The sequence below is a fragment of the Diabrotica undecimpunctata genome, chromosome 2, assembly GCF_040954645.1.
Source record: "Diabrotica undecimpunctata isolate CICGRU chromosome 2, icDiaUnde3, whole genome shotgun sequence".
NCBI lineage: Eukaryota > Metazoa > Arthropoda > Insecta > Coleoptera > Chrysomelidae > Diabrotica > Diabrotica undecimpunctata.
In genome coordinates, this window is record NC_092804.1 from 8,671,296 (window position 1) to 8,743,384 (window position 72,089).

The 72,089-nt window shown below is 33.1% G+C and overlaps 3 protein-coding genes across 3 annotated transcripts; 2 read left to right on the forward strand and 1 right to left on the reverse strand.

The window, feature by feature from the left end:
- The first annotated feature begins 2,192 nt into the window (after positions 1-2,192).
- Positions 2,193-11,178, forward strand: LOC140434144 (nardilysin-like). Its single transcript, XM_072522196.1, has one exon. It carries the CDS (start codon positions 2,208-2,210, stop codon positions 5,217-5,219), a length of 3,012 nt encoding a protein of 1,003 aa, XP_072378297.1. The 5' UTR covers positions 2,193-2,207; the 3' UTR covers positions 5,220-11,178.
- Positions 11,179-14,686: 3,508 nt separating this feature from the next.
- Nrd1 (Nardilysin) lies at positions 14,687-20,392 on the forward strand. Its single transcript, XM_072522198.1, has 3 exons — positions 14,687-15,187; positions 15,529-16,302; positions 18,310-20,392. Exons 1-3 carry the CDS (start codon positions 14,773-14,775, stop codon positions 20,304-20,306), a joined length of 3,186 nt encoding a protein of 1,061 aa, XP_072378299.1. The 5' UTR covers positions 14,687-14,772; the 3' UTR covers positions 20,307-20,392.
- Positions 20,393-22,776: 2,384 nt separating this feature from the next.
- On the reverse strand, positions 22,777-36,273 carry gry (trafficking protein particle complex subunit 11 gry). Its single transcript, XM_072522199.1, has 15 exons — positions 35,763-36,273; positions 35,348-35,707; positions 34,986-35,216; positions 34,573-34,714; positions 34,341-34,511; positions 33,374-33,507; positions 32,329-32,536; positions 31,935-32,137; positions 31,693-31,876; positions 30,426-30,750; positions 29,743-30,107; positions 28,230-28,387; positions 27,235-27,448; positions 25,320-25,514; positions 22,777-22,892 (listed from the first exon to the last, which is right to left on the reverse strand). Exons 1-15 carry the CDS (start codon positions 36,146-36,148, stop codon positions 22,824-22,826), a joined length of 3,345 nt encoding a protein of 1,114 aa, XP_072378300.1. The 5' UTR covers positions 36,149-36,273; the 3' UTR covers positions 22,777-22,823.
- Positions 36,274-72,089: the final 35,816 nt, after the last annotated feature.

Sequence of the window (72,089 nt, forward strand, 5' to 3'; positions counted from 1 at the left end):
GCGATCCAGTGTTGTAAATTTTTTTTATACGACAATGCTTCTCATCGATATAGCCTATGTAGTTTGGAAGATCCCATAATTCATAGTAACGTTGTGCTGTTAACTTCCAAACAGTCTCTGTTGGAACAGGCATGAACAATGGTTGAAGAGCGTACCATACAGCTTTTGTACATTCTTTTACTACTACTCCTATACTAGTGTCTCCTCTCATAAATATATGCGAAGGTGCCTTAAAGCTGCATCCAGTGGCCAGATACCTACGGCAAAGTTCGATAATTATATTTTATTTTCAGTTTCCCAGTGTAAAGAAAAGTGGAAGAACCTTCGAACCTCACTTGCGAGGAGAATGAAAAAACTACCATCCGGAAGTGGACCCAAGAAGATTAAGGATTATTATTTAATTATGAAGTCAAAACCGCAACAAGGAAATTTACCTATAGAAACAGAAACAGAGTCCATTTTGAATGAAAATAGCGACAGTCAATCCGAAGCAGAGACGAATAATGTTGATCACTCTGAAAGAGACCCTGCAGATTCTGTTCCAATGTCTCAAGAGAAAGAAATAAGTATCACAGCTACTGTTGAAAATTCTCAAGGGAAAATGCAATCAACTCAAGCGCAATATTGGAATGATGTAGGCAGTAGACCTCAGAAACGGCGACAAGGGTCTACAGTTCCTCTTAATGAAGCTGACAAATGTTTTATAGAGTATGTAAAAAAAAAGGCAATGCCTTCAGCGCTGGAGAAATCTAACCCAGATCTAGAATTTTTAAAAAGTTTGCTTCCGGATTTAGCTAATCTAAATGACTATTAGAAAAGACAGTTTAAAAAACGAACTCTTGACACACTTGATGCGCTACTGTGTGATAGTCCATCCGGCACCAGCATGTTTGTTCCAGTACCAACGCCTAGCCCTGTTTACTCCAACTACTCAACCCAGTCCAATTACTCGACTCAATCACATTCATCAAGTGAATATGGAAAACAAGGAACTCCGGTACAAACATTCATACGTAATTTTTCACCTGATGCCGATGTGTCAGATGCTAATTATGCCAACATATCTACTCTTGCAGAACTTTAGTTCGAAACTTGTATTTTTTTAACATTAAAATAATATTCCTGTAATGTTTTTATATTCAAATGATCCTTACCTGAGTGTAATTAATAATTTCTCACATGGGTTGATCGCATCTCTATAATTAGTATCTTGTTTGGTAATAAGCGGTGCTACCATATTTACTAGATCTTCAAAGGCCCCTGGACTCCTCCGATAGCAATTCTGAAATTGGCTAGGATGCATTTTTAGTTGTTCAGCGTATATACTTGTTCCATGTTGTTTAAGTGCATTAAATGATGGATGGATGCAGTATCTTTTTCTTTTTCTGTTTTTTCGCTTTAAATACTGCCAAAAAATTATAACTTCGTCTTCTTCAGATAACATTTTGAACTAGTGATATTGCTTTGGTGTGCGAGACACCATAAAATATATTGCCTGTTACTTATTGCACGTTGCCAGTTGCTAGTTGCGTTTTGTTCTGGTGTACGAGCCGACTTACTGTAATACTATCTGCTGATTCGTTCAGGGATTCTCTAATCTCTATTCTAGTATGCACTCATTTTCCGACTGTGAAGATCTCAGACAGTTCATTTTCGAATCGCACCATTGCTTTTTGTTGGAGATGGAGATATTTAACCATCAAAGTAAATGAGATAAGAGATCTTACTGTGATTTTTGACAGTTCTTTAAGCTTTTTTTTCCCATATTATTAAGCTGTCAAATAATGCATTACAATTATTGGTGTTTATCTCCAGAAACTCTCTTGACTTCTCATTCGCTACTTTTAGATCTCTCTACGTAACTCTTCTACGAAGTATCTTATCCCATGGATCATTGTTTGGAGTCCATATTGTGATGTAAACATAAAATCTTTAGAGTTCAAAAGAGTTCAAAATAAATTCTTAAACATATGTAAATGGAGGTCTAATTGAAGAGATACAACTCTTGAACAAAGCAGAATTAAATTACGGTATATTAATCATGATCTCGAACTATTTTATCTATTTCATTACAGGTGCATGTTAGAAACAGCAGCTGACTTGGTAAAAAAATTAAATTATCACTTTATTGTTTAGATATTGATTAGATAATAGCGATTTACAAAAATCTTTGTATTTTTATCGACAGTATTAATTGATGTGTCAATATGGAAGATCAAATAATTGAAATTTTAAAAACTCCTATAAAAAGTGAAAGTGATAAAAAAGAATATAATATTATAAAACTTAAAAATGGTTTAGTTGCAGTACTCATATCCGAAGTAAAAACTCAAACAGATTCAAATGAAATTGATGGAGTAACCATTGCTAACGAAGAAAAACTGGCAGCTGCAACGTTGCAAATAGGGGCTGGATGTTTCTGTGATCCTGTGGACGTGCTAGGACTTTCGCACTTATTGGAACATATGGTTTTTATGGGCAGTGAAAAATTTCCTATAGAAAATGATTTTGATTCGTTTCTTACAAAAGGAGGTGGAAGTTCGAATGCCGGGACAGAATATGAGAGCACATCATTTTACTTTGTGTGTCTTGAAAAACATTTGCCTGAAGCTTTGGATAAGTGGTCACAGTTTTTTATAGCACCGTTATTGAAAAAAGAAGCATTAACTAGAGAAAGAGAGGCTGTGGACTCAGAATTTCAAATGGCGTTACCGAGAGATGAACAACGCCGGGCACAATTGTTAATGACGTCAGCTAAAAAAGGTACACCTGTTCATGTGAGCTTTCCGTGGGGCAACTTGAAAACTTTAAAAGACAATATATCTGATGATGAGTTACATAAACGTCTTCATGAACACAGAAAGAGGTACTATTCGTCCCATAACATGACTTTAGCTATACAAGCAAGACTGCCATTAGAGACACTAGAAGCTTATGTCAAGGAGTTCTTCTCAGGTATACCAAATAATAATTTACATAAACCTAATTTTAGTGAGTACGTTGATGTTTTTGATACACAAGAATTTAACAGAATCTACTACATTAAACCATTGAAAGAAATAATTCAACTAGATCTTGTTTGGGCCTTACCGTCACAAAAATTTGAATATAAAAACAAAGCAGTGAAGTATTTATCACATTTGTTGGGGGATAAAGGTAAAGGTAGTATTTTGTCGTATTTGAAGAAGCATATGTGGGCTTTGTCATTGGATGCTTTTTCTGAATTTGAAAATAATTCTATTTTTACCTTTTTAACTTTAAATTTAGTATTAACAGAAGAAGGGTTAAAGAATCTCTTTAATGTTATTGAAGTAGTTTTTTCTTACATTAATCTTTTAAAAACGGTGGGTCCACAAAAACAAGTGTTTGAAGAGTTGAAAGTCATTGCTGATACAGATTTTAAATTTGAGACTGAACGATCAGCTAGTTATAATACATGTACACTAGCGAATAATTTGCGTGTTTATCCTCCTGAAGATATCATTTCTGCTAGTCAGCTATACAAGGAATATATTCCAGAAAAAATAACTGAGTTACTGAACAAGTTGACACCCAAACATGTATACATTGCTATTACAACAAAAGTGTTACCAGATGGTTTACAATTCAATAAGAAAGAAAAATGGCTACAAGCCGAATACACAGACATACAGATTTCTGAGGAATTATTAAGTAAATGGGAGTCTGTAGTGCCATATACTGAACTCAGTCTCCCCCCTCCTAACCCTTATTTAACCAGCAATTTTGATATACTACCTTGCATCTCCAATCACCCTGATTATCCACAAAAATTAATGGATACTACCAAATGTGAGTTATGGTACAGACAAGATCAAAAGTTTAAGCTACCAACAGCTCAATACTGTATCTACCTTTTAAATCCTCTTACCATAAAATCACCAAAAAATTTTGCTTTAACTGATTTGTTTGTTGATTTATTATCATTTGCTACATGTGAGGAAGTTTATCCAGCAAGTATAGCCAGTTTGTCTGTACATTTTATAGCTGAGGACAGGGGAATCACAGTTCAAGTAGATGGATATAACGAAAAATTGCCGTTGTTATTAGAATTATTGACAAAGTATATTCTGAATTTGCCTGATCGTATAAATCAAAACATATTTAATGGAATTAAAGAAAAATCTTTATTATTCTACTATAACAAACTATTTCAAACTGCTTCTTTAGGTTATGAACTTCAAAACAAACTCTTGATTACAAATTATTTTTCGCCCATAGATACTTACAGGGAACTTTATAATATTACTTTTGATGATATGCTAGACTTTATTAAACTTTTTCCCAAAAATCTTTATGTTAAATCTCTGGTTCAGGGAAATATTTCAGCAGATGTAGCATGTGACACCATTAACAAGCTAATTAAAAGTTTGGATTTTGAAGAAATACCAAAAGAAAAATATCCTAGATTGTCTGTACCACAGATACCTCTGGGGGAAAAGTGTCTGTTTGTGGAATCGTTTAATAAAAAAGATTCCAACTGTATTACTTCCAATTTTTACCAAGTTGGATCGTTTTCTTTAAAAGACAAGGTATTTATGGACATCGTTATGAAAATAATTGCTGAACCATGCTTTAATACTCTCCGCACAATTGAACAACTGGGATATCATGTATCTTGTTGTGGATATAAAATATATGATGCCTTAGTATTCAATTTAAGAGTTAATTCGCAGGTTGATAAGTATTCCACACAATATCTAGATTCCAGAATTGAGGCATTTCTGAAACAATCCCAAAAACTAGTAGATGAAACTACTGTTGAAGGTTTAGAGAAGATTAAAGAGGATTTGATTAAAACAAAACAAGTCTGTGATCATAATTTATCAGAAGAAGTGTATAGGAATTGGTTAGAGATCATATCTGATGATTATATGTTTAATAGAGCAAAACATGAGGTTGAATGTATTAAGAGTATAACATTGGAAGATATTAAGATATGGTGGAGTAAACACAATCACTTTGGTAGCCAAGAAAACTTCCGGAAGATTAGTTTTCAAATAACTGGGCATATGCAAGATAGCCAAGCTACATCTACTGGAGAAAGTGTCACAAATGGAAGTGAACTTAAGGATGCAGCACTGAAAATACTGGGTGATAATAAAAATTTACCAGAAGGGAAATCTGCTGGATACTTTATCGAAGATATTGACGAGTTTAAAAATAGTTTACGTCCTTTTCCTAAAACAACAGACAAATAACTATCATTCTTACGACCATCTTAAAACTTCAAATTAAATAGCGCTGATATTTAAATTTTTGTTTAGATGATATTAATATTTTAACACATCATTGCTTAGTATGCTAACCTTTTTATTTTGTGACAGTGTATCAGTAATAATTTAAAAATGCAGTTCGGATAATTTAAGTTATTACATTGCCAGAATGGTTTTATATTACTTTATTAACTGTAAAACTAAGACGACTTTTATTATTTATTATCTGTAATTGTTTTAAAACATGTAACATTTTTTTTTGTTTTAAAATACAGTCGACTAGCGTTAATTCAAACCTGCGATAATTCTAATCTCTCTATAATTCAAAGTTATCACGAGTTCCCTACAAAATCTCTTTATATTTCGAACTAAATCAATACATTTTTATGCACTTGGTAATTCTAACGAACAAAATCATTGCTATATAACAAAACGACGTCTTAATTCGAACTCATCGGCGTCCAACACTTGACAATTCAAAGTATCAGAGAGAAAGATTGTAGTAAGTACAGTTCAAACTTGTATCAACGCGCGTTTGTTTTTGTTATGATTAATTTGACTACATATTTGACACACACTTCTCACCAATTGGTTTGTTTAGTTATTAGTTACTATTACTCTTACGTTTTTTGGGTCTTTGCCTGTTCTAGGATTCTTCTCCATTCTGATCTGTTTCGTGCTTTTATCTCCAGTTTTTTATTTTTAAGGTTATATCATTTTCTATTTGTTCTAAGTATCTCAGCTTCGGTATTCCTCTTGTTCTTTTTCCTACTGGCATCTGTTTGAATATTTTGTTTGGTATTTCGCTTTCTTCCATTCTTTCTACATGTCCTATTCAACGCAGCCGTCCTATTTTAATGAATGTTATAATATCCGGATCCTGGTATATTTTGTATAGTTCAGAGTTGTATCTTCTTCGCCATATTCCGTTTTCTTTTGTGCGCTTATATATGTGTCGCAAGATTTTTCTTTCGAAGGTGGCTAACAACGTTTCCTCTCTTTTAGTGAGTGTCCAGGTTTCTGAGCCGTATGTGAGTACCGGTCTTATTAGGGTTTTATATATTTGGCATTTTGTTTTTCTTGCGACGTTATCTGATCTTAGTTGCCTAATTAAGCCATGGTAACATTTATTTGCAATAAATATTCGCCTCTTCACTTCCTTCGTAACGTTATTATCAGACGTGACTAGGGATCCCAAGCATATAAAGTTTTTTACCCCCTCAATGTTGTATTCTCCTATTGTTATATTTTGTGGCTGCCTTATTTCTGCGTTTTTACTTACCTGCATATATTTTGTTTTGCTCTGATTGATTTTAAGACCACTATTTTGTGCAGCTCATTCTATTTGGTTGTATGCCTCTATCATTTCTCTTCTCGATCTTGAGATTATGTCAGCATCATCTGCAAATGTTAGTATTTGCAAGCTTTTATTAATGATTGTTCCTCGTGTATTGTGTATTGGTATACAGGCTTACGTTGGTATACAGATTAAAATTTTGTTAGTCATGAGCCCTAGAAAGTATACATGTTTGACGATTGCCGAAAAGAAGAAGTTAATCCAAAAAGTAGAGGAAGGTGAGAAGAAAAGTGATGTTGAAAAAGAATTTAAGATTCCTCTGAGTACTCTCTCAACCATAATAAACCACAAGGAGAAAATTAATGCTGCTCAAACTGCTGGAGTACGGAAAAGAACTACTAAAGGTAAATTTCCTCGACTGGAAGAAAGTCTGGTCATTTGGCTAAGACACTGTAGAGGACAAAAAGTGTCTATTAGTGGAAACTTGTTGAAGGAAAAAGCACAAGAGTTCGCGTCTACTCTAAGTATCAAAAATTTTGCGACAAGTGAAAGGTGCCTTACAAATTTCAAAAAGAGAAATGGAGTTGTGTCTAAAAAAGTTTGTGAGGAAAGTGGTCAATGCAGTTTGCTTAGATTGGCACGGTAAATTGAAGACCTTGATTGAAAACTATCATACCCGAGACATTTTTAATACTGATGAAACTGGCCTACTTTTCAAATGTTTACTGGGCAAGATGCTTACTTTTAAAGATGAAAAATGTCGTTGGGAAAACATAGTAAAGAAAGGTTGACAGTTTTACTTGCAGAAAATATGGACGGATCGGAAAAACGTAAACCCTTAGTGATAGAAAAAGCAATGAAACCGCATATTTCAAATGTGTGAAATCGTTTCCTACGGTTTATCGTGCTAACAAAAATGCTTGGATGACGACAGAACGTTTTAACAATTGGCTTTTAACAGTAAATGGAGACATGAAACGGCAAAAGCGGAAAATTTTACTATTTTTAGATAATTGCACTGTCCACAACAGTCCTCCTATATTGTCCAACGTGGTACTCTACTTTCCGCCAAATACAACTTCCAAATTGCATAACTAATGGACCAAGGGATCATCCATAATGTAGCTAAACAACTATCACGTTTCCGACAGCTATTTTACTGATTGAAAAAGCATGGAGAGATGTAGTACCCCTAACAATAATTCTCAACTACTTCAAAAAATCCGGTTTCTTAAAAGAACATCAGGAAAATCTTCCAATACGTGTGGTTGATGAAGAACCAGCAGTAGAACCATTACTTGACATCAGCGGTGTGAGTTTTTTCTATCTTTGTTCAAGTGTATGAAGATGTTGCTGTTTCAGGTTCACTAACCGATGACGAAATTTTATCTGCGACAGATACGAATGAAAAAAGTAACGGTAAAGGTGAGTACGAATAGTACGATACATCAGAAGCAATGTGCTTTGAAGCAATCCAGTGTAATACAGTTCTTTCGAAAGATTGATTAATTCACATTATGAATACATACATGTATGTACACGAATGTACCTCTAAATTTTTGCCATCGTTATAGAATAGCAGTTAATAAATAATAATTGATCAACACTTAATAATTCGAAGTTTTATTTATTTTCTCTCACAAATTTCGAACCATTTGATATTTCAAACACTCAATAATTCGAAATATTTTAAGAGTCCCTCGAGTTTCGAATTAACGAGAGTCGACTGTATTGTTATGTTTTTCTTTTTATGTAGGTTCGGATATTAAATGAATCAAACTGAGTTTAACTAACTTTATTTTAACTCCAAAAAACTCACTAAATTACAAACTCTATTTACATTATTAATTATTGCTTACAAGTTACACTGATATCGCTTACAAAACAGTTCGACAATAGAAATGATAACAGGCCACTTCAGCGGACTTGTATAAGGACAAATACATGCTTTGTAACCTTACACAACAATAAATATTCCCTGTGCTTTATTTAAACAGTTTTTTGTAATAATAACACGTCTATAATTCTTTAGATTTTTCCTTTTTTGTTGTTGTTGCTTTTGTATCAAATTTCTATAAAAATATTTGAATTTATATAGAAAAATACTCATTTATCGTTATTGTAAAATATTCGATATTGTAGAATGTGATATTACAACGCCATGGAGCAAAATTTTGGTACAGTTTGTAAACGATCATGATCCATGTTTGTATGTACCCTAATCTATTCTAAATTATACAATGTTAAATATTTTAATTGTATTAAATATGTTATAAAGAACATCCCAGAGGTAAAATACTTTTCAGTGCGTCATTAATTATGACGTCATAGAATGAATTAGGTGTGTCGAGAATGATTTCATATAATTATTGAAGAATCTGACAGATGCCAGGATCGTACTTAGCCCCAGGTGAAAAGCTTGTGGAATTACTAGTATTTTTATTGCAAGGTCATCTGAGTAGATTTGATTATTACAAAATATGTTAAGATATATTTTTTTTGTAATGGGGATAATCCCGTATATTAATAAAAATAAAAAGTAAACAATATTGTTTATTAAATTTATAAATATGGAAATATTTAAAATCGACGACAAAATGATTCATTTATTGAATTTTTGTATCTTTTTCTTCTCAAGGCAATCTGGCGTCAAGGCGTCTGCGCGTCGAAAGTTGGCAATCTCATCACAGCGATTTTTAATTTTAAGACCGCGGCTCTAAATAAGTCGTTATTACATGAGTTACATCTCCTTCCTATGGATCTTTTTCTCCGGATTTTCCTTGCATAATGACCTAGAGTATTAGATATTTATCTCCTCTCATCACATGACCCATATATCCCACTTTTCTCCTCTCTTAATTTTTAGTACTTCTCTTTCCTTATGCATACGTCACATTACCTCAACGTTGATTATTCCATCTACCCATGAGATCTCTAGTACTCTTCGGTACATCCGCATCTCGAATGCCTTCAGTCTCCTCACGTCAATTTTCTTTAGTGTCCACGCTTCCATACCGTATTATAATAAGGATAGCACATAGCACCTCAGCAGTATTTTTAACTTAAGGTTTAAGTTTCTACAGCAGAGAAGCCTCTGTTTTCTTGTAAATGCGCTTCTGGCCTGTTCGATTCTGATTCGTATTTCTTGAGAGCTGTCATTGTTTTCATTAATAGTTGTATATAGGTATTTGAATTCCCTTACTATTTCAATAGGCTGATTCTGTACATATATCTCACGAATGTCCTGAGTTTTCTTTGTTATTATCATATATTTCTTGCTCTGTTGAGTGATGGTCCATATTCTTCTTCGCTTACTGCGGTCACCTAATTAAGAAGTATCTGTAGGCCTTCATGTAATTCGGATAAAAGAACTGTATCATCAGCGTATCTCAGGTTATTTATGATCATGTCATTAATTCTAATGCCTACATTTCGTTAATCCATTGCCTTACTTAATATGTCTTCCGAGTATATATTAAATAATACTGGTGAATGTATACACCCTTGTCGAACAATTTTTTGTACTTCTATTTCTTCTGATGTTATGTCTTCTATTCTAACTACTGCTTTTTGGCCATAGTATAAGTTACACAAAAAAGACTGTTTTCAAAAATTTATTAGGTAACATAAATTAATTACATAAATAAAATATAATTCTAATCATAAAAACTATTTATTCACTAATTCGTAATAATAATAGTTTATTAAAAACACTGAAAAGTAGAATTTGAATATTAGTGTAATAGAAAATTATAGAAAAATACTGCCAGTGGAGAGTTTCCTTAAAGATATATCCTTAGATGAATTCATGGTGAAATATTTCGGCCATAACCTAGCAAAAAATTAATTAGAGAAGAAATGTCTAACGCCTCAGCAACACGCTGAAATAAACAGTAAATAAAACAATTTTATTTTCAGGGTAATAAAATACTTAATTAATAATTAAATACTTCAAGAACAGCAGAAATTGGTAATAATGTTTGTCCAGCTTCCTTTTCCAATTGAAAATATCTAAGTAATTTTAATATTAGTACTTGTTCTTTTTCCGTATATCTTGTCATCTTGGCCTTACACAAATACAAATAAACACCCAATACTATGTACAAATACTGACCTGAACGACAGCCGTCACTTGCTGTTCAACACTTCGAAAGAATGGCCAGCATTGACAAAGTTTTACGGTAACTGTCAGTAATAGGCGTATTTGATTGGCTAGAGAAAGCGCGCATTCAAATATCAACGAATCAAACGTAGGTTAGGAAAGAACCGCTTATGTATGTAAGCTTATTGTAACGCTGCAATATAGTTCTGTTTAATCATGGAACTACCGCTTTTTCCGTCACACCCAACTTAATGCATTAGAAAGAAATCGAAAAACTGTGACGCACTGAAAAGTACCTCTGGGATGTTCTTTATATGTATTCTTACTGTATGTAACTATTTTTGCGTGATATATCTATACTATTAAATTATATTAATTAAAAAATTTAAAATGTTTTTGATTTGTTATTTAAAAAAAACTTCCATTAATCCTATGGCGTTAGGGGAGACCGGGGTTAGTTGTTACAATGTTTACATTGTATTTTTTTGTGCATTCAATATGTAAAATAGGTCCTCATAAAAATTGGTGTAAGAAGCACTTACTTCGATATAATTATTTTAAATGTTAGATTTACAAGAAACTTACCATTTTTAGGAAAATATATATCTATTGGTTTAGTCTTGCAAATTGTATCAAATTACCCCCCAATTGGGTAAGTTGTTACATGGCAGGGGCAAATTGTTACACTAGTAACTTTCATACTTTTCAAATAATATTTTAATTTTCTTAATGAAAACACTTTAAGGGAACTTTATTTATTTATTTTTTATTAAAATACAAACTGTTGTGAGACATTTTTAAAAATTATTTAAAGCAGTTATTAGACTACTAAGACTGGCAATGTATGAATACAAAATTTGGAGAACCGTCACTGCACAGTTCATTCCTCCAACCCTTACAGTCTACACATTGCACCAATTTCTCTTTTAATTTTAAGTTAGTGTAGAATCGCAACATATAATGCAGAAACATTCTTTATTTTCTTAATCGCTTTCTTTTGAAACAATTATCCTTTTGACCTTTTGTTTTCCTTTTTTATTTCTCTTTTCGCTTTTAAGTTTCTGCTTTTTTAAGTTTCACCACGCTTAGTTTTTTTCTTGTAGGTTTTCATTTTGATCTATTAAACATTTACAATTTTATTTACAACAAAATCTAGGTTACTAATAAACCTACACACAAATTTCTTGAGATAGGGCAGGTTGTTACAGTAACAATTTGTCCCTTGAAAATAGTAACAACCTACCCCAGGACACCATATTAAAAATAAATTGTAATTACTCATCAATCCCAAATATTTAATCTTGTACGTATAGACAATAATAAAGCTAACAGTCAATAAAACATGCTGTGAAAATAATAAGTTACCTTACTTTGTAAAAATAGAACTAGCAAAAGTTTAAATAATGTCGGAAAAATTACTGAGTGCTCTAAAAACACAAAAATGGTCAGTCTACGTCAGAGCTTTAAACCACACTATCCAAAACCACAGTTCGTTAAGATATAGTGAGGTATGCACCGCATTGGCTACGTCGAGTTAAAGGTGTTGCCATCTCGTTAAGTTGATTAAAATTAAATGTAACAACCTGCCCCTTGTAACAACTAACCACGGTCTCCCCTACAGCCTAATTCGAGCCATTCTCCTCTACGATCGACTGCCGACGAGATTTCTTGCGTCCCCATCCACAGAATCCTTCGATCGCTTTCTCTGTCTCCTAATAGGTATCTTTCCCTTCATTCGTGCATTCAGCAGATTTTTTGGAAACCTGTTTTCTTCCCCTCTAAACATATAGCTCCCCCATTGAAGACGCTTTAGCGAATATACTAAGGTAAAAGTCTTTCTTTATACAGTATACTCCCTCTATAAAGAACACGGTTATTACGAGGTTTCGCTTATAACGAGATACATTAGATGTCCCGTGAAATTTCTATTGAACTATAACCGTCTATAGCGAGGTAAATTTGGTTATAACGAGAGAAAATAAGATCCAAAAACGTGTTTTTTACGTTTTTAGTCCCGTCGTGGCTATAAATAAATACCTTTTCAAACAGTCCCTCAATAAACTTAACTGCAGCCCGCAATAAACTTCTTTACAATGAATAAATACAACTATTTCGCATCTTTAGAAAATATATGAGAGAATGATACTGGACCATTTAAAGCAGTTAAAAATAACAGAGTTCTTAAAATTGCAGAAGCAATAGTTTATGTTATCCTTGAAAATACGATTTATACATTATGTAGTTGGAAAAAAATATAAGTACAGCTTTTTTGTTTTAACGTATATCATTGATAATAAAAGTAAACAACTCTTTTATGTTTTAATATATTTCATTGACAATAAAAGTAAATAACTTTTTTTCAAAAACGCCATTCAAACAATATTTATTAGCATCTTATATTCCTCCGAATAGCTTCACTATAAGAAGTTAATGATTTAGAAAACTACAGATTCATATGTATGCACAGTATTATGATTGTCTGATATAACGAGATTGGCTTATAACGAGGTAATTAGTCTGTCATTTCAGTTCTCGTTATAGAGGAAGTCTACTGTATATACATACTATATATTTCATAATTATATCTGATTCGCCCCATAAAACAATAATCAGGCCCATAGTAAGTTATGGTTGTGAAACATGGGTGGTAACAGCAATCTGCCAATGCATTAGATGTGTTTGAAAGAAAAATATTACATAGGATCCTGGGCCCAATAAGTGAAAACAACAACTGGCGAATTAGGTATAATAGAGAAATATACGAGCAATATAGCGAACCAACTCTAGCACAACATACTAAACTGCAGAGATTACGATGGGCAGGGCACGTGGTCCGCATGCATGAGAATAGAATCCTCAGAAAATTATTAAATGCAAGAATGCAGGGAAAAAGACCTGTTGGAAGACCTAAAAAGAGATGGGAAGATGAAGTCGATGAGGATGCCAGGAACTGCCTGGGAACGCGTTCATGGAAAAGAACAGCGGTAAATCGAGATGATTGGAGAAGCCTGTTGAAGGAGGCCAAGGCCCGATTTGGGCTGTAGCGCCATTGGATGGATGGATCTGATTCGCCACGTCTAGTATTGGTCTCATAACCTTACTTTCGAATATATCCATGCAATTTACAAATTTTTGAGTCAAGATCCAAGTTTAACATTCATCGCTCACTATCGGTCGGATTATGGTCCTGTAGATTCGTATATTACTCCTTTGGTGTAGGTACGTCTCTACATCGCTTATGCTATCTTTCGTGATGTTGACTTCTAAATAGATAAAGTTATCTGTTTTTTCTACTTACTATCAGATAGGAACGTGTTGCTCTCTCCGAACGGCTGTGTACTAGAATTTAATTTTCATTATTAACTGACTTATTGATACTAATATAGTGGTCTATGCTGAATTTTTCGTGGCAATCGATGCTAATATTTTGGTTTTTCCTCGTTTATTTTAAGGACCATATTTTAAGCGGCTGTTAACAAGGTGGAAACTGTTAATGGATCTTGATGTCATTTCTGGGACATCTGTCGTAGATGGTCTCTACCATGGATATAATATACCTACTAGTCTCTACTTCGTCATACAATTGATCTTTGATAATCTCTTGTTTGTTATCGGTTGGGGCTGTAGCGTGTTCATTTATGAGACTGATGTTAAAAAAACTTACCTCTTACAATACTCTTTATACTCTTAGATAACTTATTTGTGGTCTTATTTGTTTGAAGTCCATATAATCAGATGTTTTCCAATGCGGTCCCGAAATCATGATTGCTCTTGTGACAGATAGATATCTTCAAAAGAGACGCATTGTCTCTTTTGAATAAATTCTTGGCCAGTCCGTCGTCTTGCACAACAGTGTCACTTCATCACCCTGTTTTAATCCTTGTATTATTTGAAATGGATCTGTCATCTCGCGTTGTATCTATAATTGTCTTACCTATCTTATTCCACTCTTTTGTCATTTTTCTTGTCTCCATATTCTTCGTATGTCCTTCCTTCAGGGCTTCTCATTCAGGCGATGTAGACCAAAAATTTGACACTTGAGTTTTTAACTAAATAGTTGAGGTTAGGTTTTTGTTTTTGTAAAACTGACACGTGAATGTCAGCTTAGTAATCAAATATGCACTGAAGTTAATTAATTTATGAAATTATTTAAATACATTTTACAAAATCCTTTAATAAGAAGTGTTAGCGCAACTCACATTACTCCAACTACATCAATTTTGAGACGTACAGCAATGGATACTCCACAGTTTGAAATACTACCATCACCCATTCAGGGCGAAAGTGACGAAAAAGAGTATAGGGTAATAAAATTAAAAAACAATTTGGTAGCTTGTTTAATATCCGACAAAGCACCTATTCCCAAAGAAGAGATGGACATGGAAGAATCTGGAAGCGAGTCTGATAACAAAATATCAGATTCAGAATCTGATTCTGAATGTAGTGATAGTTCTTCTGAGGCTGGTGAAACCACTTCCACTCCAGATCAAAAGATGGCTGCGGCTGCACTTTGTATCGGTGTAGGAAGTTTTAGTGATCCCAAAGAAGTTCCAGGTAAGGTAGAGAGTATGTTTGTATATCTGCTTCGTTTGTTAGTGTTCTAGTAGGAGAGTAGAATAAAACGATTTATGTAATTCGACCTATTGATACTTAATTAAAGTGATACATATCAGTTTTTGTGTATATGTAATTACTGTCAGTTTATATCATTAGTTACTTTATCATCATGCAAGTTGTATACTGTAAGATGTAGCTGTAGCTTTTTATTTCTGAATTATTTTGTTCTACACTGTAATCCTGATTGCAATATTTTTTGTATTTGTGTGTATATGCATCTTTGTGTAATCCTTTGTTATTAATGATAGGAACATTTTTACAATACAGCATGTTTTCAGGTATGGCTCATTTTTTGGAACACATGGTTTTTATGGGTAGTGAAAAGTTTCCAGCAGAAAATGATTTCGATTCATTCATAAAGAAATGTGGTGGTACTGACAATGCCTCAACAGACATGGAAACAACTTGTTATTATTTTGAGTGTCTTGAAAAACGTTTACATGAAGCACTAGATAAATTTGCTCAATTCTTTATTTCCCCTTTAATGAAGAAAGGGGCAATGACAAGGGAAAGAGAGGCTATAGAGTCTGAATTTCAAATGGCATTGCCTTCAGATCCACACAGGAAAGAGCAACTACTCCTTCAGTTGGCCAAGCCTGAATCTCCTGTCAATGCATTTGGTTGGGGTAATTTAAAGACTTTAAGGGATGATATCAGTGATGATAAGTTGTATGAGGGAGTGCATGCTTTTAGGAAAAGGCATTACTCTGCTCATAGAATGACTTTGGCAATTCAAGCAAGACTGCCCTTGGATACTCTCCAGGAATATGTAGTGGAGTGCTTCTCCAATGTCCCAAACAGTCATTTAGATAAAGATGATTTCAGTGCCTTTAAAGAAGGTGTATTCGACACTCCAGAATTTAATAGAATTTACTATATCAAACCATTACAGCAGGTGATTAAGGTAGATTTAAATTGGAGTCTACCATCACTCAAACATATGTACAAGAGTAAACCAATGGGTTATGTATCCTGTCTTATAGGAGACGAGGGGAAAGGGAGTTTGTTGTCTTATTTAAAGAGCAAGTCATGGGCAACTTCAATGCAAGCAGGTAAGGGATTTATTTCTTATTCAGTTCAATAAATTCATTTTTGGATCCAAACTGCAACAATATAAGCTACATGCACTTTTATAGAAAATATTTGGTCATTATTAAGAACGTTACTTTTAAATTATTTAATGTTGATTATTCTAGTTTAATTTGTTGTGAGTTCTCTCTACAATATATAACAAACTATGAACCGTTTCCAGCTAATCTGGAAAGTAAGAATATACCTAGACAATTTTATAGGTTACATAATTTTGGTAGGTATATTAAATCCTACTAAAGCCACTATAAAGAATTATACTTCTATCTTATTTTTATTTTACATATTACATTAACTTATATAAGTACCAAAGTGATCCTGGAAACCAGTTCCTGTATTGATTACCACAATTGTATAAGAAAAAATTTAGAACCAAATAATCTTGTATTTGATTAGTTTGTCATAGACACTGATATCACTGATCAATATCCAATTTATTTAAATAATAGAATTTCAGACAGTACTATAAAGAAGATCTAGAGATAAAAGTGATAAGTACATATGAAATTTGAAATTAAAATCCAAACAGCAAAGTGAGATAATGTGATTTCTGAAAACAATCCTGAACAGCTGTGTCAAACATTTAATAATACCTCTATCGACTTATCCAATGAGTGTCTCTATATAAAACAAACACTATTACAAATCATACAAAAATTTAATCAGGGATTATCACTAATGGTATCATTTAATCTATAAAACATAGAGATAAATTTAAAAAGTCTGTAACAAAAACAAAGATAATAAAAAGTTATTCTAGGAATATAAACATTATAGAAACAGTCTTAACAAGATTATGCAAATTAAAAAATATGGATATTATACTAAAAAAACTATTTACATTTTGTTTTAATTACATAAAATACATTTAGTATTTCTTATTTCCGTACTTTGTCTTTATGCTTTGAGCTCTAGGTATAGATGGAGCTAAATAACAATGCTCCATCTTACATAATTAATAAACCCATTAGCTTAAATTATAAAGAACATTTTGGAGCGAAGCTTCTATACTGGAGTTGTATTACCTTTTTCTCTATAGTAAAATGCTGAGCATTTTAAGTAAATGTCCCGCTAGATCCTGTGACTTAGCGCCTAACGATTTCTTTTTTTTTTGAGGTTTTCTCAAAGAAAACATTTATAGGCATCAGTTTGAAAGGGCCACAAACCTAGTCGAATTAAGGGCAAAAATACTTAATTTCTCTGCAAACATTACACCAGCCCTACTCCAAAATATGAGGAGAAATCTGTAGGACAGATTTGGTTACTGTTTAGCCACCAAGGAGGTGGAATATTTGAGCCCTTAATTGATTAATCTGCTTTCCTAATTTTTATTTTTTGTTAGGTACATTTTACAAAGTTTGTAGGTTCTTAATTAGGTAGTATTTTTTATGTTTAAGTTTTGGAAGAATTTTATTATTTTTTTATTTAAAAGTACAAACGATTCTTATTCTGATTTTTTTTCTTTTTTCTTGTATTATTGTTATAAGCTTTGTCCATAAAATTTGTACAATTTTCAGTGACAATAAAGCATATTACTTATTTACTTACTTATTTATTTGTATTGCTATTAAGGCTAAAAAATAACCAAAAAATTAGTTAGCATTATAGCATTATAATAAATATACTCCAGAGATGGAATTGCAATAAATCTTAATTGCTATGGTCAACAAAACAATGTCGTTATCTGTATACGGTACAGACGGTATTTGCAGCCTACCACTCTGGGTCAGACGCTGCATGCTAGTTTTGGTTCACCCCGGGCATTTCATTTTCCTGGTACCACCTATAACTGGGAGGCGTTCCCCTATCTGCCATCTGGGGAGGCGTCCGAGGACTAGCAAATCCCATATTGGTCATTCGGTTTCTTATAAGAGTACATTTAAATTATATTTTTGCAGTTTTTATTTCAGAAAGAATTCAAAAGTTAATATCCTCTCTTATACATTTAAGAACTTTTTTAAATGTTTCAGGAAATGAAGATTCAGGAAGTGAGCATAATTCTATGTATGCTATATTTAATGTATCCATTGTATTAACCGAAAACGGCCTAAAAGAGATATACAACGTCATTGAAGCAGTATTCTCATACATTAATATGCTCAGAAATGTTGGCCCTCAGAGAAGAATTTTCGATGAACAAAAATTAATAGCAGATACTACTTTTAGATTTGCCGCAGAGCAAACTCCGGTTGATAATGTAGAAAATTTGTGTGAAGCTATGCAATTTTATCCGCCAGAGGATTATTTGGCTGGATCTGAACTCTTCTATGAATACGATCCGAAGGCTATTACAATGGTCGTTGATTCTTTAGTGCCTAAAAAAGTTAATATTATGGTTACCACTAAAGATCTACCAGAAGGTTTAGTGTTTGATAAAACTGAAAAATGGTTTAAGGCTGAATATACCGCCGTAGAAATTCCCAAAGATCTTATAAAACAATGGGAAACTGTTAAACCTTACCCAGAACTAAACATTCCTCCCGTCAATCCATATTTGTCGACCAATTTCTCATTATTACCGAAATCACCCAAACATCCTGACTATCCTCAGAAAATCATGGATACTCCCAAGTTCGAGATGTGGTATAGAAAAGACGAGAAGTTCAAACTGCCAATGGCATATTATCATTTTTATTTAATCAATCCAAGTTCTGTAGAGTCTGCCAAAAGTTTAGTTTTAACAGAAATGTTTATGAATCTCTTAAGTTTTGCTATAGGAGAAGAAGTCTATCCAGCAAATATGGCCAATATACAACACCAATTCACCTGTGAGGAAAAAGGCATTGTGATAAAAATAGGTGGTTTCAACGAGAAAATTCCGAATTTGATCGAGGTCGTAGCAAAATACGTCAAAAATCTACAAAACTATATTAACGAATGCATGTTCCAAGTGATCAAAGAAACGATGTTGAAATACTATTTCAATAAAATACTCAAACCGGCCAATCTGGCAAAAGATACTCGCCTGAAGTTGCTTATTGGACAGTATTTTGCCCCAGTTGACAAATATTGTGCACTGCTCGATATCACTTACGCCGACGTGCAAGAATTTATTCATAAGTACATCAAGCATTTCTACGTTAAAGCTCTAGTTCAAGGAAACGTTTTGCCAGAAGTTGCTTCTGACACTATTAAAACATTTGTTAAAACCTTAAACTACGATCCACTTCCCCAAAACCAGTATCCAGCTCTTGTTGTAGCTCAAATACCTCTAGGAGAGAAATGTTTGAAGGTCGAATCATTTAATAAACGTGACACCAACTCTATCACTGCCAACTATTACCAAGTAGGTCCATATTCGCTAAAAGATAGTGTGATGATAGACATAATAATGTTTATAATTGAAGAACCTTTGTTCGATATACTAAGAACAAAGGAACAACTAGGTTACCATGTTTACTGTGCCTTAAGGGACACTTACGGCGTTTTGGGATATTCCATCACCGTTAATTCCCAAGCCAACAAATTTACAACTCAACATCTCGACAACAGAATAGAGGAGTTTTTGAAACACACCGAAACAATTATAGAAAAGAGTTCACAGAAAGAATACGAAGAAATGAAGCAAGGATTAATCGAAACTAAGGAAATAGTCGATTCTCATTTAAAAGAAGAAGTAGACCGAAATTGGTCGGAGATCGTAAACGACGATTACATGTTTGATCGGTCTAAGCAAGAAATCGAGGAGATTAAGCAGATACTTCAGGAGGACGTGAAGAACTGGTGGAATAGGCACAACTATTTTGGAACAAAGGGCAGTTTTAGAAAAATCAGCGTTCAAGTGGTCGGTCACGTTCCGGACGACGCTTCTAAAGGGGAACCCGTTGAATCCAGCTTCACCAAGAAAGTTCAGTTAACAATTTTAGATAACGAAATAGCCGAGGCGAAAAGTCCTGATTATTTTATTAGCAACATCGACCAATTTAGATCAAAATTGCAGTTATATCCTGCAAGAATAAAAAAATGAAAATATGTCTAGGTCTTTTCAAAAAGGAAATTTTTATACAGTTGTTTACTATTTATTGTTTATATAAATAAAGTCTAGCAACAATATTTTTTGTTTTTCTAGTCCCAAAATTTGATAAAAATATGCACAATAGTGAAGAAATCAGAGTTAAAGCATCGATAAGAAACAATTCCAAGGATAACCACAACACATACCTCTCTAGCATGGTATTTCCTATAGTAAGAAGGGATATCTCCTATTCGCGTTCTCAAACGACTATAGGTGGCAACACTTGTTTTGAAAGAGGCGAACGCAATAGGGATATCGTTTGTTGTGAAAAAAATCGCTGTAATACAAGCATTGTGCCTTCAAACGAGCAATTTGAGAGGAGTACCCCACCAAATATAAGTGGAAATTGAAGTGATTGATAAGAGCTTCATTCATAAGCAACACGTCCTGGTTAAGCACAAGCAGCATATCGTTCCCCACGTTTTTTGTACGTTTTGATGTGACCGTCTGAGCCATAAATAACCATCCTGGACTCATCACTAAACAAAACATTTTTCCAATCTTTCGTCCAATACTCGTGGTCTCTAGCAAACTCACGTCGGCGTTGTCGATGCTGTTGTTAACAAAGGTCAAGTTGCTGGGCAGCGAGCCCTTAAACCAAATTCCCTCAACATCCTTCTCACTGTAGAAGTGCTTAATATCCACCCGTGAGTATTTTGAAAACGGTTTTGGATTGCTCTAGCAGCCGTAAAGAACCGATTTTGTAAAGAACGGTCTTCTCTGGTCGTCGTGATTCTTCTCGCGCCTGATACTGGTCGTCGTTTCTTAAGATCCAGTCTCTACGAATCGTTGGTATGTTTTTTGGACCATACAACGACCGATTCCACGCTGTCTGGCCACTTCGCTTTGACTCATTCCATTATCAATCAAAGTAACAATTTGAATATATCTAGCAAATCTCTCAGCCATAGTTTTAAATTTAAAAATTGCGCAAGTTCACTAGTTCTGAACAAAAAACGTACAAACAACACATGTATTTTCTGAAGTCGTAAAACTAATATCAATTCTGCGAACTTACTACTCCTAATTGACTTAACTTAAAATTAGTGAAAAATTCTAGGTGGCCTCTTTTTAATGATGCGCACTGTAGTTGGCAAGGACAGACATTCATGCTTACTAGTGCATAATACGCCGCCTTTTATAAATCAAATTGCAAAATCTTCCAAAAAACACTCAACGATACAGCAGGTTCACACTCCATAAATTCTGCAATGAAAAGCAAACAGTACTGCCCAGCTGCCTTTCTAGACGTTAATCAAGCCTTTGATAAGGTTTGCCACACAGGCCTGATTTTCAAAATCAAGAAATATCTTCCGAAACTGTTAAAATCCTAAGTGGGAGAGAATTCCGAACAAGAATGAATGAAAGTAATTCCAATAATTTTCCTATAAAATCTGGTGTCCCACAGGCCAGCGTTCTTGGACCAGTATTATACAATGTGATATAAACAGCAGATCACAGGTACGTTTGCAGATGATTCTGTCATACTTACAGTGGTCGAAAATCCAAATATAGCATCTAACATTCTACAAGTACAACGGAATGAAATCGAGACGTGGCCAAACAAATGGAGAATTAAAATGAATGAAACAAAATCAGTCCACGTGACTTTTACTTTGAGAAGAGACCAGTGTCCCCTAGTTTCACTTAACAATATCCAAGTTCCTCAATCCTCTAGCAGCAAACATCTAGGAATCCAACTTGACTCAAAACTCAATTGGAAAGAATATATTCTTCAGAAGCGGAAACAAATTGACCTAAGAATAAAAGATTTAACTTGCTAGTCGGTAGGAAATCGAAAGTGATCATAGAAAATAAAATCCTTGTCTATAAAGCTTTCATAAAACCTATCTGGACGTATGGAATCCAACTCTGGGGATGGAAGCCAATCGAAAATACCACGAACGATAATTGATGCACCCTGGAATGTGTCAAACCTACCGCTTTATGAATACCTGTTCATACAGGATGTGATCACTAATTATAGCGCGAAGCACCATGAAGGATTAGAATCAGTAACCCCTTACTTGAACTTCTAATAGAACATAATGCCAATTGGAGACTCAAAAGGAACTGGCCAGCTGACCTGAGAAATGGTTAAAGTCGTCTTGTCACCGGAGAAGACTCCAATAGGATCCCTTTGCTCTGCAGCCAGCAAATTAGCTTATAGAACATTATTTGTGTTTTGATTGCTAAAGAGTGTAACTAAATAAAAAAAATATTTGAAACTTGTCGTAGTGTGGACGAAAAACAGACTTCTGAAGAGGAAAGACGGGCTTCTAGTGCTAAATCGCAGTCCTATATAGATTATTTGGTCAAATTTTAAAACACGTTATTGAATTCTTCTATTAATAAAAAAAGATCAAAACCGATAGCACAAGAAAAATCGAGGGTAAATGGGGTTAAAAATAAAACAAAAAAGTTTCGCTATAACAATATATAATTATCTTTAGTACAATATAAAACACTTTATCCTACAACTGCAACGTTTTCCGTCGACAACATGTTTGAAATCTCCACACTTCCCTTCAACTGAGGCTGTAAAGAAAATTTCTTATATTTTTAAAAAATTATACCTTGAGATTGTAATTATATTGATACTCGACACTACTAAAAATTATGGCAAAGAAAAATATGTATTGGTGAATATATCACCAACGAAGTATGCTCATGTGATCTTTCTTCAGGATCAGGAGCGGTAATGACTTAAGTACACTTCATAGTGGAACCCCTGCTTCGATTTTTTGTGGGCGACTGAAAAGTTTCTACATGCTCGTAATGATTTCAGTTTAGTTACTAGGTTAGATATTTTTTTTTAATTTTAGAGGAAGTCACGGCACAGCAAGTTATTTACATTATTTTTGTCTTTTAGGCTTTTATCGATTTCATCAGAAATCCATGAAAAACAGACTAATAATTTGACAAAAGGATAGTCATATTGTATGGTTCCTCTTATGTTCCCTTTAACAGTAATCGTCCACGTAGAAGTTTTTTTGTTTAATGATCTGCTAAATGATTAGCTGAAAGTTAGCTTTGTCTTTATTTGATCGAGCCCATTCACTGTTTGATCGACAAATTGGAGGTACATGAATGGCTGCTTTGTTTTTTGTATGAGTCTGGATTGGGGTTAAAAGTAGAGGTTGTATCGGGTAGTGGTGTATCTGTTGGTAAATGCAAAGGAGGGGGAGGTAGTTGACCTGCATTACATTGCTTAGAGTAGGATATCCAATTTTGCTAATCACTATATCTTACAAGTTCTTTGGAGCGGCTCTTTGATCAGCGTCTGTTGCTTATGCTGGATACTTCCTGTGGTATTTTAGGGAGATTATTTCTAGGGTGTAGAAGTTACTTGGTGGATTAGTGCTGAAGCACAGTCACGACATTTGACCATAATTTCCTCAGGATGTTCCGCTCTGTTGTCATAAATTTGTTCATTTGACGTTTATTTGGAGTGGAGTAGGGTCTCGCTCTATACTCGATAGTAGGCCTGATAAAGGTTTTGTATGTATGAAGGAGAGTATGATGGTGGCATCACAAAATTTTCAGCATCATTCTGACAGGGGGTTAGCACCTTTTCTTATCCTAGTTAAGGTATTTTTGATATCAGTGTTCCAATTGAGTGTCTTTGTAAATTCGACATCCAAGTAGGACACTGATGGTTTGAATTCAAGTCTTTCTTCGTTGATCATTATGTGTTTGTCTTCCTCGAGATGTTTGCGAGAAGTGTTGGATGTCTAAACAGAATAACTTTGATTTTGGTTAAATTTAAGGTTGTTACTTTCCATTTTGTTTTATCACCTGACGATTGGAATCGAGGTGTGCTTGGGCTTTGTTGAATACAGAACGCTCACAAACAATTCAAGCAGAGGTATGAGCGTATTATTCTTAGGAACCGAATTGGTGGAATTTTTTTATCAGGCTTGAGTGTCAGTCAGATCTGGACACCTAAAAAGATGCCAATTGGGTGTCTATGGTATTCATATGACCAGTTCTGAATCCAAATTGGAAGTTTGGATAGTGTGGAATTCCTACAGGTGTTCTAAGAGTTTTTCCTTAAGGATTCTCTCGTAGATCTTATCTATGGAGAAATAGGTCGGTAAAATTCAGTGCTGGTGAGAAATTTTACTCGGTTAGGGAACATAACTGTGCAGGTTATTTTCCGGGAGGTAGAAACATATTCCAGCCAAAGGCTTGCATTGATAATTTTGACTAACAGCAGAAAGATGCTTTTTGGACGTTGTTTGAGGCATTACCTATGGATGTGATCTAGGCAGGGGAGTGCTTTTGCCTTAGCTACATAGCCTCTTGACGGTGTCTATTATTACTGGGACCACTATCGGGTGATGAATGTCTCTTAGGGGTTAAGAAGTAAATCGTTGATTTGCTGCTCGGTATCCTCTCGGAATTGTCAAATTTGCGTTTGGAAAGTATTTTTAAAAGATTCAGCCTTATTTTTGATATTGTTTAAGATAATGTTATTGAATTTTTGATGAGAACGATGTTGGACGTTTTTTCTCATTAAGACTTTTTGCCAGAATTCCGCCGTCTCGGTAATCTTGTAGCTATTTTGTACCTTTCCACTCTTCTGTCCTGTAAGTTTCTTAGAGCAGCTTAGAATTGTTTTGGTAGTCTGCTGAACTGGTGATTTACATTAAGCAATCTTTGTCAGATTACAATCGCCAGATTACGCAATTTTTGCCACTTCTTCTTTTATCACAAAAAATTGTGAACTATGCTGTGGTATAATTTGAATAAAACTTCAGTTCAGGTTCAGTTCGTTAAGGTGTTGTGGAAAATTTGTTAAAATAGTGGACTACTGTGCTTAAGCTAGTAAACGGTTTCAGTAAACTATATATGTTTTGCTCAAAGTAATATTTGAATGTATTTGGAGAGTGGAAGTTATTAATTATAAACCTACTGAAAGAAATACCTCCAATAAGGTTAGATAATAACGAGTAAACTTACCATCACATAAACGTGAGTCGGCAACGACCGACTTATCAAAAAATTTAACTCTTCCTGTTGGATGATTGCCGCTTCATTTTCATTGGACTCTGAAATTTTCAGGCTCAATTTTGGTAGGGCCACACTTCCAGCTATCATAGGACAAAGGTTGTACTGGAGCACTCTCGTTGATACGGGTAACAAAGTTACTGAAAACTAAAAAAAAAAAAACAGTTTCTTACTATTACAAAAACAAAGACATATGATATTTGATAATTATCTTTTGACTTTTCCCAATTCAATTATTATTTGATTGCTTGTAGCTAACAAATTAATAAAGGGTCCGCTAACCACTGTCTAAACTCTGATTTAAAATACACATCATCATCATCATCATCATCCAGCCTTCATTTATCACCTTCACTGCTGGACATAGGCCTTAAACCCCTCCATTCTTTGCGATTTTGTGCTCTTTGTTCTGAATTTTTGGTGATAAGGCTGATGTCGTCAGCCCAACGTCTTCCTCTACTACGTTTGTCTGCTCTTGACCTCCAATTTGTAATTTTGCTCGTCCATCGTGAATCTGCTCGTGAGTGATTCTTATTTCATGATCCAAATACGCATATGCCTCTACCAGTTCTACCACTTTGTCTCGAATAGTTAAATGGTTATTCTTCTTCCTATGCCGTCCCCATTTTCTAAAAGTTTCTCTGTCTTTTGCAACGTGGAATAATTCGTCTACAGTCATGTTTGTCCAGTCTCGAATATTTCGCAGCCACGACTTCCTCTTTCTATCTATTCCCTTTTTGCCATCGACTCTACCCTGCATGATGACCTGCAGAAGACTATATTTATCATTCCTCAGTATGTGTCCAAGGTATGCAGTCTTGCGTACTTTTATTGTTCTCAACAATTTTTTGTCTCGACCCATCCTTTTCAGCACTTCCTCATTGGTGACCCTGGCAGTCCATGAAATTCTCAACATTCTCCGGTATATCCAAAGTTCAAATGGTTATTGGGGACCATATTTGTAATAAACTTAGTTTTGGTCAAGTTCATTCTGAGGCCCTAAATTGTCTGTGATAAGGACAATGTCATCTGCGAGAAACGGAGATGGTTAAGCTTTTCGCCGTCTATTGTTACTCTTTTGTGGTCCCAATTGACCATCTTAAAGGCATACTCTAATGCCGATATGAATAATTTCGGTGACAATGTATCTCCTTGCCTTATCCCACGTTTTATTTTTATTGGTAGGGTTTTATCGTGTATCCTAACAGTCATGGTGGCATTTTTATATTGTAAATAAGTTCAATATAGCTATGGTCAATCCCGCTGTCATTCATTGCTTCTATAAGGCTGTCTATTTCGATCGTGTCGAACGCTGTATGAAAATCTATGAATGTGAGGACAAGATGTTTGTTGTATTCTATAGATTTTTCAATGAGCGTCTTTACTGTATGGAGGTGATCATGGGGACCATAATTTGAACGGAATCCTGCCTGCTCTCTCGGTTGGTCGAAATCTAACTTTTTCTCCGATCTTGATGTCACTAACCTAGTGAAGAGTTGCCACCTTGTATATGTGGTTCAACAGGCTAATAGGTCTATAATTTTCTAGGTCCGTTCTATCTCCTTTTTCATGCAAAAGGATGGTTGTAGCATAGTTTCATTTTTTGGACACCTCTCTTTGCTGCAAACATAGATTAAACAGTTTTCTTAATTTATTTAATAGCATATCTCATCCATTTACGATAGCTTTTATTACAATTCCATCCTCTCCCGGGGCTTTGTTATTTTTCATTTTTTTAACGCTTGTAGAATCTCATCTACCTTTATTTCTGGCATTAGTTCGAAACCCTGATTCATGATCTTCTTTGAAATGGCTGTTGAAATGTTAAAATACACAACTAATATAAAAATACTGAACTACTTCGTACCTGTTTATAACCGGAGAACATAAAGGCTTCGCTTGCGTCCATCGACAACTCTAGCTGAATTAGTTGTTGGGATCTGTTTTCTAGATGATATTCCAGCATCATAGAAGTTCTCACGAAACCGTGTGCTGGTGTGACCATTTTTAAACCTACCGGAATCCATTTACAAGGAAGACCTGTTACAACCAATGTGGTTGTCGTACTTTCACCTCCAACCCTGAAATATAGAATAAAGTCATCTATTGAAAAATTGGTTATGGACTATCTAATAAGACAAAAATAAAAGCAGGTTATTTGACAGATTTTATGGAAAGAATTTAAGGGATATTTAGTATAAGATTTTAGAAAAAGTAAAAAAAGATCAATATCGATCGGTGATTCGATTTTTGTTTTTACAAGCGAAATCAAAGAGCGATTGGGAGCTGTGTACGGTGACTCTTCTTCTTCGATGGCGACCGTTAAAAAATGGTTTAACGGGATTCAACGTGGTGGCAATGGTTTTCTGGGATTCACAAGGCGTGATCTACATCGACTATCTGGAGAAGGACAAAACGGTGACATGGTTCTACTAAGCTGAATTATTAGACCGATTCGAGACCGAATTGCAGAAGAAACACTAATTTGACGAAGAAAAAAAAGTTATGAAATCATGAATGTGTTGCTTGTGTGAGTCCATTTCAAATAGGTAAAAGAAATAAAATTATTTTATTTACTTTTATAACCCATTACTATGGGCTTTTTATAATTTCAGCATTTAATTTACTTTGTACCGTTTGACCTGAAGATGCTTTGCAAAGTTTAGAAAGCGAAACAGGTCGTTTTGGTAGTAAAATTAAATTAATTGTGAGTAAGTCTAATTTTGATTGATAAAATTGACCGAATTAAGCTACAAACTGCTGCCCCATCCACCGTATTCTAAAGATTTGGCTCCGTGCGACTTTTTTTGTAACCAAACTTAAAAAGTTCACTCGCCAGAGTATAAATATACATTGATTTACCTTTTCCATTTTACATGATATTGTCCAACATTTATCGACTGCTCGGAGACTTTATTGCAGGTAGCTAAGTGAAGTTCGCCACCAATTTCTGCATTGTTAAAAACACTACCCTTTATTTGACTGGTATAGATGGCTTCCTCTGGACTAACAAGATGATTCTGAAACAAAAATAACACATTTCTATTTTTTTATTTAGATTTTTACATATTAGATTAGGAATTCAGAAGCTCCTCCAAAAGTACCGTCTCTAATAAGTGTTATGGTATGAGTGAGTGAAGGCTTTAGTGATGCAAATCTTTTGGGTAATGTCACCATTCTGTAAAAATATCTTTGACAGTGAGAGGAACATTATAACCTTTTCTTTTCTTGTCGGCGAGGAGTAGTTACTTTTTCTTTTTAAGAACTTTGTTTCTTAAGTTTCTTAACTGATCCACAGTTTTCTTTAGGAATAACCTCTTTTAACAAACCTTGATTATCCATTCCTGGACGTACCTCTCCTTCGCGTTTCCATTTTAATTTGTCTCTTGCTACCTGGTGCCATTGTATTCTTTCCTATTCTATTCTTCTTCTGGTCTTCTTTTCTATTTGAATAACTTAGGGTCGCTGCAAATTTTAATTTTATCGGTGACTGTATTCCATAATGCAGCTTCCGTTGTGGTAATCTTGTTTGCAATGATACCGACGTGAGAGGGTACCTATGTAAACGAAATTCGATATTAAGTTAAAAATCTCCACGCTACTGACGTACATTCTACTACGATACTGCGCGAGGTTGCGTGCACTCGGTTAATTTTACATGCGATAATACCGCACTTATAAAGCAATGTGAAGAAACCCGTTATTCTATTCTAGCTAAGCAGAAAATACATTTTATCCAATGTACAATCCTAGAGGTTACTCAAAATTATGTCGCAGGCCATATTGACTAGTCCGAAGGGCCATACTTAGCCCGCACTTTACTTATGTTTGAGCTAGACGAAACCTTGCAGTTATCCGGCTCGAAGGACCATATAAAAATAGTTGAACTGGACTAAATCTTGCAACTGTCCAACCCGAAGTATCTCGAATATGTGGAACTTTGATACAAGTTACATTGTGTTCCCAATTAAATTCCGCTGAATGTAGTGGGACTGAGAGAGATCCAACTTCCCAGAAATCTAAACCAATGAGACAGAGGATTATGAAAACGGTACTTTAAAGAAAGATTTGTAGATATTGTACACCATAAACGGTATTTTGAGTTGAGAACTAGATATAAACGATGTTGGCAAATTTGGAATACTACAATTACTTGTTTAGAAAATCGGTCTATATACAGGGTCTCATACTAAAATATGATTGCTGTATTTTATAAAATAAATGTGCAGAAAGGTAATTTTGAACAATAATCACACTTTTACAATCGCTTGATACGCCATGTGTCTTCAAAATGTATGTTAAAACGTAAAGTACCGTGATGATCTTTTAGAAAACAAAACTAAATTAAAATATTGGACTATATAATACAACTTACATATTCAAACGTGGTGTCTTCGATAACAATCGGGCACGGCGACATAAACGTTATATAATTCATAATTCCAAACTTCTCTGTAACGTAGAACTGATCTATTTCAGCCATTAGCAAAGACATATACTTCGTAGACACTTCAAAGGGTTCAATAACAGACAATTGAACCGTTTCCAACTTGATACTATGAATGTTCTTTTCGCCGCTCAGTACATAGGTCAGTCTGACTTGAATGTTGCATTTGCACATTATGTTGGATCGCACGTAGAAATGAGTGTTGATTTCGTCGTGTACGTTTAAAGTTGTGGGATTATTAAGGACTAAGTTAAGTTTTTTCTGTTTGTCGGAAGGTTCTGTCGACAATTCAACTGAAAAACATAACTGATTAAACATATTATTATGATTCGCACATATAAAAGTGGAAAACTTGAATTCATATAGATTACGCAATGGCGAGAAAATTTACAGGGTTGGAACTACAAGGAATAAACATACAGTGAATACAACTTGCAATAATATACATTCAATTTATAGTCCAGAGGCTACCCTTAAATTAGACAATTTTTGATCTCATGACTTTGTGTTTAACAATGTTTAAACAAAAAATTCAAGTTTTTTATCATATCTTGAAAGTATATTTGCATTCAAAAATAGCATACTTATAATATTTATTATTGAAAACTTACCATTGGCAATTTCCTCTTCGATCCACACATCTATTTTCAAGTCTTGAACTTCATCCTCTTCCTCGTTCTTCACATTTATCTGAATTATATACCACTCTCCTAATAAAGCAGGACTTTGGTGTTCGAATTCAACTTGAAGTTTAGATTCTCTGGGCACTATCGTCGCTTGAGGTAATAGCTGAATGGTGTCGAAATTGATTTTATTTTTATTATATTTGAAATGGTAGAGCTCTAGATGATTGTCGTTGCTGGTCGTGGTTGCAGAATATTTCAAATCTATGCAACATTCTGGTGTGCTACATAGGTAGAGGTTGATTGAAGAAATCTAAAAGAATAAACCATATCAAGTAAGAATACTCATACTTGTTTACAGCAGATTATAGTCAAAATGAAACAGTGTAAAAAAAATGAGAAATACATTAACTTTGGTTCGCACTGGAGCATATTTCTATGTAAAAATCAACGTTTTTGTTACATCAACCCTAATGTCAGGGTCGTGCCTACTCATTTAGGGGTCCATTAATGGAGCTGTTTACAGCAAAGATCAAGTAAATATTTTCTCCATCAGTCGATACTATAAAATTACAAGAATCTGTCATATCACTAGGAACACTAATACAACCAAAAACATACTGTTCTCGTCAAGGATCTCTAATGGCTACGTTTGCATTTACCTTTCAAGGAAACAAATCGTGGACACGTTTCTGAACAAGCAAAAAGACTAATTTATCCCGCCAAAAAATTACTTGTATCTAATACTTGTCAGACTATCCCCCACTACATCATTGAAAAATTTATTACTAGTCTTGAATCTCAAATTATTATCACCGATATCTCTCTTAAGCTCACATCTATGTCAACAATCATAGCTGCACACTGTACTTATGTAACCTCACAATCAAGTACATCCTAAACCTCCATCCACATAAACCAAAACACCCTTCCTTCATACAGCAAATTCTCTGAACATAAAACAGAAACTCATCTAAATGAAACTGCAAAACCTAACAAAAAAATGGATTCTGCAGACATTTTCACAGAAACGTAGTCAACTTGAAATATCAACTCCATTGTGTACTCAAAATTTACAAAAAATCATTACTTAAACCATCCAAGGAACTGGGTTTAATAAACATATTTACACCACAGCAAAAAATATGAGGGACCGAGGGACGTGTGTAACAACAAGATACTTGGAAGAAAAGGATTAAACTAAATCAAATAGTGCAGGAAAAATTGTTAAATATACTAAATACCTATTATTTACCTGAATATCCTTATTTATGTCCGAAGGATCAGCTAGGAACTCGACAATAAACCTCTTAATTTCATCCTGTTGAAAACTTAAAGACTCGTCATTCATAGTTTGGACACTATATTCATTTGTTTCGTTTTCAGCACTGATTGATATGGCAACTTTAGAAAGAGTTAGTGGAAATGGACACGTAGACCTAAAATTTATTATATTATACAAAATTAGTGTTACCACAGCAAGATCAACAATCTTACCTTATAAAAAGCTCCACAACGATTTTTTGGTCGACTTCATATGTTTTTTTCATAAATCTCGCTTTGACAGTCAGACAAGTTGTAATGTTAGTTACATCCAGTGAAATTTTTAAAGATTTTTCAGTGACAAATGATTGCCATAGGATTATGGCCCCTTGTAAGATGTTCTGAGTTAGTTTTGGATCACCGAACGGTATTTGTTTCTAAAATAGGAACATTAAATATATATAAATATGGGTGAAACATACCCTACAACTAATCTGATACCCTTAAAAAATAATTGCTTTTTTCTGAAGCAGAATCCATTAAAATACCTTTCAAGCTGATCCAGCTTATACCCCTATACTATATTAATATATAGTAGCTATTTGCAGGTACTACATTACATACTAACCTTTAAAATCCTAATTAAGTTATCATATATTTTCCTTTTTTCATTCAGAGGTGTGTTAATATTCACTCCTAATATCTCAAATGCTAGTAAAATGTAGTCTTGTACGTTGGCAGTCAAATAAGAACATAAAATTGCCTTCTCTAACACCACAGAAACTATAGTCCACCATTTTTCGTTTCGGAAGTCCCACAGCATGTGTGTATACAAACTGAAATGGAACAAAACTATAACAAACTTAAATTAATTTAAGAAATAAGTAGGTGGAAGGACAGAATGAAAAAAGTGGAGTAATAAAGTATGTTGAAACTTGAAACAGGTGTTTGACTGAAATAATATACTTATGATATGAAAATACAAGTATATATATATATATATATATATATATATATATATATATATATATATATATATATATATATATATATATATGGTTGTGTGTGTGTGTGTTTGTGTGCATTATTGACTTCGGAGTCTCTGTCCATTCGCCATCTTACCTTTAATATATGGTTAGAAATCCAAGTGAATTAATAAGAGATAAATTTTGCAAAGATACATACTATAGCAACTTCCAGCTGTGAAGTTATGAATATTAAAAAGAAGGGTACTTTAGTATTAATAGATCTCTGTAGTAGCATTCTAACATGGAATGTAAAATATTACATCGCTTCAATTAACCAAATATTACTTTGTATATTAACTTTTAATGGCCTCCCTAGTTAAAAAATATTCTTATAAATTCCTAAATATTCATAAAATGTCCATCTTATATTCTTCAACATAACTGCTATATCGATCTCAAAAAATTGGTAATTTTTAGGCAGAGTTTTTCTAAATTTTGACTCCTTTCATGAATCTGACCATAAATTTTGTTATGAACTTATTCCTACACATGATTTCAGTCTAATTTGACAGAACGAGATGGCCACTGAATCGTTCGTACATAACAAATACTTTTTGAATTATGCCACATATACACAAAAAACATGTTCACTATACAAATTGAATTGTAAAATGATGGTTATTAAAAAGAAATAGAAAAACTTACGTTAAAGCCTTTCCATAGTCTTTACTGTCATAATACTCGTCAGCCATTTGCAATACTAAATGTCTTCTAGTTCTTGGACACCTGTAGGTTTTGTACTGAGAAATCGCTAAACCATACAGAGCTATGATTAGGTTCTGAAAACAATAATCTTAATAAAATTCATACATTGAACAATTATTAAAGTAGTTAGTAGTTTACAAGGACAAACTACAAAGGAGATTTGGCATTAATCAAGTCTTCCATAGATAGTGGTACCTAAGAACAAATTAATGCTGGTTTTGAACAAACACTAGTTTGGTTTTTATAGTCGTTACGAACAAAAAAATATGTTAAAAGTTGAACATTCTTCATGATTATATAAACAAGTGCAAAATATCTTACAACAATTTAGGAAAAGAAGTGCAAACAAACAGAGTGTAGTCTTAAATAGAATAGTCTCATCCTATTCAAGAGGTTAAATATTATACTTAAAAATATTAAAAAACTAAACTATCAAAATTTATATAAACAACTTCTAATATTTCGTATCTAGCCAATTTATAATTGTTAAATAGAAAATAGTGGTACAGATTCAAAGCTTCATATTTGTTCACAGGTAGCCATTGCATATGCAAAATTACAGCTACTGAGATATGAAATGATCAACCAGCCATTGCATTCACCAAATTTAGCTTGGTATGACCAGTTAGTGATCCCAAATTTAAAAAAAATGGCTAGGAAGATATTTTTGTAACAAATAAAGAGGTCATAGTTTGCATTATTCGAATGAATAATATTAGCAAAATTATCTTTGGAATGGGTACTAAAGTTAGAGAAGCACCTTAGCAACTGTATTAAGCAAAAAAGGAGACTATATTGAAGAATAAATGAGAAAAATAACAGGATTGTGAATGTATCTTCAATTTACTACCATTGTAATAAAAAAATAATATTAATATTTACTTAAAATCATGGAATAATTACTTACAGAATGATTTATCTGTTTCTCCAAGAACTGTAGTGCTATAATACCATTTCCCTCTACTTGTGGATCAGGAGGATCTGAATTCAACTTCCCAGGTCTCCAAGGTCTTTGTCCATAAAATTCTATTAGATTGGCACCTTCTAATGGATCAGGTTGAGGATAAGCAGTAACCTTCTAGATGAACAAATAGCAATCTTAATAAAAATATTACCTAAAGAGCAATATTCAAACTTACAGCACACAATTCCTGACATAACTTCTTTCTTTGCAAAGAATACTGAGCCGCCTGATAATAGTATATTCCTGGATGTTGTGTTAGTACAGCAGGAAGCCCCATTTTCACAGCTTCATCAAATATATCACCAAAAACTGAATACCTTAAAATATTTGTACAATATTCTTATCTATATACTGTCACATATACATACTCATTAAAAAACATGGTAATATATCTATAAAATATGCTAAAATTATTACTAACATTGACAGGTTACTAAAAACAAGTATAGACATGTTATATAAAAATGAACATAATAAATAATATGATTTCTTGTTTCCAGTTACTTATTTTTACCTATTTCCATTAATTCTTTTTCTCTGCTATTTAATAATAATCATAAAAAACAAGCAATAAATAATCATACTTACTGTTTTGATAACCAAGCATAGTGCTCAAAGGTTAATTCATGGAATCCCATTCTAGCTTTAAACCTATCAATATGTGACTTGAATTGGGAAATGGCATCACGGGGTAGGTTTAGAGCAAATAAAAGACGACAGAGTTTATAGTTGATAAACCCAGCAACTGTTCTAATTTCCATAGCATTGGTGTCCACTATCCTAATTTCTAACAGGCTATTGTAAGCATGTATGTAGTGCCTGAAAACATAAATATATTATGTCCAGCAATAGTAGAGCAATGGATGAAATAATGAACTTGTTAGTCCTATCATGTGAGAATTACCTTACTAAAGTAGTTCTTACACTCTAAAACAGTTTTAGAAACTTACTTATGGGCAGTGTGTAAATCATCCTTTAACTCATACAAAAATCCCATCTTAAACTGATGTCTAACAAACAAAAACTGATGATTGGTTTTACTTAGATGTTCTTTATGAGATTTAACATTTTTGGCTTCGTTGTGGTAATACATTTGTGCGAATTCATAAAATGCGTTCTCTAATCTCACAGCATAACCTTGCAGATGATCTCCATGAGGCAAGACAAAAAGGGATTGCGAGCTTAAGTCACAGCTTGTACATAAAGCAACTGCACGTTCTGCTGCGAGTGCATCTTCACCGGGAGGTAAAGGCGGGGAGTTTTGTATAAGCACAATTGTTAAACGAGTATTACGACCTTCTAATGCTGCCCTGTAATAAAAACAAAGTTAACATAACCAAATATCCCTGCAAACAATATATTTACCTCATGGATTGTACCCTTGATGCACATTCTATCATTCGTTCGCTCCATTGCGGATCATTCCAATCTAAGTCATAGAAAATTACAATAACTGCAGGCACCTCATAGAGATGCTTGTTCATCCAATTTTTCTTAATGATACCTTTTGGAATGTACCAGTCATAAGAAGTTCTTCGTGGTTTGATCACAGGAAATTCATGGGCATTATCAATTAATTTAAATAAAACAGGAGCCCTTTCTATCCTTCTGTTACTGCTGAAAGTTTCCCAAATGGATTTATGAACTGCATTATTAACTATATCTAGACCTGATACGCCTACTAAGGCCAAAGGTTTCACGGTAACTTCTAGCGGAAGCTCTATACTATTTTGTATAATATTGGACTGCATTGTTATTTCGACATTAAGTTAATTTATTCATAATTTTACCAATTTTACTTTAAATCAAACGAAAATATTTAGTTGTTTAGGAAACTGTCACTGTCAATCCACTTCCCTTTTCCCTATCGGTCGGCTAACCTTCAAACTTCTAATTTGTTCTTTGTTCTGCTCCGTTAGTGGTTTTGCAGGCACCAATTTAAGCAGTAAAAAATCAGTTAACTACTTTATAAAAAAAGTATATTAATAATAGTTTAAATAAGAGCAGGTTACAGCTTCAATGCATTCATTTAATTAAATAATATACATATGCAAATAAAATCAGTCATAAAGATATAAATTTCAGGTTCGATCCTCTTACTTTTACCTGTGCTTGTACCACAGAATAAAAAACAATCAGAATGCCCACATTGCCCACTCTGCTTGAAAAAATAAGTACGCGCATCTCGTTCGCGCAGACGGAACCAGCCATGTTTTAAACGGAACTAGTGCTGTTCAGTGACATTAGTGACATTTATTTACGGCAACTATAGACATAATATGCACCATTTTATTCGTACTTTTAGTTGAAGAATAGATTAAATTATTTCAAATGTACTAAATTAATAATATCTAAAAATTGAAATTACAGTTCTGTCGTAGCTTGTCACAAATTTCTCAATTCGAGTCTATGTTTCCGTTTAAAATATGGCGATCGCGTGCTGACAAACTTCAAAGGCGGCATCTGAGAGTGGACATTCTGATTGTTATTTATTCTGTGCTTGTACCTTGGTAATAAAATTTCATATTTGTATTAAATTGTAAATTTATATTTGGTTTAAATCGATAGTAAAACGCTTAAACCTATATAGGTCTTTTTTTTTCAAATATTTCAATAGCAATAGGTATCTCTAATAATACTGCCTGCAATCTTTGAAATTGTATTAGGACTTTCCTTTATGTTTCAGCACATTTTCTGCTATGTCCCATATATAGATTCCCTCATTAGACATTTTTTATTGGGTACCTTTGAATGTTATTTAAAAAAAAATAAAAATTGAAAAATTACCTGGGCCATTATTATATCATAATATGTAGTTTTTTGGTTCTTATAACCTACATACAAAATGTAGTGTTGAACACAAAAAAAATAGTGCTGAAAACATACTAAAAATTACGGAATGTACCCCTTAAAAAATCACTAACACTAGACTACACTGGGTACATTAGCAGAAAAATAAAAATAAAAAGATAAGTTTTCTTTTTCGTATTGACCATCAAATGAAAATATTTAGCGTAGTCATTTAATCTGTTGTTTCAGGATACGAAAAAAAGAAATTTCTACGTCTTGTGGACTTGTTTAGCTATACTCACTGCAATTAAATATACCCATTCTGCACCAAATTAATCTTTACTTTTGATTTACCACTTACAATTTTGTTGACTGCAAGCATAACCATACTGTCACTAACACTACTGTCCAAAGATACTTTTGTTCTACAAAAAATGTTCAAACAATAAACAAAAGCCCTTTTACCGGTTAAAAAGCCAGTAACAGTGGTACGCCTTTGAATTCAACCTCTTTCTTCAAGTTCTCGTTCCTGAATCCTCTATGGAGTGGTGAAATCGCAGATCCAGCCCCGTTAAAGGATATATCCCCACTCTCTATTCGTTTCATTTCTAATTTGTTTATAGTGGTTGTATGCCTGTTGTCTTTGTTGTATTCTGAAGTTTTAAAAAGGCTTTCACATTTTGTCTTCAATTCCTCCCTAAACCATTTGTTTTCTTTTTTGATATGTCGGTGTTCGTTACTTTCCTCTCTCCAAGTGATTCTATTGCTGCATTAATTATGTTATTTTTGAGTTTTTTCCAGCTTTCCTCAATGTTATCGTTTTCTAATATTTCATTCATAGCGATTTTCTCTGTTATTAATTTTCTGTATAAATATTTCATATTTAGTCCTTCGACTTTGATTTTTGTTTGTGTTGGTTCCCCTCTCTTGGGTGTTAAGTATCTTAGGACGAGTTTTATTTTACATAATACTAGATTCCTATTTTACAAAGGCATTTCTTTTGAATATATAATTGTAACAAGCAAATCCAAACTTTATACATGGTTGAATAAAAGTTACTGCTTTCCAAATCAAATCAAATTTATAACAAATATTAAAAATAGTTTTTAATCGTTACAGTATTTATGTTAATAAATAAGAAGTGGACACCTAAAATAGACATAAATACAAATGTAAATGAGTGGATAGTTATAACAACTTGAATGGAATAGATAGACTTAATTGATAGAATCGGAAACATGCCTATTGCTCAAGGAGCCTCTGCCAGTCTGTGCTGTGCTGTAGTAAATGTCGTTTATGAATCTTAGCAAAATACAGTATCCAAAAAGATCTCTTTACAATTTATAGTGTAGATAACTTTCCTCAAAAACAATATATTATTTCTTTGTTTAAAACCTACGACAACTATTTTTTCATTATATTTACACATTAGATACAATAATGCTATATAAATTAAAATTATGTTGTGTTTTGTCGAATATTTATGACATACGAGTAAATTTTCAGCGTCTGTAATGAAGAAAATGTTTGTTAACATTTTAAATCGTAACAAAATACAGTAGCTCAACGTTATCACTAATTAGTCTGATAATTTTCACACTCTAACAATGAATGATAACTTTTATCAAACGAAGAAATTGTTTAATCCTAATACATAGTTATTTAAAATATATACAGTTATACACTTTCTGAAACTATTTTGTTTCCAATCGTACATAGAAACCTGTAAATATTCATATTGCAATTTACATCTTCTATTGTGACAATCCTTTTCGATCTACCAAATTTATTATAGATCACTTCCCTACGCTTTGTTAGACAAACTAAGACATACGTCATCTATATTCCATGTCGGCCGATGGTACACTTCGACTTCAATTTCCGAGTTATCCCTTTTTTGTGTCGCACCGCCGTTGCGGATGGATACAGGAGAGATAACTTTTCTTACGCTGTTACCAGAAGTTAGTTAGTTCTAGTTTGAAAACAGCTGCTACCCAACCGTAACTTCGTAAAGGCTGTTTAAAATTTAAAAGAGATATTTATACAGAATGATTATTTGTATTGAGGATTTTATTTAATTTAGTAATCGATGGTTTGATTTTTGTTGTATTTGTCAATGTGTAAAAAAGTTCAAATTTTAATTCTCATTAAAGTTTCTTTTGCTAATGTTATATTTTATTTTAATTTTCCATTTCGTCTTGTTTCCCTTACTGATGCGCTTTCTTCCCAATGATAGTCCTCTTAGAATTGTATGTAGTTATTATATATGTAAGCCATTTTCTTGAAGAATATTAAAAAGAAGTATGTAGGTATTTCACTCTACCGAAACTTCATCGTCAGTGTTTTACCAGGTATACATAAGTCAAGACACTACATATGTGAGTATAAACTCTTAAAATGGTATAAACTTTGGTGTGTATTTAAACTTTGTTAATAAGTTGGAGTGATGTTAAAGTTTTTAACAGATACCCTACATGGCAACATAAGACTCCCAAATTTGGGCGTTTGCTGACCCTGATATAATGTCTCTGTATAGCTCTAGTTGCACTGAGCTACAACTTCATCGATGACTTCATCAACCGAGGACTGGCGTTGCTAAAAAATCGTCAGAATCCAGTTGTGGATTAAAGCTAAAGTGGGCCCTACGCAACATTGTAATTCCAGACCTATTTTTTAGTCCTGGAACATATTTTGCGTTTGGTAGTTTTGTTTTAAAGCATATAGTATGTGGTCCCAATTAATTTTAATTAACTTTTCTTATTTTCTGGCTTTTTTAACATTAGTACCTGCAATATCTTTAACTTTTTCTGCTTCGTTTCCTAATTTACCAAAATCATTTGTAACAGTTTGTATAAAATCTATCAATGAACTATATATTAAAAGTGCTCCACTTAGGGAATCGTCTTTTTGTCGATTTGTCTTGTTTGAAGTATTAATCTCTCTAAAATCTATTCCCATATAGTAAGTAACAATACATACTCAAACGTATTAAGTTTTTTATGTAAACCAGCAGATTCGGATCTTATTAATGATTTGTCATCTTTATTTGAAAAAAAGAACATAAACAACGATTAATTTCTTTACTGCTTTTCGTTTTCTTTTTTCACTTCCACTCAAATTTTTATATGAACTCATTTTAAGACTACATACTAAAAAGAAAAAAGAAAATGATCAATTAAAATTATTTCTACTTAATACATAATCACAAACAAAATCACAATTTGTACTATATAATATATATTTTAATTAAGTAATGTCATACTTTTATAAAAATTTACATTTTTATTTTATCAATTCCAGAAAGTAATAACTATGAATCTTAAACAATCTGTTTGCAATCAAGTCTAGGTATTTCAGATTTTAAATATGGTATAATTTCACTATTTGAGAGAGTGAGTCATCGTTTAAAGGCCCAGAAATGCGGAAAGCTGTTTGGAAATCCAGTGACGTACACTTACTTTTATTTTAACGTTAATTATATTTTATTTTTCAAATATTAATGTTCGAAATAGGCCACAATATATTTATTTACAAGTTTTTACTGACGTTTCGATCTCTATATCCAAAGACCGCTTTCAAAGATATAAATGGTAGTTATATTTATTTTATTTGTTTATTATTATATATTTTTATAATCTTATATTGTTTATTTTCTTTTTTTTTCTATCTTTAAAAACGGAATAGAGATCGAAACGTCAATGTATTAAACATGTAAATAGATATATTGTGGCTTATGTCCAACCTTCTCCCTAAAAATACAGAATGCCACAAACAAGCAGCTATAGAAAAATAAATATATCTGTCATTTGTATGTTTGAAAACGGTCTCTTTATGGAGATCGAAACGTCCGTAAATTAAATATTTGAATAAATATATTGTGGCTTATTCCCAACATCATTTCTAAAAATACAGAACGACAAGCGAAAAGCCATAGAAAATAAATAGTACTATCATTTGTATAATTGAAAACGGTCTCTGGATATAGAGATCGAAACGTCAATAAATAAACATATGAATAAATATTTTGTGGCTCATTTCCTACATTCCCCTAAAAATACAGAATGCCACAAACAAAAAGCTATAAAAAAGAAGTAATTTTGCAGAAAGTTTACTGATGCCAACCGGTTGTCGCGGAAGTTACGCTAAAACGTCTTTTGACGTGTCCGTCCTTAAACAGTTACACAATGAAATTTTTTTAAAACAAATTTTAAGACAGTTTCCACACCACCCCAGACGTATGTCTTGTGGCGCGATACTTTTTTTAAATGGGTGTTCGCCAAGAGCCATATTGTCTTATTAAATAAAATGAACAAAACACTTAAACAGTATAAAAAAAAACAAAATAAAATCCTATTAAACAAAATAAAATTCTATAAAAACAACATAAAAATAATGTTTGATGTGTTTAAACACAAACACTATACACACTTACTATGTTCTTCTCGTTTTTTTTTGTTTTTGGTTTTTTTTATGCTGATGTTCTTATTAAACTATTAGAAAATATTATTCGCTGTCTAAACCTGAAGATGCAGTGCTGCTATCGCTGTCATTATCTTCACCACCTGGTGTAATTATAATTGGCTCTAGTAAAACTTTGATATGAGTGTCAAGTTCCCACATACGATGTTCTTCTTTAATTATGTGGCCTATACATTTAGCCCATTTCGCTGGAGTTACATGGAGGATTGCTTGAATCAAAAGTTTCTTAATTTCGTTTAATTTGAACGTTTTGTTATTGTGGGCTACATCTCCTTTCACTTGCTCCCAGATAAGTTCAATGGGATTAAGTTCGCAATGATAAGGTGGTAGACGCAGAACTTTGACACCATAATCTTTTGCAGTTTCATCTACAGCTTATTTAAGATATTCAATTTTCCTTAACCGTGCAATGTCAAGGAGCTAAATTTTGAGCATTGATTCTTCGTATGCAGTCCCCTTTTCTGTAAGCCATTCTTGAATCCTCCCTTTCAATTTCTTTAATAATCACCTGTTTTTTTCAACTCAAATTGAAGAAAACCATCATCAAGAAACCCTGTATCACTTCCTATATGGGTGACGATTAAACGCCGTCCCTTTCCTGATGGAGCTTTTAATCCTGTATATCAGCCTTCTATAAATGCTTCGCGTTTACTTTTGACATTTAAATCTTGCCAAACTTTTGCAACTGTATGACCTTTTCCAACCTTGGTTAATCCAGGTTTCATCCAAATAACATATTTTGCGTCCAGTGCTGCGAATTTTGCGTATTTCTTCTAAATATTTTCTTCTCCGCACAATAATTTTATTTTTTTCTAATAGCATACTTTTTCTGTTGAGTTTTACATATCGAAAGTTCATTTCACGCATGGTCCTGGTTAAGACTCTACGAGATATCTTGGGTAAGGAGTCATCGTTTTCGAGCTCTTGAGAAATATTTTTCAGTGTTGGAATTTCATTCCGAAAATAAAATGAATGAATTTTTCGACGTATAATATTCCTTGTCTCGTCATCCAAAACAATGCTTTTCCTACCTCTAGTTTTACCTTTTTCTTGCTTTTTATTTTCCGATGTATTTTTAAGTACACGATAAATACAGCTAACGGATACTTTTGTTAAACTGCTACAGATGTCGACCGCTTGGCTAACATTTAATTCCATTTTTCTGCCGAGAATTGCTTCATAAACGTTTCGTATTATTACCTTCTCTTCGGACGTTAACATTTTCCGTCTCTTTTGCGGCATTTCATTTTTGGAATCAACATCAGAATTTTGCAGTCTTCTCTTGGAACAACTCGGTTTTTCGTCCAACTCCAATAAAACTCAAACCAAATAATCACAGAATATAACTAAAAATTTACTATAAAACGACAAACTATAACACTCGTATTATCAATAACACGTTTTATCAATAACACAAACTTATCGCATAAAATACCCTACTCTCAGATACGCCAATGTAAATAACCTATTGTTGATGGGCACTCGCTCGACAAAAACTAGTTTGACGGCTTTCTGTGGATCTGAATTGAAACGAAGTTCCGTCGCTAATTCCAAAGTTGCCAAACGATTGAAAAATATTGTTTTAAAATATCGATTTTTATTTTATAAATTTAAATATGTAACGAAACGGAACATATAAATAAAATTTATTTCATTACAATTTTGTGCTTAATTTTTACTATTGAAAAGATCAGGTTTTTTTGTATTTTTATGACGGTAATAATCGCTGCATGGAAGAATACAGGTTTTGTGTGACCATAATTACTACTTGTGAACAAGAATTGGCTACACTGTTCGACAACTTCTGGTCAAGTCTACTATAGAGAAGCACAAATAAATATACTACTTTATATATTCTGTAATTTCTTATGAGGAAACGCAAATTGCAAGCGAGAAAACAGGCAGTTTTCGAGGGCCGCTGTGTACATTTAAATTTGAGGATATTCCGCGTTTAAACTATGATATCACTCTTCTAAATTGAGGGTTTCTACTTTAGCTACGTTTGACTTTTCAAACCTATACATTGTTAAGGCTCGATAGGCGTAAGGCTCGATCGTACGAGTATTTACACACATCGACACTCGCGGGTATAGATGCATAAGCATGGGAAGATTTGTCTCTACTTATCAACTATATCAATCAACGATTCGGCATAATTTGGATACGTTTCGGAAAAATTTTGATACGTTTTGGCAATAATTATGAATATCACGTTTTTCTGTTAAATAAAAATAAAAATCACTTATAAAAATTAAAAACCTAATTTTCGGGCCCAAAAAAAAACGGGCCATAGGCATGTGCCTAGGTTGCCTAGGCCTTAGTCCGCCCCTGTCAGAATCGCTACTTGAAGATATATTGGGCTGTTATACATAAAATCTTCGATTTTATAGGGAATCCAAAAATGATTATGTTTAAGTTGGGAAAATTCTGAAGGTGGAACTATAGTTTTAGAAACATTGAAACGTTTTATTTGGATCTAAAAATGGTTAATTAAAACTGAACTACATACAAATATTTAATCCTCAAGGCGTAAACAATTAAACAAAAAGGAAAATCAGTCCAAAAATTTTTTGGTGGTAGTTTCACATAATAATTACCTTTTGGATTCTTCTTCCTGAGTTCTGAGTCAACATCTAATGATGAATGACTAGGCAAGTCTATGGATTCTGAAGGTTCTTGTTGTTCTTCGTCTGATAACAACTCATTCTATAATTTCAAAAGTTTCGCTTGCTTCTTTTCCTAACTTTCTGCCATTTTATTACAACACAAAACACAACACAATTTTGTATATTCACAACCAACCTTATTATGCGCCGTAGTTTCAACGAATGGACTGGAAACTAAACAAAACATCTACGATTTTAGCACAGCGACTTGTTACAATTCTAAAAAAATTACAACCGATATTTGGGTTTCGCGGCGCTCATTCGTCAGAGGATCTGAAACCCATAAGTGGGGCGTCGTTTTCGAAATACATTTTTTGGGGATTTTTTTAACCTAACGCTTTATAACAGCCAGTAGACCATATCCAGTGTAAAAACCTAATGATTCACTAGTAAAACTGTTCTAGTAAGTAATTGAATCGATCATTTCTGAAAGGGCTTAAGTGCTATTTCGGCCATTTTCCTTTATGCAAAATTAATTATTGACCCAAAACCTACCGTTTGGTGCAGAAATGAACTAAATTTGATTATTTCTTACTTGCATTTCCGTGTGAGAAAATAATGGTTTAGCGCAGAAAGGACTTAAGTCAACTAACTTAGTCCCTTTAAGAAATAAATATTTAGATTTGTGTCATGCTGTATTTGACCTTGCGCTCTGTTTTGGTTTAAAATGCAAGCCTTGTGTCGCGAAATATTTTCAGTGATTTACCGGCTTCGATGAGTAATATAATCACATTTTCTGGCAATATGTCTAGTTCGGACGAAAATAGAAGCACTGAAAGTAAAGGGGAGCCACCTCAATCAGATAATCTTAGAAAAAGACGGCGAGGTGTGAGAAATGATCATAATTACGAAAGAAATTTAATCCAAAAAGGTAGGTACTGCGTATACAGATTATAAAGACAAGATGGTTGCTGCCAGACAAATCGGAGGGACTTGCAAGTAAGTTATATATTGAATAGCCTAGGTATAGTCCGTCTAGAAAGTATCCTGAAAAAAGAAAGTAGAATTATAATTTTACGGTATTTATTTCTATCACTTGAAATATAAAATTGCAACAAATAATCTATCTCATTTACTTATACAACCTCCATTTAAATCTAAACACTTAAATAAACGTCCAGGTACACCCGAAACTAGGTCAAGGCCATAATTTTCGGTAATGGTGTTCCAGGCCTGTAAAACTGACCGAATCAAACCTTCTTTATCTCGTGGCGCTGCTCGTTCCACTTCAATCTTCATCAGTCCTTATATGTTTTCAATGGGGCTAAGATCTGAAGATGTTGCTGGCCACATAAAATCCCTCTGGATATAAAACATGAGCCGTTTCAAGAAGAAAACCATTTAGGATGTCACAATATTTTGCACTATCAACAGTACCATTAACTATACAGAGAGGTGGAGCACCACGCTGAGATATTGCTCCCCAAACCATTATTTTAGTGGGAAATTTGGAAATTTGAACGGTAACATTTTCTCTTGATAGGACTTTTAGAGGATTTGCACCAAGCTGGCGCAAGAACTTTCATCATATATAAATATATCATTATTAAAATTATCTTCTCGACAAGGTTGACAAAAATCTATTGTTCGTTGCCTTTGCAGAGGTGTCATTGTAGGGATTTTTTTTTGGATTTCTTGATATGTAGTCTTGCTTTTTCAGTGACATGCAGACAGTTTCTGGGCACACTTTTATTCTTCGTTGATTTCCAAATTTTTTCGCTCATTTTCGAAACACTAGGCGTGGATTTTGTCGTCCTTAAGCCACTAAAGCATTTAAATTGTTTCCGCGAATCTTACGCGGTCTACCCGGAACTGCTCTATTTCTCATATCTATGCCATTTTTTATCCTCTTTATTGTCTTATACACTGCCTTTTTTGCTAGTTCAATCAATTGCACTAATTTTTTAAAATTTCGGACACCCTTTTTATACAAATATTCCACCACTTTTATTTTTTCTACTTGCGACATTATTTCACAAATCTTAAGTCTGTTTACAAACAACAATATTTAACAGGTAGTGTTGTCATGCGATTTTGTCTATAACCTACTATCGGCACAACCTACTTGATGCATTACTTTTGTCTTAAAATGTTACAAAAAGAATATCTATTAAAATTAGGAAAAATATAAAATTCCGGATACTTTCTAGACGGATTATATATAGATGGTTATTTTTTACATGTAAAATGCAGTGTTTTACTAAGCTAAACGATGAGCAAAAGAAATAGTATTTGAGAATTTCTACAAAATGCAAAACAAGGATGAACCGGATATATATTTTCAAGGCCTGATAAATCAAAAAAATGTAGCAAAACGAAGAATCCAGAAAAATGAAAACAATAAATTAAGGGAAGTATCTTTTGATCATTTTATTCGCGTTGGAGATCTGAAAGTAAAAGTGTGTTGTAGGGCTTTTTTTAAATTTGCATTATGTATCTGAAAATAGAATAAAGCGAATAAAATCATTAATTAAAAATAATCTGACTCCTAGAGATAAACGGGGCAAAAATATTAAACGGGCAATGCCAGAAGATTAAAACATATTAATTCGTCAGCACAATCAAAGCTATCCAGTAAAAGAAAGTCACTATTCGGGAAAAGAATATAAATATCTAGATAGTAGGCTTAATATAAAAATTATGTAGGACATGTTTAGATCCAAGTATCCTGAAACGAAAATTAAATACAGCTGTTATTATACATTTGTTTGCGAAAACTTTACTTTGAAATTTGGCCGTCCTCAAATAGACACATGCGTAAAATGTGAAGAGTTGAATTTAAAAGTTCCTCTCTGGGAGATGCCTAAAAAAAAGTGGCTATTTTAGAATTGTTGGTACACAAAAAAAGGCCAAGTTTTATACGAATTTAAAGGATACTGTTAAAGAGTGTCACGATAGGAACGACGTGGTATTGCTCGCATTTGACTATATGCAAAATGTTCATCTACCATATATACCTGTACAAGAAGTTTTCTATAAGATCCAATTAACGGTTATTGAATTTTGCATACATAATCTTAAAACAGAAATTTTTTTTTCTATATTTATCACGAAGGACAGGCCAATAAGGGCCCTAATGAAGCATGCCCTTCTTGCCCTGTGATAGGGATTTCGGTGTCATAAAAAGGTACTTAAAAAAATTGAAATTCATAAGTCATCATTAGACTTCGGCAAATATGCAAATAAAAATGTAGAAAATATGCGCATAAATATGCACGTGTTTACCCGAAAATATGCAAATATTTTACAAAATATGCATACAAATAAATAAAAAAATCGTAAAATAGTAACAATTTTATTTAAAAAAAAGTGTACATAACTAAATATTTCCTACTATTCATTAAGATTTACATTTATTTTAAGTAACTACATCATTTTTAAGTATGAATAAACTTATTTAGAATTATGGTAACAATAAATGACCAAGTGGTGTTCAAAATTTTCTAACAAAAACTTGTGGCTTCTGTCTGAGTACATATATTTATATATGGAAAAACTTCGTTCAACATCAACTGATGTAACGGGAGCATTTTTCAAACTAACCAAAACATTTGGTTCTAAATTAATTGTTTCCGAAATATTTCCAGCTAGAACACTGACTACTTCAGAAAGAATATGGTAACCTTTATTTTTTTCCATAGTAGCTTCAAATTTTTTTAAAATATCTTTTCCAATATTACCTCTAACGTTCCGACAACATGACGCAAATTCTTTTATTAATGCTGTACTTTCGAACAATGACAGTTTTGGTGATTCTAACTGAGTAATTGTTTTTTGAACAAAACTAAAATTTGATTTTATAAATGAAAGTTCTTGTTGAAGCAAGTTACTCTGAAAAGTTTGTTTAGAATCCAAAAGAGATTGGGAACTTTCATCTGTTAACGTATCAATTATGTTCTTTATTTTAACAAAATGATCTGCATAAAAATTAGCTGCTTCTAACCATGTTCCCCATCGCGTTAAAATAGGTTGTGGTGGAAGAGGAATGTTAGGTAGCATTTCTTTATAAAGTTGAATTCTTATAGGAGATTTAAGAAATACTTTTTTGACACTGGATATCATGGTATTTACAAGAGGAAACTTTTTTCGTATTTCCTCTGCAACTCTGTTTAATCCATGCGCTACACAAGTAACATGTATTAAATCTGGGAAAAATATTTTTAAATTTTGTCCTGCTTTCACCATATAAGGAGCAGCATCCGATAAAATAAGCAGTAATTTATTAGAAGGAATAGTTGTCGGAAGAAAAAAAGTTGCTAATGTTTCTTGTATAAAACGCGAAATTGTTAAAGCATTTGTTTTCTCAAGTTGCTGGCATGAAATAAGATGAGATTTTGGTAAGGTATCTTCTTTAAGAACACCAATCAATAAATGAGCAATATACTTTCCTGAGGAATCAGTGGTTTCGTCTACAGATATGTAAAAATAATTATCTGCAATTTCTTCCTTAATATTAATTAACACCGACGAGTATAGCCCGTTCACATTATTTCTTCTTAGAGACCGATCACTTGGAACATTAAGTTTGCAATATTTTTTTAGAAACGAACTAAAATTTACATTTGCTAATTTTGAAAGCGGTATGTTTGCAGACACTAATGCGCGACACAAGTCTTCATTAAAAGTTTCTTGCTCATCTAATTTTTTTGAAGTAGATTAGCCATTGAAGTTTGATGTTTTCCTCCTATTTTTCCTTTTTTTGCAATGTGTGAAGCAGTTCTCACATGTTGGTCTATCTGAAATTTCTTCTCACATGCTATCTATAAATAAAAATAAAAACCTTTATTTTAACCCAACCTTTAAAATATAAAAATATACAAGGTGTTTTTGGTTAATCAAATAACTGGTTTGGAAAAAAAAAACACTCGCTAAGTGTTTTAAATGCAGTATTAATCCACAAATTAGTTTTTGTTACTAACCATTAGTACATCATATAACTTATTTTAAAATTCAACAAAAGTTTTTTTTTTGTTAATTCAATTACAATAAAAATAATTGTGTTTTAGAATAGCTGACTTCATAAAAAAAGTAAAGGTGAAAAATTTTTCTAAATACACACCATTGTATTGTACCATGGACAATTTTTTCTCACTAAAGGAAGCTATTTTTCATTTAAAAACAACCTACGAGTACTAAATTTCAAGTAAATACGTTTATTGGTTTTAAAGTTATTGTTGTTATTAACTAAAAGAATTTAATTTTTTTTAATTTTAACACCCTGTATCTCGAAAAGTAAATAAGTTTGACCCCTCATTAACTATATCGTGTTGTTCAATTTTTCGAGAAGTATCTACAGTCAAACGTTGTAAGTGTCGTTTGGAAACACCCTGTATGTATGAAATATAAGATATTTAATAGAAAATATTAGATACTTACAATTTTGCCACAGACTGAACAGTAGATTTTTCCCATATCCATAGACAGCTCTTTATAAGGTTTAATCCAAGTTGAAGCACTGGTTGTTTTAGGCATTATAAAATCACAATCTTCCTTTTTGTTACGCACAACGAGTGTTTACGCTTTGAATATCAAAACAAAAATGATTTACAAATCTGAGCATCAAATTAGAAATGTTTAGGTACCTAATTCAATAAACTGGGAGATTTTGGAAAATCCCTAAATTAGGAACAAAACTATTAGCCGTTTACCTGCTGTTAAGATACAATAAATTGTAGATAGATTTGGGGATTAGATCATAAAATGCAAATGAGCGAACCCTTAGCGATTATCCAATAACTGAATGCCTCAGTGACCGAGACTTTCTAAGAATGTTGAGGGCTACTTAAATTGATCTTCTTTGAAATTGTAAATGTTTTGTACCTGTAGAGATTACGTACTTAGATCATTTCTTGATTAAAATGACTACAAAATTTTATACAAGAATTGAAATAAATTGGTATGTTTAAAAATTTTCAAATACAGTATAAAAATCTGAACTTTTATGCACTTTATGCAAACTTTTATACAAATATGCCAAAATATGAAATATTTGCATAAAATATGCACAATATGCAAAATCTGCAATATGCATATTTGCCGAAGTCTAGTCATCATCATCATCCTTGGCTCGACAATCCTCTGTGGATCTTGGCCTGCTCTAAGATTCGTCGCCATTCTGTTCGGTTTCTGGCAACATGTTGCCATCTTCTGATTTTTAATATCCGTAAGTCGGTTTCAACTCCATCTAACCACTTAATTCGCGATCGGCCTTTGCTTCTTCTTCCTACAGGTGTTCCTGTGGTTAGCTTTTTAGCAATCGTATTTTCTGGCATTCGTATTATGTGTCCAGCCCATCTAAGTCGCTGTGTTTTAATGAACGTTATGACATCTGGCTCATCAAAGAGCTGATACAATTCAAAAGTATACAGAAATTCATAAGTACACGGAAATTATTGTTAATTCAAGTGCAAAAAGCAAGTTTACTGTAAAAGAAGTTCAAACTAGTGAGATTCTTGATTTTAAGCAATCGTGGTCTAAGTATTATAAAAAGACAAGCCTGTCCACCGAATCCCAACAAATAAATGTTCCTCGATCTCAAAAAACTCATTTTGCAAATTCGACCTTTAACCATTATGTATATAGCTCCGAAACTCCAGGTTATGTAAAAGCATCGGAATATATTAATAGCATTTTTGGTGTTAATCACTTCCATTTGGCTTTACCGAAAGACAACAGCCAATTTAATATCGAATGGCCCAAAATACCAGCATATTCTGAAGACATGGTGCCACTTTTGGAAACAAAAATAGGCCATTTGCAAAGCCTTAACCAGTGGGTACCAAAAGAAAAGCAAGAGTTTTACGTCAACATAACAAATTCTTGGAAGATCAAGAAATCCAAAACCAAAGCATCTTAATAGAACTGAAAACCATGTTTTTTTCGATTTTGTTTTAAACTTAGTAAGAATAATGTTTTATTTCTATGTTTTATATTATATTATTACTTTAATTTTGGTTAAATATATTTTTGTGGCTGTTTTTCACAATAAAATTTCCATATTATAGGATTATATAAAAATATAAAAACTTAAATTTGCTTTATAAAATGTTTATTTCTGAAAGGACCTAAGTAAATTTTTTTGAAAAATCTGTCCAATAAAGAAAATCCAAAATTCTAGATTGATTTGATTAATACACACCTTTAACCGAACCATAATAATGATAAAAAAAAAGTTTGAAATATCAAGAGGTTAAAAAATAAACAACATTTTTCTGTTTTTCTCAAAACTTGAAAATATCGCTTAGTCCCTTTAAAAAATAATCGATTCAATTGAAGTTACTAGGTGTCTATCAGGTGCTTCTTTGACGTATTCCTGGAAATTTTCGGTGCAAATAGTTCATCTACGTATTTATTTCAGTTGTTTTGTGTAAAATAAACGAACAATCTGTACATATAATATGTTCGCTTAACTTCCCATACAAAAGTTTTTTACCTCATCCTTTTATTTTTTGTTTATTTTTATTTACCCCGAAACACAATAATGTAGACATAAGAAATCAAAGAAAATTGAATATTGTTTTCTTAACGCTCGAGAAACTAATAACTTCCACACCAAGAGTTGTTCCTTTTAACCGAATGAAAACTTTTTCGTTCATTCGAAGGCACTTTGACATTTTTCTTTTTTTTTTGTACTTCAAGAGTGGCATAACGGATGAATAGCGAGTTGAGTTTGGCTACTACTGAATCTTAAAACAGATACACTTCAATGAGCAAAATAGGCCAGCAACGTCATGAAATGTGGCTTTAATTATTCGAGGAAGGAGAAATAAGTTCGTTACGTAAGTTAGATAGATTAGGCAAATAGATATGTGAAATATGGAATTGGCAATATCTCTAATTGATAAATAGTAATTAATGCAATAAGGGCGTAAAGTGGTACTTTTTTGTGGAATGGAAAAATGAGTGAAAAATAACACTTTATGCTTGTGTTGCTTACAATCTTTTTTCTACAGACCTATACACATATTTAAATCAAAATTGATATTTGGAACATTTTAATTAAACTTCTTCAGTAAATATAATCTAGTGACGACTACATAATAATTGAGTTGATAATTATGGACAATAATACTGTACTGATTGAATTAATTCGGACAAATTAAAAAAAAAAGAATTTTTTCTAAAACTATAGCTTTTAATCATTATATAGGGGAGAGTGTTGTACCTTTGTACCTTTGTACCTTTGAAGCATACAGAAGTAGATACAACCTTTATCTATAAATGACAAAGTATAGGTCTACAGATTCGTTTCACTTACATTTAAAAAAAAAAATTTTTTTTTGACAGGTACAACATTATGTTGTACCTGTGGTCAGAGAACAAATTACCTTCGATTAAGAAGAAACAACATAAACAAACGGAATCTTATTTGTTACATGAATTATAAGATGACAAACATGATTACATTACATTGTATGTATCAAATTTAACATTAAAGGACATCATATTTTATTGTCGTTGTGATGTTCCAACCAAATCTGGAGAAGGCAGTTTTTTTATTATATCGCCTTCGGAGACACAAGAGACTTCCTCATCTGAATAGACAAATTTATTGTTTCCAATAACTGTTTTTAAATATTTCACCATGTATTCGTCATCTAAAACCTCAACTATCTTGGCAACATAGTGTGCAATATTCTTTTTACTGGCCAATTTTACGAGAACAAAATCACCTTATTTTAATTTAGAAGAGCTCAGTATCTCTTCACTTTCTTGTTGCTCTAATGAATAATTTTCATTTTTGTTTGCCACAAAAGTTTCTAAATCCTCGTCACTTGAATTCTTTGTTATATTTTCATCTCTTCATCAGATTCATCTGAACTATCGCAGAGAACCTTCCTTTTGACTGACTTTGGTTTTTTCACCTTACTTTGCAATAGTTCCTCGTTCTCCGGGGTGTCTGTCAAAATTCTTGTTTTACCACGCTTTCGTCCCTTTTGAGACGTCTTTTGAGCTACGGCTTTGGGGAATGGGCGCACTACAAACGGGCTTTTGAAGTCAGCGTTATTTGCCTTGTTATCAGACTGCAGTGGAAGTGCCGGTGTCAAGTTTGATGTTGATGGATTTGCGGATAGTTGAAGGCTTGATGAGCAAGATGCCGTATTAGGATTCTCTTCTGATTCTGAATTTGGGCGATTTGTTACATAGGACGACAGATATTCGTGGTCGCCAAATATATTTTTATTAACAGGCCATATCCCTGTTTTTTCAAATCCTTTGACAATGTTTGCAATTTGCTTTTGCAAATGCCTTGCCTACGAGTTCAGCTACGTCATACAAGCTTATAGGACGTCCATAATGGGTCATCATCCACTCATTAGCTATGGTGTTGTAGTAGGTTTTGTATGGTCCAAAAACAGTCCTGTCAAGAGGTTAAGTTCTGTGCGAGGTGTGTGGCGGCAACGTTAATAGCACACTATTATTTTCCTTCGCCAAATCAATCACGGAAACTCCAATATGGGACTCGTGATTATCGAGTATTAGTAGCACTTTTTCTTGCTCTCTCGGCTTAACGTGGGCTATAATATGCTGCAAGTAGTGTAAAAAAAGCTTCTCGTTTGACGATCCTGATGGATTTGCGCCTCCAATTGAACTCAGTGGTGCACCATATAACATGTGATCCTTGAAAAACACACGAGGGAGTATCAACATGGGCGGCACATGGTTACCGATGGCACTAACCGCTGCAATCAAAGTTACATTGATTCCTCTTTCTCCGGATGATATACTACCCAGTTGCTTTACACCTTTTAAGGCTATTATCTTAGGTGGGGCATGGACTGAAGAATTCCCGGTTTCATCTAAATTATAGATGTTGGCAGGGGAAAACTTATAGCGTGACATTACTGCTTTAAGATTGTTGAAAAAAGCTTGGATATTTTCTTTGTTAAAACTGGTTGACCTTGCCAGGCTTATATCCTCGGGTTTTCTTAAGGACAATGATGAATGCCGATTCATGAAGTGTCTTAGCCATTCTTTGCCTGCAGTTGCATTTGAAGTAAAATTGAATGGTGTTTTTATCTTGTTTTCATGTCCATAATGAGCAACGCTGCCTGTGTTAAGTACTGCTCCAACTATGACTCTTGTTTAAGTGAAAACACTTTTTTAACATCGTTGTTCGCGTTGTATTCGAATGTAGGACGTTTAGAGTTTACATGAATTCGAACATGATTGGATAAGGTTGATCAACAAATATAATATTTTTTGGCAGCTTGTCGACCCGGAATCTTATTTTCGAGGACGTCTTCGACAGCTTTCTACAAAGCACCTACATCCACTTTGTCTCTTTTATACTCTTATACTAAACATAGTATATTTCTTACCTGGGAAATTATAGATGTAACCAGCAACAACTTTGTAACACACCGAATCTTTATGTTCTCGCTAATTATTTACTTTTCCATCCATCCAATGGTACTACAGCCCAACTTGGCCTCCTTCAACAGGCTTCTCCAATCATCTCGATTTACCGCTGTTCTTTTCCATGAACGCGTTCCCAGGCAGTTCCTGGCATCCTCATCGACTTCGTCTTTCCATCTCTTTTTAGGTCTTGCAACAGATCTTTTTCCCTGCATTCTTGCATTTAGTAATTTTCTGGGGATTCTATTCTCATGCATGCGGACCACGTGTCCTGCTCACCGTAATCTCTGCAGTTTAGTGTATTGTGCTAGAGTTGGTTCGCTATATTGCTCGTATATTTATCTATTATACCTAATTCGCCAGTTGTTGTTTTCACTTATTGGGCCCAGTATCTTACGTAATATTTTTCTTTCAAACACATTTAATGCATTGGCAGATTTCTGTGTCACCACTTATGTGTCACAACCATTCACAACCAATTATTTACTTTTAACACAAAAAATTCGCAAGCCTGACTAAATTCCAAAGTCTTTATATTTATGAAGCGAAACTATTGTACCGATCTCAAGTGATCAATAGCAGAATGTTAAAGCAAAAATTCTTTCCAATACGGAGAAAACAACAATTTTACCGACAGTGTCCAAAGGTACAAGCGCCCAAAGGTACAATACTCTCCCCTACCATAAGTAGACTGAAAAATGTAAATGTTAAATCAGGTTAATCTCAATATTACCCAGTTAATATCGAGATCGAGATTCACCAGTCTAGTTGGTTAATATCCGAAGATAAACGATCTTCAGCATTCAATCGGACATTAACCGGCTAATCTTGACATTAACACAAGTGTCTTGTTAAAGTCCACATTGTTCTGATGCGTAATCAAGTGGCATTCGTGCAAGAAGTATTGTTATTTGAAAGTGAAAATTTAAGTTTTCAATATGTCCAATGAATTTAAAGATCGGTTTTACGAGAATCGTGATAAAATTATTTCCACAAAAAGGGATGACAACAGCTAAGAAAACAGTGTTGTCATATCGACGTTTATATGAGGCGCTCCGAGGAAAAAGGGCGAATACGCCAGTTACAGTTTTTTTTTTAATGCAATGGATAGCCTGATCATTATTCGAACAATGTACCACCATAACATGGTTTATTCGTCCTTTCTATTCAGAACTATAATAGGTTGACTTAACGGAAGCAAACTGTATGAATCTTAAAAAGTATGGTAAATGTTCCGTGGAACAACGGCGAATACGCCACCGCTACGTCGGTACACAGCTAGCCCTCCCACTTCTGTCTTGCCAAATTTCTGAATAAAATTTCCGTGATTTCCGTCTTATTTTACCGTTTTAAGCTACAGTGTCGTTTTGCTTATCAAAACAAGTAGTTTTTATTTTGATTAGTTTGAATAGTTTGAGTTACTTTACTAATAAAGTTAAAATTTTACTGCTACAATGTCAGAAAGAGAGTTTACAGAAGACCAAAACAAAGGCTACACTAGAAAAAGGTCGAAAACCGAAGACACGTGGCAAAAGAATGTGAATAAAGTTAAAAGAAACTCAGGTGAAGAATACAGCACCATTAAAAACAGAAAACTTGTGCCTAAGCGGACTGTGGGAAGTCCCTGTTCCTGTGGATGTTTTGAGAAAGTAGGTTTGGAGAAAATTAGTATAATTTTTAAAAACTTTTGGGAATTATCTGAGTATAACCTACAAAACACTTATTTATCTAAAAGAGTGAAATCTGTTTCTGTCAACCGTTGTCGCATTAAAAATCGACCTAGTCGAAAGTTACGTAGTATTGAGTACAGTGTACTTTTTGAAAGCAATGAATTTAAAGTCTGCAGAAAAGCATTCTATGCGATTCATGGTGTCACTGAAAAGAGGGTTCGAACTGTTTTGAATAAAGTATCCACAAGTGGCACTGTAGAATTGGACAGAAGAGGAAATAAAAATCCAGTTAACAAAGTAAGTGTAGAAATGAAAGAAACTGTAATGTTACATGTAAATAGTTTACCCAAATGTTCAAGCCATTACAGCAGAGCAAAAAGCCCTTACCGAAAGTACCTTTCCACAGACTTAAACATAAACAAGTTGTATGACCTGTACTGTGAGTGGATGACAGAAAATCACCCTTTAATTGAACCTGTCAGCTCACGGTTCTATCGTGACACATTTAATAAAAAATTCAATATTGGTTTCAACCCTCCTAAGTCGGATACTTGTAATTTTTGTGACAAAACAGATATGGAACTTTCAAATTGTGATGATTTACAACGTAACCAATTACAAGTTGCCAAGGAACTTCATTTAAGACGAGCCAAAGCAGTTCAAAAAATACTTAAAAGTTATAAAAGTAATAATGAAGACTCAGTTTCAGCAATTTGTATAGATCTGCAGCAAACTCTCCCTACCCCTAAACTGACGACATCTGTACAGTATTACAAAAGGAAGCTTTGGACCTACAATTTTGCAGTCCATGATGTTAAATCTGGAAAATGTGTTATGTACATGTGGAATGAAAGTACTGGAGGTCGTGGTTCATGTGAAATAGCAAGCTGCTTGTCCCATTACTTTGATTCTATGGATCATCAAGTCAAAAAAGTTGTGCTATTTAGTGACAATTGTGGCGGCCAGAACAAAAATATGAACATTGTTTTAGCTTGTTTGAAAAAAATTCATGAATTAAAATTTGATTTCATAGAACATTACTTTATGATTCCTGGACATTCATATTCACCTTGTGACAGGGATTTTGGTCACATTGAGTTAAGGCTTCGAAATATTGATGTTTATTCTGAAGACCACTATATTGACTTAATTCGTTCATCAAGGAAGATCAGACCATTCAAAGTAGTAAAAATGACATCATCAATGTTTTTTGATTTCACTGCTCTTCAGAAGTTAATTACAAAAAGAAAATCAACTGCTAGTTTTAAAGATGGTAAAGTATTTCTTTACTCCAAGTTGTTCAAACAAGGGTTTTCCATACAACCAACGTACCAAAATGTTTTATCCGAAAAAGTTGTTTTGCAGAAAGGAAAAGTAGGAGAATATCAACGCCATTTGTTTGATTTATCTGCCGCAGTTTTGTCTCCTAAATACCAACAGCCTATAAAACTTTCAGAGGAAAAAATAAAAGACATCAAGTCACTTCTTCCATACATACCGCTTCATCATAGGAGTTTCTTTGATGAGCTGATCTCTCTCCAAGAATCACAAACCAATTTGGCAACGCTAACTGGAGAAAGTCAGGATGATGTTATGGATTTTTGCTTGAATTAATAATTTATTGTTTGGTGTTTTTTTAGTTTTTGATTTATCTTAAACAGAACAATTTTTAATTAAAAAATGTTTTTCATATCATATCCTTTGAATAAAACTTTTTTCAATATCCTGAATTATAATTTTGGTTTAGATGGGGTGATCTTATTTGCTTAACAAGCAAAACTTTTTATAAAAAAAATAGTTTTTACCTAACCGCATTACAAAATTTTGATGACGTGTATATTCGCCCTTATTGAATTAAAAACACTTTTTCAACTTTAATCGCGTTTTTCTCAAAATGCCCATTTGGCGTATTCGCCGTTTGTCCACGGAGCGCCTCATATGTTGCCGAAGAAATCTATTATCGAAAATATATTTCAAAAGATCGTTTGCTTCAACAAGCAAAAAAATGAAACTAAATTCCAATCAGTTATTACCGACTGTAAGGTACGAGTCCTTCTTCATAAGACTTGTCATATGTCTTATTTATTTATTATTATGTTATTGTTATAGTAAGATGTTATTTAATACAAAAAATTTGAAAAAAATACATATTTAACTAAATCAACTGTCAAATTATATTGTCGAACTGGCCTAGAAATAAAATTTAATTTTATTAGATGAAAAGAATGCAAATGTGGTAGAACACTTTGATCCCACATAAGTACTGAAACGGGACGTTTTCTTATAAAAAGGAAAATGGGAATTTTGGCGTCGTTTCCGAGGATTTTTCTAAATGTAGATATAGTGTGCCTCTCCACTCAACATATTTTACTTGTCGTTCGTTTCCCATACTAAATAAAACGTATTCTTTATAAAATATGTAAAGTATATAAGAAAAGGCTTAAAAATCAGTTGGATTTTATGGCTTAAGAAGATATTTTACTCCATAAAGTTCCTGTTATAGTATCACTAGAAACTAGAAAAAGATACTGTGGAAATTCTAAAAATTGCTAAAAGAAATTCGTGTCAAGGGAAATAAATATACAACTGAATGAAATCTTTATTGAACTATTGAAACCCTAATATTGTAAAATTTGCTACCCGTAATGCATAGTAGTAAAATTATATAGTAAACAATAATATGGACGTTAACGCCAGAACATTAAAAACACCACATAAAACTGATAAGAATATTTTTATTCAAAGAGTATGCTTCGACCATTAACCCAATAACGCCCAAATGATTTTATTCCAAGTTTCAAAATTTTACTTATCCATAATTATCAGTAATCTTGTTTTTAATAAGCAAATATTCATAGAATTAATTACACCTTTGCGGTTTTGTACGTTGAGAGTCGTTATTTCAGTTTTTAAAGTGAATATTTGGATTGTAAATTAACTAAATTTTGGACATTTAAACATAAAGGTGTAGTGTATTGGAAACTGCAGTTTACTCTTGCCTACGAGTAAGCGTAAAGGTTCAATCCAGATTGAACTTCCACTTCTGTCTCTTTCTGATGACGTAGACGAATCTCTGAACCTTCTTATCCACTGCATTATCTCTGCAGTTGAACTACATATTGGCAAATCTTCTACAAACTATACACGGAAGAAAGTACCATAATGGAACAAGGATTGTGAATACGCAGTTCGTCAATGTAAAAAAGCGTTAAACAGATACCGAAGAACTCGAAATGACGAAGATTTTGTGCAATTGAAAAAACTAAAGGTCAGAGCAAAATACGTGCTTAAAGAAAATAAGCAAATTTCACGGAGAGAATATACTTCGTCACTAAAATCCAACACCCTTTCTGCGCAAGAATGGACGAAGATAGGACAAATGCAGGGCCGTAAGATAAGTTTCGAAATTCAAAGTATAAATTATCAAAACAACGTTATCAATGACAAAAAACGAATTGCCAATTTACTAGCTGATTCGTTTGAACAAAAATCCAAAGGATAATACTCACCTAAGATATCATCAGGCAAATTATCTGGAAAGTTCTCCTCAAGAAAAACTGCACAAGAAATTGATCTTATTAACACACCCTTTACCTTAGAGGTACTATTGACGGCACTTGGTTTGTGTAAAAACACAGCCTCTGGTCCAGATGACATCTCTTTCATATTCTTAAAGAAATTATAGTTATAATTTTCCTAAGCGATGGCGAGAATCATATATTATACCAATTAAAAAAGTTTATAACCAAAGACAAAGTTTATCTAATTCATATAGACCAATATCGCTGACCAATATCGCTGTCCGAACCAAAGAACAAAAAATGAGATTGATTTCATAATATCAAATCGGAAAGATATTGTTCAGGATGTAACAGTATTGAATAAATTTTCAACAGGGAGCGACCATAGACTAATTAGAGCAAAAACCACTTTTAACACTGAAGTTGAAAGAACAAAAATGATCCTCAAAAAGAAAAGTGGAAGGTGGCTGTTCCCAGAAGATATAACACTTTACGAAGAAAATATTAGGACTAGTTTGGATACACACGACTTAGAGAATATCAGCATCAATGAAATGAACAATAATATTACTCAAATATTGAAAGAAGCTGAAAAGAAATACTGTCCTCGTCCTGAAAATAATAACAAAAAATTAAGCCACAACACAAAACATCTTCTAAAGGAAAGAAGAAAACTTAGGGAAAATCAGGATCATAACCAAAATGAACTAAGAATTTTGAATAAGAAAATTAAAAAGGAAGTTAGAAAAGATCTGAGACGATACAATACGATGGAAATAACTAGAGTAATAGAAGAAAACAAAAGCTTGAAAGTACTCAGACAGAGCATGTCCATTGAAAAAAAAAAAACGTCCACAAATTAAGAAATGAACAGGGGCAAATCATTGAGGATAGAGTTCAAATTATGAACACGATAGAGAGTTTTTATAGACAACTATACAAAGAACAGCAATGTAACCGGAGTGGATCATTACCAAAGATAATCAATCAGGGATCTGAAATTTTACCGGACGTAACACCCAATGAAGTTCGAAGGTCAGTGCAAGAAATGAAAAACAATAAGTCCCCCGGAGGCGCTGAAATAGTGGCAGATGCCTTAAAAGTGGCTGGAAAAAGATTATGGCAGGTCCTTGCCAAACTATTCACTAGATGTTTGCAGGAAGCAATAACATCAACCCAGTGGTATAACGCAGAAATTATCATACTTCATAAAAAAGGGGATGCTACCGACCTCAGGAATTACAGGCCCATAAGTCTACTTTCACATATTTATAAACTATTTACAAAAATAATTACGAAACGACTAGAAAATAAATTGGAATTTTATCAGCCCATAGAACAGGCGGGTTTTAGAAAAGGCTATGGAACAAACGATCACCTACTGGTAATAAAAAATCTTATAGAAAAATGCACTGAATATAATAAACCACTAGCTTTAATATTTGTCGACTATGAAAAGGCATTCGACACCGTAAATCAACAAAAAATGTTGGAAGCCTTGACAGAATGCCGAATTGACTATCGGTATATAAATATAATTAAACACATATACCAAAACGCAACAGCCAGTGTTAGAGTGGGTGATCGTCAAACCCAGAAATTCCCGATACAACGTGGAGTACGCCAGGGGGACACCATATCGCCGAAACTGTTCACTACGCTTTTGGAATATATATGTAAAAGGGCAAAACTGACCGACAAGGGCATAAACATAAACGGAGAAAAGCTTAGCTATCTAAGGTTTGCAGATGATATTGTACTAATAGCTGATAGGATAGATGAGGCCAAAGAACTTTTAAATCAGCTCTACCTTTCCTCGCTAGAAGGGGGATTGAAAATAAATATATCTAAAACCCAGATGATGACAAATCTTGTAGTCAGCGAAGATATATGCGTAGGAACAAGATCCATAGACCAGGTAATGGCCTATAAATACCTAGGTCATGAGATTCGCATAGGAAAAGATAACCAAACCGTTGAGCTTCTCCGTCGTATAAGACTGACTTGGGCAGCCTTCGGCAAGCTGAACCATATTTTCAAATCGTCTAATATCAATATGCCTTAAAAGAAAAACGTTTAATCAGTGTGTTTTGCCAGTGTTAACTTACGGTGCGGAAACGTTGACCATGCCAAGGAGAACAGTTCAAAAGATCCGTGTGTGTCAAAGGGCGATGGAGCGTGCTATGTTGGGCGTTTCACTACGAGACAAGATCCCAAATCGCCAGCTACGACAAAGAACAGGAGTGGCTGATGCAGTAGAGAGAGTAGCAACACTAAAATGGAACTGGGCAGGTCACGTGGCTCGAATGACAGATAATAGATGGACAAAGCGGATACTGGAATGGAGACCAAGAGATGATGCCTACCGAAGCAGAGGTCGTCCACCAACACGTTGGACTGACGATCTAAGACGTTGTCATAGGAATTGGATGCAAGAGGCACAAGATCGAAATAGATGGAAAATTATGAGGGAGATCTATGTCCAGCAGTGGATAAGCGAAGATTGAATGATGAATATCGCTGACGTGCACCAAGTGCAAATTAATCGAGAAAATGGTAAACAAAAGATTAGTCTGGTTTTTGGAAAAAATTGAGTTATTTCACCACCAAAATCCGGTTTTAGATCTCACCGTTCCACATCAGATAATTTGGTAATTTTACAATCACATATTTCCGACTCCATGGCCTGTAAAAAGATTTATTAGCAGCCTTTTTTGATGGCGCCTTTGACACTGTTCAAAAATCTGTAATACTCCAAAAAACTTCAACAATGTGGACTTGGTGGAAACATTATACTACTTTGTGCCAAATTTTTTAAATAATAGAACTTTTAAAGTTATTTTAAACAGAAAACTGTCATTTATTTGTATTCAACATAATGGAGTACCACAAGGTTCTGCTATAAGCACAACTTTGTTCAGTTTGGCATTTCGTCAATTGACGAAATGCCCCTGAAGATGCTCTACGAAGCGAAAGTACTTGGGCAAGATTTAATTAATAAACTGTGCTCGATATCTGCCTTTCATTTTATCAAAGTTGATTTAAGAGAGATTCAAGTGCTTTATAAACTCTAAATTGTAATTATGTAAAAAAAAACAATTTTTACACAATGTTACAGTACATTTTATACAATATGTTGTGGGTCCAGCTTTATAATTTTCTCCTTGACATAGCCTTTGCTTTTCATGTTTTTGTCCTGTGTCACGTTTCATGCACCGTCATGTTAAATACAGTGGCTCACTGGAAAACGGTGCGTTAAACAGCATACGAAGGGGTATGGGTGTATATAAAAAAAATGTGTGTACAGATATAGTGTTATAGGTATATGCAACCCTTATCTGCGGTCTTGCGGAAAAGTGTACTGTACCCGAGTAGTATCTTTTAACAGATATATCATTAGTGTGATTACCACTTAAAGAGCTCAAAGCTAAAAGGATGAGGGTCCATTATTTGTCATTATGGAGATAATACTAATTTCTTGTACTTTATTTCATGTAAAATATTTTATAGTGTCTAACTAATCAAAAAAAGAAGACGGTGCTACATATATAGGTTAAAAGGATGACAGATTACCTAGTTCAGTTTGTTGACCACAGAGGTCTCTTCTATTCGTGGTGTTTGTTGCCCAGATGATTTGTAAACGTACATACCTGTGGTTATTTACATTTAAGTGTTTAAGACTTGAGTGCATATGAGAACATAAGTTTAAGTGGAAGACAAAATATTACTTCTAAGTTCAACCTGCCCTCATTACATGACAAAGAATCAATGCATCTTTGTGCAATGACTTGCAAGTAAAAGAGCTTAAAATTATCTGCGATTCCTGTGCAGGCCAGAACAAAAATTACGCCGTTTTCCGTATGCTTCACTACATTATACACTATACCACAGTATATTGCTTAAAAAGAATCAGTAGGTTCACTCTCACATTTTCACGGTTCCAATTTTGAATCCACTCCTAGGTCCGTGCCGGTTCGTGCGCAATAGATTTGGCGAAAAATGCTGCTGTTGCAAGATTTAAAATATTCCATTAGTTTTAAAGAACATTCCAAAATTATAATAAAATAATTATTATTATAGAAGTTCTTTGGAAAGTGGAAAATAAATTTCATAAATGGTTAAATTCTTCACATACCCACTATACACACTTCTAAAGTTTGAAAAATCATATTGCCTAATTGACTTAATCTATTTAAATAATTAATCATAAGTATCTATCGTGTTTGTCAAAGTGAAATAGATTTGTACTAAGTAGTACTTGTAAAGAATTTCTACGTCCTTGGAGATCAGTATATCACTGTTCCAGAAGTATAAACACATAATTGTAAAATTTTGAAAAATGACTTTATTATGTTGGAGAGGTTAAAACTGCATTTTCTATATATTTTTAAATCACCATAACTGTACTTACGGATCACCGGTCATGGCGAAATTCGTAAGTAAAATTACGACGATTTACAAATATGTTGAAAATGCAGTTTTGATCCCTTCGATACAATAAAGTCAGTTTTCAAAATTTTAGAGTTATGTCATTATACTTTCGGAACAGCGATATATGCTATCACTTTTCCATAGTTTTCTGGAAGTGGAATCTGATTTTATCTTTCAAAATTATGATTTGACTGTTACTGTTCCTGTCTGTGAGTATCTTAGCTGGGTGTAACATATGTTCTATTATTTTATATTCTGCAAGAATTTGGGTATTAACTTATTTGCAGTAACTATTTAACAGGCCTCCCAAAACCCAGCTTTGATTTGATTCGTCATGCTTTAGTCTCAAAAAAAACCTAAGCTATGTAAAAAACATAATTTTCTTGAACCTTTTAAAAAAGAATATTAAATAGCTGAGAAGATATATCGCATGTCAGGATTCGATCAATTAATTTTGTATTCAGCATGAAGCCTTTTTTAAGTCAATAAATCAAAATTTGTCTTAAGGAAAATCTATTTTTATCCATAGTGCCCTATCATATCTTGTATGTCGCTATACGTTCATTAATATTGAAGACACTGTGTATCTTCCCTATCTACCCTTTTAGTAGTCGCCTTGTTTATTTTTTCTATCTGAATATATTCGTTATATCCTCCCCTTTAATTTGCTATGTCGCATGTTAGGATTCAATCAGTTGTTTATTTTGTACTCAGCCTGAGGCATTTTTCTATTCTATCCTATCTCGTATGTCGCTATATTAATATTGAAAATACTGTGTAGTGCCCTTTCATTTAACGTATTCTTTCTGTCTCAACAGCATTTTTACACCTTTTACTTAATTATATTTAATTTTGGTAAATGTTGGTAGTTCAGATTTCTTTCCTAGGTGGCGTAGTTACCTTACTGGACAAACAGTGTGACATCCTAGCCTTTTAGATCGATATATTCTTTCAATTGTAAATGTATGTAAAAATTTGAGTTTAACTAACTACGTTGTGAACGTAGTGATCCTACAGTGGGATTTTTAGTCTATATGACATTTTTTCATTTCATTATTTTGTTATTAATAAGTTGTGATTGTGGAAATATATATATATATATATATATATATATATATATATATATATATATATATATATATATTCTAACTTGTATTCATAGTTCGCTACTTGTGTTTTTTATAATCTTGTTTTTATTATAACTGCTATCGTAAAATTGAAATACTCAAAATATAATTTATAATTCGAATGTATTATTATTTTTTCATCTATAGAAATTGGTTTCCTCATTAGCTCTTCGTTTTATGAGATTTCTCACCAGTAACAGTGAATACAGCGTGATTTTCTAATGAATACAAAAAATTAAATATTCGATTAATACAAACTGATAGATTCAACATAATACATTTTGAAGGACAATCAGTAATCATTATTTGGGAAACTATCGATAATTGTCGAAAACTTCAAATTAAGGAAAGTATTCATTATTCCGAAAATCTCATTAAATTTTAGGTCGCCACAAGTCATACTTTTCCTATTTATTTTCGAGCAGTGTATTAAAAATTATATTGAGCAGTGTAACAAAAACTGGAATTTATCTGCGCGTGGAACTCATGCGCGTGAAAAAAATGGAACATGAAGAACAAAGGACTGGCGGCAGAGTGAACCTACTGATTCTTTTTAAGCAATATACTGTGACTATACTAAGGGACTTGATAATTTTGAGACATGATTAATAAATTGTTATAATAGACGAAAACTTGTTATAATAGACGAAATAAATAATAAAGCCGGTACTTACTAATACTACCATCCCACCAGGAGTACTATTATTTTAATTCGTTAGTGTAGAGACGGCGACATTGGTTCGTTACTAATTGATTTTTAAGTACTTCCTTTTTATTTTAAGGTTTCATTTGACATACTTCGTAAAACAGGTACAACCTTTACGATTCACAAAGAATTTATTGGACGTGAGTATTTTGTAGGTTTGGCCTGTACATGTTCCTTTTTTGTAGGTAGTAGTTGAATTTATAAATTAATAAAGTCTTAGGCAGAAGTAACGAATTATTTTTAATTTTTACTATTACTTGTTATTTTTAGTTTTAATTTTTGAAGTCTAGATAAGAATAAGTACAGTCTGTCCCAAACCCTTCTTTCAGTGCGTCACTAATTTTGGCGTCATATAGGATCTTAATAGTTAAATTTGACAGTTGCAGGATCGTAATCTCTCTTTTTCTAATTGAAAATAATTTATTAATTTTAATATTAGTCTTTGTTCTTTCTCGATATATCTCGGCATATTTAAAATATGTTTATGACAATAAATACAAAATTAAATTTTCACTGTAAAATGCCTGATAATACTAACCTGGAATGACAGTTATCATTTTATCAGTTGACATTGTGAAAGTACTGTCACGATCGAGACAATCTGCGTCAAATTATATTTATGCGCATCATTGATTGGATATTTATTTAGCGTATTCTAAACTCCAACCAATTATACATCCGTAAGTAGAATTAGCTTGACGATAAATACTTTTCTGAGTTGTATGTATAATAATCACAGACTCACGTTTTTTTCTGTCACTTCTAGCTTAATGTGTTAGAGAGAATTCGATCAACTATGACGCACTGAAAGAACGGTTTGGGATGAACTATAATAGAGTACACATACCTATATAGGGGAGAGTGACCCAAAATGATCCACATAAGATAAAAAATCTAAATAATGCTTAATTACAGGCCAAAAGTTCGGAACATTATTTTTAGACTCACCAACTATTCTGTTTACAATTATGCAATTAATATTAAATGTTAAAATATTTCAAATGTTTGGAAAAGGATCATTTTATCCAACCGGGTGGGGCAAAATGATCCCCTACCTTTTTTTGGAAAAACAGGTACTTATTTGTTATTGGAAATAAAGTGAAATAAATTGGTAAACGTCATTTCAGGAAAAAAATAATATAGGTACCTATATTTAGTTTAAAAATAAAACTATATTACTAATAATAATACTAATTAATAATAACTAAACATAGATTAGGTAGTACAATAATTACAACTTTCTAACGTTTTTTTTTAGTTTAGTAGTACGAAGTTTTTTAGCCTGTAAAAATCTGATATTATCGGGGAATCGATAGCTTAGAAACTCGTATTTAAATACATCTGTTCACCTTGCTGATATAATCCCAAAGTTTTTTTTTATTGTATAATAACTTTTGCTTAGCCAATTAGCCAGACTAATTACTTGTGGTAAGTTAGGTTATCTTTTTTATATATAACAAATTTACTGACATATTACATTCTAAATATTAATTATGTTAACAAACATTTTTCTCTTAAATCTAAATATTATTTTTTTGTTTATTCTTTTTTTAAATTTTTTTTCTATTTTTATGAAAAAGAAAATGTACTATACATAAAATCTGTGACACATAAAATAAAATCCTCCTATATAGAACAACATCTACAGTGTTCGCTGATTTTTAAAAACTATTTGATACTGTAGAACATTGGGCTTGTCGTTTGTTTCCCGTGGAATGGAAAATTCTAGCAGACGTTTCTTTAAATGATGCTTCTTTTCTTTTTTCATGATAATTATTAGATATATTACATCGGATTTTTTTGCAGATATATTGACACATGTAATGATTTTGCTTAAATAAAATTTACATTCTGAATATTCTATATTTTGGGAGTAAACTATTTTCTCTTTTTAATTACAATCATTGTGATTAAATCTCAAGACATAAATTACTCAGTGTGTAACTGCCACAAAAAAATAGTTTTAGAACCATTTTAGAATTCGTATCGATCGATTTAATAAGTGTTTTATTGATAAATGAAAAATGTAGTACGTATAAATTTTTACTTGTCTGGAACACTCATCTTTAAGAGGCAGTTTTCGTGGTAAGGACGCTGTTGGAAAGAATAACATTTAGAACAGGGTTGGCCTTCAAAAGGTACACAATTATTTTAGGATGATATCATTACTAAATAATTACGATGATTTATAAACATTACATAATATACGGTAATTGCTTATGGAATAAAAGCACAGATGAACTTTGCATATTTCACATTCACCTTTTGATTTTCCTTTACATCTCTTCACTTTATATCTTTTTCTATTGACTTCGTTGTACATTATACATTGTGTTTAGGTTCAAAGCACTTTGTTTAAGATGGTTATTCTGGAGTTAAACTTCTAGGCCAACTTCTGTTTATGTTCTTTGTAGGATACTAATGTGAGTGAGTTGTTCTGTGTAAGGACGTGAAAGTTGTTCTTGTTTTTACTTTGATTGGATAGAGCTCCAATAAGGAATCCTGAAAATCTGCTCCCCCGATATGTTTATTGTATTTTCACTTTATGTAATGGTTCAGATCCACAGCAATCTGACGTTAATGTTACAAATGTGTTGTCAAACCACTGAACTACGTGCATGCTAGTATTTTCATAATTTGTTGTATGATCTTGCCAGACTTCCATTTAGAAGGTTTTTATTTGTTTTTTTTGCCAATTTGATTTTTGTCGACAATTACAAGAGACTTTATGATCTTTTTTGTCAAATATAACACCAATAGAATACCTGAGAAGCAATTATCATAATAGTGCTTATAGTTTTTATTGGTTGAAACTTCGCTACTCATTCGTACATAAATATTAATATTAAGATCCGGTTATATGTGTACACAAATATCTGACAATTCGAGAGATAATAGAAGTATTATAGCATCCCCTTATAAATAATTAAACGTATAAATAAATGATTATTGGAAGAAACTAATTAATTATTATTAAAAACAATATTAATGCCTCGCAGAGGAAGTTATTTACTAAAATTTAAAATATGGAAATTTATTAAAAATAGAAGTGATATTTAACAACAAATAATATAGTTAAGATCGAACGACCGGTTCCAAGCCTCTGGTAGGTACGGAACTGGAGGAATTCTCAACTATTCCAATTCCAACTAATGAACGGAATGGTAAACAAAAATATTCCATTTGTACAGACTTTCTAGCTTTTATTTTGCGCACTTAGGAATTATTTACCAATCATCCCCTTTGTGCAAAATATCCGTAACTCTTACCTTTCTACAATAAATACCAAGCTTACCTTTATGTGGATTCCCTCTTACATTGGTAAATCTGACAAAGAACTCGCAGAGTAGCATGATAAAAAAGCTTCAACAGTTACTGTTGCAGTTTCGCAAATGTATATAAACTTTTATAAAATATTATCAGACTTTGTGTTAGTTTTGATTCTCTCCATATATTTAGCCAAGATTCCGTGTACAAAATACATCCTCTATAGAACAATGAACGGTTGTTTAATACATTCTTAAAGACAGAGGACGGTTATTTTTATTGTATGTTATGAAAGCATGATAGAAAAATGTATGGAATTTTGTTAAAAGTGCAGATCGTTGAGTATTTATCGCCAAAACCGTTTGCTTGTACAAAACAAGTCTGAGCCCAATTGCTGTGTCAGTCAGTTACCACCAGACAGTCAGTTACCATCAAGCATTCAGTCTCCATCAGTTGTTCCATCTAGTAGGGGTGGAGGCTGCTCCATCATCAATATTTTTTGTGGTTCCTGTACGTCGTTGAAGACGTCTTTTTCGATAGCGGTTGGTGCTATCATTTGATTGATCAAGTACGTTAACTTGGTGCTAAATAATTTCATAGTGTGTTGCGATTTTGAACCTTTTAATTGAACTTTATTTTGAACATTTCACTTTCTTGCTTTTATACATTTTATACTTTTTTTTTACATTTTCCTTGTTGCTAATTGTTATTAATATGTGTATAAATATTGCATTTGAATTGCATATAGTAGGTATAATATAATTTTGTCGATTGTATTTTATTTAACATAATTATATTTCGTTGTATTATATTTAAGTAGAAATCAGCTGTTAAAGTCATTATTCTTTCTTGTATCATATTTAGCATACTCAAAACAGCTGTGCTTTTTACGGAAAGTCCTTTATCTTTTGTATATTCATCTTAATATTGGTTGTCGTATCGGTTTCGTATCATATAAGATTTTAATTTGTAGCTCTTTATATTTATAGGATTATATTTGAATGTATCTATGTATATTTGTCTCTTGCTTTTATTTCTTTCTAAATAGAGTTTATATAGTCTACTCGTTTTTTATTTTTCTATGGCAATATACATACCCAACGCGAATGGGGGAAACCAGCGAGTTCTAGATTGAACATATAGACATTCTTCTTCCTTGCTGAGGACCTCAATTGTTATATAGAGGTCTTCGTATGCGCAGAAAGCAACAGCTATCACATTAACAACTCACATCCAAATTTGTAAAGATTCACCAGGAGATTATGGCAAACCCACTGGAGCTCCTTAAATAGGGGAGAGTCCTACAGTACCGTCACCTTAAGGTATATCAACAAAAAAAATCAAAATGCTAAAAGGTACATGTTTAATACTTCCTGTCATGTATGAAAGGACTATTATGCTGATAATGAAAGTAATAAACAATCATAATGTTTCAAAATAATCACTTTATTAATGAAAATTAAAGATAAGGAAAAATCAAACTTTATAAAATTGGCCTCCAGTACCGGCCAGTAAATATATTACCAATTAAACGATACAGAAATCAGAAATATATTGTTTGGATAGCTCTGATATGTTCGCACAAGCCTCATGAACCCAAATATTACAGTTTCCACACTGTATCCAATCCTCTTCATGAGATTCAGTGCACAAAGGACAAACTGTCTCTTCTTCAATCGGTCTGCTAGGAGGGGGTAGGTTTTCATCTTTATTTTTCCTACTTTTCTTACTAACATATCTTCCTGACAACAAGCTTTTACCTTTTTGAACATATTTTCCTGAGACCTTATTTTTTTTGTTAACGTCATTTTCCACAAGTAAATTCTTCCCTCGTTTAAGTGATTCGACGCTTGTTTTGCCTGCTTTTTTCTCTTCTAGCATTTTTTTATATGGAGAACCAGTTATAATTTCGCTTTTTTCAGCTTTACGACTCCGGGCAGTTGCTCTTCTTTTAGAAGCATCAGGAACCGGTGAGAGTTCTGTAAGTGCAGCTTTAAAATTGTCTGTGGATAGGTCAATTGTAGCTTCTTCTTGAGATTCTAATTGCCGCAAAAAAGCAATTTGTGATTCTCCATTAGCAAGAGTAGTTTGATTGTCGGAATGCACAGAATTTGTAATATGGGCTACGAGATCAGGAGCAGGAGTAGTAGATGTTGGTTCTAGCAGTTGGGAAGATGAAGGCAACGGTTCTGATGTTGAAGGTGTTGCTTCTAGCAGTTGGAAAGATGAAGGCAATGATTCTGACGTTGATTGTTGTTCTGTAATGTTGGTTATGTTAGAACAAATAAAGTCCAAATCATTAAAGACATTTTTATCAAAGGGGTGTATGCCTGTGCAACGAAAGCCACTAACTGCGATTTCCATTCGAGAAACTCGATTAAAAGCTGAAGCAACTAAGCCAGCAATCTCGTATTCATTGATTCTAATACCGGGATTTAATCTCATCCACAAGTCACATGCATTATTATAAGCATATTTAAATGGCTTCATGAACGTACGATCTAGTGGCTGTAGCTTATGCGTCGTATGTGGTGGGGTGCTAAGCATATGGATGTTATTTTTCCGGGCAAATTCAATAACATCTAAGTCCTTATGACTCGCATGTCCATCTAAAATCAGGAGAACTGGATTCTCGGCTGTAGGATTAGAATACTGCACAAAATGATGCATCCATTT

What these genes read in the sequence shown, in the direction of transcription:
- gry (XM_072522199.1), bottom strand. Translation starts at nt 36,148, where the DNA reads ATGCAGTCCAATATTATACAAAATAGTATAGAGCTTCCGCTAGAAGTT. An exon ending in GACTATGGAAAGGCTTTAAC is followed by an intron (nt 32,537 to 33,373) that starts GTAAGTTTTTCT and finishes GTTCCATTTCAG; the next exon opens with TTTGTATACACACATGCTGT. An exon ending in AAGACACCACGTTTGAATAT is followed by an intron (nt 28,388 to 29,742) that starts GTAAGTTGTATT and finishes TTTTTGTTTCAG; the next exon opens with AATCATCTTGTTAGTCCAGA.
- Nrd1 (XM_072522198.1), top strand. Translation starts at nt 14,773, where the DNA reads ATGAAATTATTTAAATACATTTTACAAAATCCTTTAATAAGAAGTGTT. An exon ending in TGATCCCAAAGAAGTTCCAG is followed by an intron (nt 15,188 to 15,528) that starts GTAAGGTAGAGA and finishes GCATGTTTTCAG; the next exon opens with GTATGGCTCATTTTTTGGAA. An exon ending in GGCAACTTCAATGCAAGCAG is followed by an intron (nt 16,303 to 18,309) that starts GTAAGGGATTTA and finishes TAAATGTTTCAG; the next exon opens with GAAATGAAGATTCAGGAAGT.
- LOC140434144 (XM_072522196.1), top strand. Translation starts at nt 2,208, where the DNA reads ATGGAAGATCAAATAATTGAAATTTTAAAAACTCCTATAAAAAGTGAA.